This window comes from Pithys albifrons, chromosome 10, assembly GCF_047495875.1.
Source record: "Pithys albifrons albifrons isolate INPA30051 chromosome 10, PitAlb_v1, whole genome shotgun sequence".
NCBI lineage: Eukaryota > Metazoa > Chordata > Aves > Passeriformes > Thamnophilidae > Pithys > Pithys albifrons.
This window is the reverse complement of record NC_092467.1, coordinates 463,254-534,260: the sequence shown is the minus strand read 5'-3', so window position 1 is coordinate 534,260 and position 71,007 is coordinate 463,254.

Genomic DNA, 71,007 nt, shown 5'->3' with positions numbered 1-71,007 from the left:
TGCAAAGCTCGACGGTGCATACCCTGTGCGGGTCCGGGAAAGGGCCGTTTTTCAGCCCAGAATTCCAGACGGAAGTCGATTCCTCTCTGGGAAAAAAGAGTCAGGACAGAAAGCCATTGTGCCTTTTCTAGGGGTAATGGGGCCCCATCTTTGGCACCTGAGAGCCCAAGGCAGCCACCTTTTCCCTGGGCGCAAATGTCGACGGCGCGTGCCACTTGCAAGTCCGGGAAAGTGCTGTTTCTCAAGCCAGAATTCCAGGCCAGCGAAGATTTCTCCCTGGGAAAAGGTGCCAGGACAGAAAGCGATTGTGCCTTTTCTAGGGTTAATGGGGCCCCAAAATTGGCAGCTGAGAGCCCAGGGCTGCCACCCTTTCCCTGGGCGCAAAGCTCGACGGTGCATGCCACATGCAGGTAAGGGAAAGAGCCGTTTTCAGCCCAGAATTCCAGACCAATGAAGATTCCTCCCAGGGAAAAGGTGCCAGGACAGAAAGCGATTGTGCCTTTTCTAGGGTTAGTGGGGCCCCATCATTGCCACCTGAGAGCCCAAGGCTGCCACCTTTTGCCTGGGCGCAAATGTCGACGGTGCGTTCCACTTTAAGTTCTGGGGAAGTGCCGTTTTCAGCCCAGAATTCCAGATAGATCAAAATTCCTCCCAGGGAAAAGGTGCCAGGACAGAAAGCGATTGTTATTTATCTGGTGTTAACGGGGACCCATCATTGGCACCTGAGAGCCCAAGGCTGCCACCTTTACCCTGGGCGCAAAGCTCGATGGTGCCTGCCACGTGCAGGTCAGAGAAAGTGCTTTGTTCAGCCCAGGATTCCAGACGGATGACGACTCCTCCCAGGGAAAAGGCTCCCAGGACAGAAAGCCATTGTGCTTTTTGTAAAGGTAATGGGGCCTCATCATTGGCACCTGAGAGCCCAAGACTGCCACCTTTTCCCTGGACGCAAAGCTCGATGGTGCGTTCCACTTGCGGGTCCAGGAAAGTGCCGATTCTCAGACCAGAATTCCAAACCGATGAAGATTCCTCCCTGGGAAAAGGTGCCAGGACAGAAAGCCATTGTGCCTTTTGTAGGGGTAATGGGGCACCATCATTGGCAGCTGAGAGCCCAAGGCTGCCCCCTTTTCCCTGGGCGCAAAGCTCGACGGTGTGTACCTTGTGCGGGTTTGGGGCAGTGCCATTTTTGAACCCAGATGTCCAGACGGACGAAGATTCCTCCCTGGGAAAAGGTGCCAGGACAGAAAGCAAGTGTTATTTTTCTAGTGTTAACGGGGCCCCATCATTGGCACCTGAGAGCCCAAGGCTGCCACCTTTTGCCTGGGCGCAAATGTCGACGGCGCGTGCCACTTGCGGGTCCGGGGAAGTGCCATTTTATAGCCCAGAATTCCAGACGGACGAAGACACCTCCCAGGGAAAAGGTGCCAGGTCAGAAATCGAATTGTCCTTTTCTAAGGTCAATGGTGCCCCATCATTGGCACCTCAGACTTCAAGGCTGCCACCTTTTCCGTGGGCGCAAACATCAACGGCGCGTACCACTTTCTTGTCCGGGAAAGTGCCGTTTTTCAGCCCTGAATTCCAGACGGATGAAGACTCCTCACAGGGAAGAGGCTCCCAGGAAAGAAAGCGATTGTTCCATTTCTAGGGTTAATCGGGCTCCATCATTGGCACCTGAGAGCCCAAGGTTGCCTCCTATACCCTGGGCGCAAAGCTCGACCATGCGTGCTACGTGAGGGTCCGGGAAATTGCCGTTTCTCATTCCAGAATTCCAGACCGATGAAGATTCCTCCCAGGGAAAAGGTGTCAGGACAGAAAGCGATTGTTCCTTTTCCAGGGTTAATGGGGCCCCAAAATTGACACCTGAGAGCCCAAGGCTGCAACCTTTTCCCTGAGCGCCAAGCTCGACGGTGCGTGCCACTTGCGGGTCCAGGAATGTGCTGTTTCTCATCCCAGAATTCGAGGCCGATGAAGATTTCTCCCTGGGAAAAGGTGCCAGGACAGAAAGCAATTGTGCCTTTTCTAGGGTTAATGAGGTCCCAAAATTGACACCTGAGAGGCCAAGGCTGCCCCCTTTTCCCTGGGTGTAAAGCTCGACGGAGCGTTCCACGTGCAGGTTGGGAAAGTGCCATTTTACAGCCCAGAATTCCAGACCTATGAAGATTCCTCAGAGGGAAAAGGTACCAGGAGACAAAGCCATTGTGTATTTTGTAATGCTAATTGGGCCCCATCATTGGCACCTGAGAGCCCAAGGCTGCCACCTTTTCCCTGGGTGCAAAGCTCGACGGTGCATACCCTGTGCGGGTCCGGGAAAGGGCCGTTTTTCAGCCCAGAATTCCAGACGGAAGTCGATTCCTCTCTGGGAAAAAAGAGTCAGGACAGAAAGCCATTGTGCCTTTTCTAGGGGTAATGGGGCCCCATCTTTGGCACCTGAGAGCCCAAGGCAGCCACCTTTTCCCTGGGCGCAAATGTCGACGGCGCGTGCCACTTGCAAGTCCGGGAAAGTGCTGTTTCTCAAGCCAGAATTCCAGGCCAGCGAAGATTTCTCCCTGGGAAAAGGTGCCAGGACAGAAAGCGATTGTGCCCTTTCTAGGGTTAATGGGGCCCCAAAATTGGCAGCTGAGAGCCCAGGGCTGCCACCCTTTCCCTGGGCGCAAAGCTCGACGGTGCATGCCACATGCAGGTAAGGGAAAGAGCCGTTTTCAGCCCAGAATTCCAGACCAATGAAGATTCCTCCCAGGGAAAAGGTGCCAGGACAGAAAGCGATTGTGCCTTTTCTAGGGTTAGTGGGGCCCCATCATTGCCACCTGAGAGCCCAAGGCTGCCACCTTTTGCCTGGGCGCAAATGTCGACGGTGCGTTCCACTTTAAGTTCTGGGGAAGTGCCGTTTTCAGCCCAGAATTCCAGATAGATCAAAATTCCTCCCAGGGAAAAGGTGCCAGGACAGAAAGCGATTGTTATTTATCTGGTGTTAACGGGGACCCATCATTGGCACCTGAGAGCCCAAGGCTGCCACCTTTACCCTGGGCGCAAAGCTAGATGGTGCCTGCCACGTGCAGGTCAGAGAAAGTGCTTTGTTCAGCCCAGGATTCCAGACGGATGACGACTCCTCCCAGGGAAAAGGCTCCCAGGACAGAAAGCCATTGTGCTTTTTGTAAAGGTAATGGGGCCTCATCATTGGCACCTGAGAGCCCAAGACTGCCACCTTTTCCCTGGACGCAAAGCTCGATGGTGCGTTCCACTTGCGGGTCCAGGAAAGTGCCGATTCTCAGACCAGAATTCCAAACCGATGAAGATTCCTCCCTGGGAAAAGGTGCCAGGACAGAAAGCCATTGTGCCTTTTGTAGGGGTAATGGGGCACCATCATTGGCACCTGAGAGCCCAAGGCTGCCCCCTTTTCCCTGGGCGCAAAGCTCGACGGTGTGTACCTTGTGCGGGTTTGGGGCAGTGCCATTTTTGAACCCAGATTTCCAGACGGACGAAGATTCCTCCCTGGGAAAAGGTGCCAGGACAGAAAGCAAGTGTTATTTTTCTAGTGTTAACGGGGCCCCATCATTGGCACCTGAGAGCCCAAGGCTGCCACCTTTTGCCTGGGCGCAAATGTCGACGGCGCGTGCCACTTGCGGGTCCGGGGAAGTGCCATTTTATAGCCCAGAATTCCAGACGGACGAAGACACCTCCCAGGGAAAAGGTGCCAGGTCAGAAATCGAATTGTCCTTTTCTAAGGTCAATGGTGCCCCATCATTGGCACCTCAGACTTCAAGGCTGCCACCTTTTCCGTGGGCGCAAACATCAACGGCGCGTACCACTTTCTTGTCCGGGAAAGTGCCGTTTTTCAGCCCTGAATACCAGACGGATGAAGACTCCTCACAGGGAAGAGGCTCCCAGGAAAGAAAGCGATTGTTCCATTTCTAGGGTTAATCGGGCTCCATCATTGGCACCTGAGAGCCCAAGGTTGCCTCCTATACCCTGGGCGCAAAGCTCGACCATGCGTGCTACGTGAGGGTCCGGGAAATTGCCGTTTCTCATTCCAGAATTCCAGACCGATGAAGATTCCTCCCAGGGAAAAGGTGTCAGGACAGAAAGCGATTGTTCCTTTTCCAGGGTTAATGGGGCCCCAAAATTGACACCTGAGAGCCCAAGGCTGCAACCTTTTCCCTGAGCGCCAAGCTCGACGGTGCGTGCCACTTGCGGGTCCAGGAATGTGCTGTTTCTCATCCCAGAATTCGAGGCCGACGAAGATTTCTCCCTGGGAAAAGGTGCCAGGACAGAAAGCAATTGTGCCTTTTCTAGGGTTAATGAGGTCCCAAAATTGACACCTGAGAGGCCAAGGCTGCCCCCTTTTCCCTGGGTGTAAAGCTCGACGGAGCGTTCCACGTGCAGGTTGGGAAAGTGCCATTTTACAGCCCAGAATTCCAGACCTATGAAGATTCCTCAGAGGGAAAAGGTACCAGGAGACAAAGCCATTGTGTATTTTGTAATGCTAATTGGGCCCCATCATTGGCACCTGAGAGCCCAAGGCTGCCACCTTTTCCCTGGGTGCAAAGCTCGACGGTGCATACCCTGTGCGGGTCCGGGAAAGGGCCGTTTTTCAGCCCAGAATTCCAGACGGAAGTCGATTCCTCTCTGGGAAAAAAGAGTCAGGACAGAAAGCCATTGTGCCTTTTCTAGGGGTAATGGGGCCCCATCTTTGGCACCTGAGAGCCCAAGGCAGCCACCTTTTCCCTGGGCGCAAATGTCGACGGCGCGTGCCACTTGCAAGTCCGGGAAAGTGCTGTTTCTCAAGCCAGAATTCCAGGCCAGCGAAGATTTCTCCCTGGGAAAAGGTGCCAGGACAGAAAGCGATTGTGCCCTTTCTAGGGTTAATGGGGCCCCAAAATTGGCAGCTGAGAGCCCAGGGCTGCCACCCTTTCCCTGGGCGCAAAGCTCGACGGTGCATGCCACATGCAGGTAAGGGAAAGAGCCGTTTTCAGCCCAGAATTCCAGACCAATGAAGATTCCTCCCAGGGAAAAGGTGCCAGGACAGAAAGCGATTGTGCCTTTTCTAGGGTTAGTGGGGCCCCATCATTGCCACCTGAGAGCCCAAGGCTGCCACCTTTTGCCTGGGCGCAAATGTCGACGGTGCGTTCCACTTTAAGTTCTGGGGAAGTGCCGTTTTCAGCCCAGAATTCCAGATAGATCAAAATTCCTCCCAGGGAAAAGGTGCCAGGACAGAAAGCGATTGTTATTTATCTGGTGTTAACGGGGACCCATCATTGGCACCTGAGAGCCCAAGGCTGCCACCTTTACCCTGGGCGCAAAGCTAGATGGTGCCTGCCACGTGCAGGTCAGAGAAAGTGCTTTGTTCAGCCCAGGATTCCAGACGGATGACGACTCCTCCCAGGGAAAAGGCTCCCAGGACAGAAAGCCATTGTGCTTTTTGTAAAGGTAATGGGGCCTCATCATTGGCACCTGAGAGCCCAAGACTGCCACCTTTTCCCTGGACGCAAAGCTCGATGGTGCGTTCCACTTGCGGGTCCAGGAAAGTGCCGATTCTCAGACCAGAATTCCAAACCGATGAAGATTCCTCCCTGGGAAAAGGTGCCAGGACAGAAAGCCATTGTGCCTTTTGTAGGGGTAATGGGGCACCATCATTGGCACCTGAGAGCCCAAGGCTGCCCCCTTTTCCCTGGGCGCAAAGCTCGACGGTGTGTACCTTGTGCGGGTTTGGGGCAGTGCCATTTTTGAACCCAGATGTCCAGACGGACGAAGATTCCTCCCTGGGAAAAGGTGCCAGGACAGAAAGCAAGTGTTATTTTTCTAGTGTTAACGGGGCCCCATCATTGGCACCTGAGAGCCCAAGGCTGCCACCTTTTGCCTGGGCGCAAATGTCGACGGCGCGTGCCACTTGCGGGTCCGGGGAAGTGCCATTTTATAGCCCAGAATTCCAGACGGACGAAGACACCTCCCAGGGAAAAGGTGCCAGGTCAGAAATCGAATTGTCCTTTTCTAAGGTCAATGGTGCCCCATCATTGGCACCTCAGACTTCAAGGCTGCCACCTTTTCCGTGGGCGCAAACATCAACGGCGCGTACCACTTTCTTGTCCGGGAAAGTGCCGTTTTTCAGCCCTGAATTCCAGACGGATGAAGACTCCTCACAGGGAAGAGGCTCCCAGGAAAGAAAGCGATTGTTCCATTTCTAGGGTTAATCGGGCTCCATCATTGGCACCTGAGAGCCCAAGGTTGCCTCCTATACCCTGGGCGCAAAGCTCGACCATGCGTGCTACGTGAGGGTCCGGGAAATTGCCGTTTCTCATTCCAGAATTCCAGACCGATGAAGATTCCTCCCAGGGAAAAGGTGTCAGGACAGAAAGCGATTGTTCCTTTTCAAGGGTTAATGGGGCCCCAAAATTGACACCTGAGAGCCCAAGGCTGCAACCTTTTCCCTGAGCGCCAAGCTCGACGGTGCGTGCCACTTGCGGGTCCAGGAATGTGCTGTTTCTCATCCCAGAATTCGAGGCCGATGAAGATTTCTCCCAGGGAAAAGGTGCCAGGACAGAAAGCAATTGTGCCTTTTCTAGGGTTAATGAGGTCCCAAAATTGACACATGAGAGCCCAAGGCTGCCCCCTTTTCCCTGGGTGCAAAGCTCGACGGAGCGTTCCACGTGCGGGTCCGGGAAAGTGCCATTTTTCAGCCCAGAATTCCAGACCTATGAAGATTCCTCAGAAGGAAAAGGTACCAGGAGACAAAGCCATTGTGTATTTTGTAATGCTAATTGGGCCCCATCATTGGCACCTGTGAGCCCAAGGCTGCCACCTTTTCCCTGGGTGCAAAGCTCGATGGTGCATACCCTGTGCGGGTCCGGGAAAGGGCCGTTTTTCAACCCAGAATTCCAGACGGAAGTCGATTCCTCTCTGGGAAAAGGTGTCAGGACAGAAAGCCATTGTGCCTTTTCTAGGGGTAATGGGGCCACATCTTTGGCACCTGAGAGCCCAAGGCTGCCACCTTTTCCCTGGGCGCAAATGTCGACGGCGCGTGCCACTTGCAAGTCCGGGAATGTGCCGTTTCTCATGCCAGAATTCCAGGCCAGCGAAGATTTCTCCCTGGGAAAAGGTGCCAGGACAGAAAGTGATTGTGCCTTTTCTAGGCTTAATGGGGCCCCAAAATTGGCAGCTGAGAGCCCAGGGCTGCCACCTTTTCCCTGGGCGCAAAGCTCGACGGTGCGTGCCACATGCGGGTAAGGGAAAGAGCCGTTTTCAGCCCAGAATTCCAGACCAATGAAGATTCCTCCCAGAGAAAAGGTGCCAGGACAGAAAGTGATTGTTCTTTTTCTAGGGGTAAAGGGGCCCCATCATTGCCACCTGAGAGCCCAAGGCTGCCAAGTTTTGCCTGGGCACAAAGCTCGACGGTGCGTTCCACTTTCAGGTCTGGGGAAGTGCCGTTTTCATCCCAGAATTCCAGATGGATGAAAATTCCTCCCAGGGAAAAGGTGCCAGGACAGAAAGCGATTGTTCTTTATCTAGTGTTAACGGGGACCCATCATTGGCACCTGAGAGCCCAAGGCTGCCACCTTTTCCCTGGGCGCAAAGCTAGATGGTGCCTGCCACGTGCAGGTCAGAGAAAGTGCTTTGTTCAGCCCAGGATTCCAGACGGATGACGACTGCTCCCAGGGAAAAGGCTCCCAGGACAGAAAGCGATTGTTCCATTTCTAGTGTTAATGGGGACCCGTCATTGGCATCTGAGATCCAGACGTTGCCTCCTTTTCCCTGGGCGCAAAGCTCGACAGTGCGTGCCACGCGCTGGTCCCAGAAAGTGCCATTTTACAGCCCAGAATTCCAGACCAATGAAGACTCCTCCCAGGGAAAAGGTGCCACGACAAAAAGCCATTGTGCTTTTTGTAAAGGTAATGGGGCCCCATCATTGGCACCTGAGAGCCCAAGGCTGCCCCCTTTTCCCTGGGCGCAAAGCTCGACGGTGTGTACCTTGTGCGGGTTTGGGGCAGTGCCATTTTTGAACCCAGATTTCCAGACGGACGAAGATTCCTCCCTGGGAAAAGGTGCCAGGACAGAAAGCAAGTGTTATTTTTCTAGTGTTAACGGGGCCCCATCATTGGCACCTGAGAGCTCAAGGCTGCCCCCTTTTCCCTGGGCGCAAAGCTCGACTGTGTGTACCTTGTGCGGGTTTGGGGCAGTGCCATTTTTGAACCCAGATTTCCAGACGGACGAAGATTCCTCCCTGGGAAAAGGTGCCAGGACAGAAAGCAAGTGTTATTTTTCTAGTGTTAACGGGGCCCCATCATTGGCACCTGAGAGCCCAAGGCTGCCACATTTTGCCTGGGCGCAAATGTCGACGGCGCGTGCCACTTGCGGGTCCGGGGAAGTGCCATTTTATAGCCCAGAATTCCAGACGGACGAAGACACCTCCCAGGGAAAAGGTGCCAGGTCAGAAATCGAATTGTCCTTTTCTAGGGTCAATGGTGCCCCATCATTGGCACCTCAGACTTCAAGGCTGCCACCTTTTCCATGAGCGGAAACATCAACGGCACCTACCACTTTCTTGTCTGGGAAAGTGCCGTTTTTCAGCCCTGAATTCCAGACGGATGAAGACTACTCACAGGGAAGAGGCTCCCAGGAAAGAAAGCGATTGTTCCATTTCTAGGGTTAATCGGGCTCCATCATTGGCACCTGAGAGCCCAAGGTTGCCTCCTATACCCTGGGCGCAAAGCTCGACCATGCGTGCTACGTGAGGGTCCGGGAAATTGCCGTTTCTCATTCCAGAATTCCAGACAGATGAAGATTCCTCCCTGGGAAAAGGTGCCAGGACAGGAATGGATTTCTCCTTTTCTAGGAGTAATGGGGACCCATCATTGACACCTGAGAGCCGAAGGCTGCAACCTTTCCCTGAGCGCAAAGCTCGACGGTGCGTGCCACTTGCGGGTCCAGGAATGTGCAGTTTCTCATCCCACAATTCCAGGCCGATGAAGATTTCTCCCAGGGAAAAGGTGCCAGGACAGAAAGCAATTGTGCCTTTTCTACGGTTAAGGGGGCCCCAAAATTGACACCTGAGAGCCCAAGACTGCCACCTTTTGCCTGGGCGCAAAGCTCGACGGAGCGTTCCACGTGCGGGTCCGGGAAAGTGCCATTTTTCAGCCCAGAATTCCAGACCTATGAAGATTCCTCAGAGGGAAAAGGTACCAGGAGACAAAGCCATTGTGTATTTTGTAATTCTAATTGGGCTCTATCTTTAGCACCTGAGAGCCCAAGGCTGCCACCTTTTCCCTGGGTGCAAAGCTCGATGGTGCATACCCTGTGGGGGCCGGGAAAGGGCCATTTTTCAGCCCAGAATTCCAGACGGAAGTCGATTCCTCTCTGGGGAAAGGTGTCAGGACAGAAAGCCATTGTGCCTTTTCTAGGGGTAATGGGGCCCCATCTTTGGCACCTGAGAGCCCAAGGCTGCCACCTTTTCCCTGGGCGCAAATGTCGACGGCGCGTGCCACTTGCAAGTCCGGGAATGTGCCGTTTCTCATCCCAGAATTCCAGGCCAGCGAAGATTTCTTCCTGGGAAAAGGTGCCAGGACAGAAAGCGATTGTGCCTTTTCTAGGGCTAATGGGGCCCCATCTTTGGCAGCTGAGAGCCCAGGGCTGCCACCTTTTCCCTGGGCGCAAAGCTAGACGGTGCGTGCCACATGCGGATAAGGGAAAGAGCCGTTTTCAGCCCAGAATTCCAGACCAATGAAGATTCCTCCCTGGGAAAAGGTGCCAGGACAGAAAGTGATTGTTCTTTTTCTAGGGGTAAAGGGGCCCCACCATTGCCACCTGAGAGCCCAAGGCTGTCACCTCTTCCCTGGGCGCAAAGCTAGATGGTGCCTGCCACGTGCTGGTCCCAGAAAGTGCTTTGTTCAGCCCAGGATTCCAGACGGATGACGACTCCTCCCAGGGAAAGGGCTCCCAGGACAGAAAGCGATTGTTCCATTTCTAATGTTAATGGGGGCCCGTCATTGGCATCTGAGAGCCAGAAGTTGCCTTCTTTTCCCTGGGCGCAAAGCACGACAGTGCGTGCCACGTGCTGGTCCCAGAAAGTGCCATTTTACAGCCCAGAATTCCAGACCAATGAAGACTCCTCCCAGGGAAAAGGTGCCAGGACAGAAAGCCATTGTGCTTTTTGTAAAGGTAATGGGGCCCCATCATTGGCACCTGAGAGCCCAAGACTGCCACCTTTTCCCTGGACGCAAAGCTCGATGGTGCGTTCCACTTGCAGGTCCAGGAAAGTGCCGATTCTCAGACCAGAATTCCAAACCGATGAAGATTCCTCCCCGGGATAAGGTGCCAGGACAGAAAGCCATTGTGCCTTTTGTAGGGGTAATGGGGCACCATCATTAGCAGCTGAGAGCCCAAGGCTGCCCCCTTTTCCCTGGGAGCAAAGCTCGACGGTGTGTACCTTGTGCGGGTTTGGGGCAGTGCCATTTTTGAACCCAGATTTCCAGACGGACGAAGATTCCTCCCTGGGAAAAGGTGCCAGGACAGAAAGCAAGTGTTATTTTTCTAGAGTTAACGGAGCCCCATCATTGGCACCTGAGAGCCCAAGGCTGCCACCTTTTGCCTGGGCGCAAATGTCGATGGCGGGTGCCACTTGCGGGTCCGGGGAAGTGCCATTTTTCAGCCCAGAATTCCAGACGGACGAAGACACCTCCCAGGGAAAAGGTGCCAGGTCAGAAATCGAATTGTCCTTTTCTAGGGTCAATGGTGCCCCATCATTGGCACCTCAGACTTCAAGGCTGCCACCTTTTCCGTGGGCGCAAACATCAACGGCGCGTACCACTTTCTTGTCCGGGAAAGTGCCGTTTTTCAGCCCTGAATACCAGACGGATGAAGACTCCTCACAGGGAAGAGGCTCCCAGGAAAGAAAGCGATTGTTCCATTTCTAGGGTTAATCGGGCTCCATCATTGGCACCTGAGAGCCCAAGGTTGCCTCCTATACCCTGGGCGCAAAGCTCGACCATGCGTGCTACGTGAGGGTCCGGGAAATTGCCGTTTCTCATTCCAGAATTCCAGACCGATGAAGATTCCTCCCAGGGAAAAGGTGTCAGGACAGAAAGCGATTGTTCCTTTTCCAGGGTTAATGGGGCCCCAAAATTGACACCTGAGAGCCCAAGGCTGCAACCTTTTCCCTGAGCGCCAAGCTCGACGGTGCGTGCACTTGCGGGTCCAGGAATGTGCTGTTTCTCATCCCAGAATTCGAGGCCGATGAAGATTTCTCCCTGGGAAAAGGTGCCAGGACAGAAAGCAATTGTGCCTTTTCTAGGGTTAATGAGGTCCCAAAATTGACACCTGAGAGGCCAAGGCTGCCCCCTTTTCCCTGGGTGTAAAGCTCGACGGAGCGTTCCACGTGCAGGTTGGGAAAGTGCCATTTTACAGCCCAGAATTCCAGACCTATGAAGATTCCTCAGAGGGAAAAGGTACCAGGAGACAAAGCCATTGTGTATTTTGTAATGCTAATTGGGCCCCATCATTGGCACCTGAGAGCCCAAGGCTGCCACCTTTTCCCTGGGTGCAAAGCTCGACGGTGCATACCCTGTGCGGGTCCGGGAAAGGGCCGTTTTTCAGCCCAGAATTCCAGACGGAAGTCGATTCCTCTCTGGGAAAAAAGAGTCAGGACAGAAAGCCATTGTGCCTTTTCTAGGGGTAATGGGGCCCCATCTTTGGCACCTGAGAGCCCAAGGCAGCCACCTTTTCCCTGGGCGCAAATGTCGACGGCGCGTGCCACTTGCAAGTCCGGGAAAGTGCTGTTTCTCAAGCCAGAATTCCAGGCCAGCGAAGATTTCTCCCTGGGAAAAGGTGCCAGGACAGAAAGCGATTGTGCCTTTTCTAGGGTTAATGGGGCCCCAAAATTGGCAGCTGAGAGCCCAGGGCTGCCACCCTTTCCCTGGGCGCAAAGCTCGACGGTGCATGCCACATGCAGGTAAGGGAAAGAGCCGTTTTCAGCCCAGAATTCCAGACCAATGAAGATTCCTCCCAGGGAAAAGGTGCCAGGACAGAAAGCGATTGTGCCTTTTCTAGGGTTAGTGGGGCCCCATCATTGCCACCTGAGAGCCCAAGGCTGCCACCTTTTGCCTGGGCGCAAATGTCGACGGTGCGTTCCACTTTAAGTTCTGGGGAAGTGCCGTTTTCAGCCCAGAATTCCAGATAGATCAAAATTCCTCCCAGGGAAAAGGTGCCAGGACAGAAAGCGATTGTTATTTATCTGGTGTTAACGGGGACCCATCATTGGCACCTGAGAGCCCAAGGCTGCCACCTTTACCCTGGGCGCAAAGCTCGATGGTGCCTGCCACGTGCAGGTCAGAGAAAGTGCTTTGTTCAGCCCAGGATTCCAGACGGATGACGACTCCTCCCAGGGAAAAGGCTCCCAGGACAGAAAGCCATTGTGCTTTTTGTAAAGGTAATGGGGCCTCATCATTGGCACCTGAGAGCCCAAGACTGCCACCTTTTCCCTGGACGCAAAGCTCGATGGTGCGTTCCACTTGCGGGTCCAGGAAAGTGCCGATTCTCAGACCAGAATTCCAAACCGATGAAGATTCCTCCCTGGGAAAAGGTGCCAGGACAGAAAGCCATTGTGCCTTTTGTAGGGGTAATGGGGCACCATCATTGGCAGCTGAGAGCCCAAGGCTGCCCCCTTTTCCCTGGGCGCAAAGCTCGACGGTGTGTACCTTGTGCGGGTTTGGGGCAGTGCCATTTTTGAACCCAGATGTCCAGACGGACGAAGATTCCTCCCTGGGAAAAGGTGCCAGGACAGAAAGCAAGTGTTATTTTTCTAGTGTTAACGGGGCCCCATCATTGGCACCTGAGAGCCCAAGGCTGCCACCTTTTGCCTGGGCGCAAATGTCGACGGCGCGTGCCACTTGCGGGTCCGGGGAAGTGCCATTTTATAGCCCAGAATTCCAGACGGACGAAGACACCTCCCAGGGAAAAGGTGCCAGGTCAGAAATCGAATTGTCCTTTTCTAAGGTCAATGGTGCCCCATCATTGGCACCTCAGACTTCAAGGCTGCCACCTTTTCCGTGGGCGCAAACATCAACGGCGCGTACCACTTTCTTGTCCGGGAAAGTGCCGTTTTTCAGCCCTGAATTCCAGACGGATGAAGACTCCTCACAGGGAAGAGGCTCCCAGGAAAGAAAGCGATTGTTCCATTTCTAGGGTTAATCGGGCTCCATCATTGGCACCTGAGAGCCCAAGGTTGCCTCCTATACCCTGGGCGCAAAGCTCGACCATGCGTGCTACGTGAGGGTCCGGGAAATTGCCGTTTCTCATTCCAGAATTCCAGACCGATGAAGATTCCTCCCAGGGAAAAGGTGTCAGGACAGAAAGCGATTGTTCCTTTTCCAGGGTTAATGGGGCCCCAAAATTGACACCTGAGAGCCCAAGGCTGCAACCTTTTCCCTGAGCGCCAAGCTCGACGGTGCGTGCCACTTGCGGGTCCAGGAATGTGCTGTTTCTCATCCCAGAATTCGAGGCCGATGAAGATTTCTCCCTGGGAAAAGGTGCCAGGACAGAAAGCAATTGTGCCTTTTCTAGGGTTAATGAGGTCCCAAAATTGACACCTGAGAGGCCAAGGCTGCCCCCTTTTCCCTGGGTGTAAAGCTCGACGGAGCGTTCCACGTGCAGGTTGGGAAAGTGCCATTTTACAGCCCAGAATTCCAGACCTATGAAGATTCCTCAGAGGGAAAAGGTACCAGGAGACAAAGCCATTGTGTATTTTGTAATGCTAATTGGGCCCCATCATTGGCACCTGAGAGCCCAAGGCTGCCACCTTTTCCCTGGGTGCAAAGCTCGACGGTGCATACCCTGTGCGGGTCCGGGAAAGGGCCGTTTTTCAGCCCAGAATTCCAGACGGAAGTCGATTCCTCTCTGGGAAAAAAGAGTCAGGACAGAAAGCCATTGTGCCTTTTCTAGGGGTAATGGGGCCCCATCTTTGGCACCTGAGAGCCCAAGGCAGCCACCTTTTCCCTGGGCGCAAATGTCGACGGCGCGTGCCACTTGCAAGTCCGGGAAAGTGCTGTTTCTCAAGCCAGAATTCCAGGCCAGCGAAGATTTCTCCCTGGGAAAAGGTGCCAGGACAGAAAGCGATTGTGCCTTTTCTAGGGTTAATGGGGCCCCAAAATTGGCAGCTGAGAGCCCAGGGCTGCCACCCTTTCCCTGGGCGCAAAGCTCGACGGTGCATGCCACATGCAGGTAAGGGAAAGAGCCGTTTTCAGCCCAGAATTCCAGACCAATGAAGATTCCTCCCAGGGAAAAGGTGCCAGGACAGAAAGCGATTGTGCCTTTTCTAGGGTTAGTGGGGCCCCATCATTGCCACCTGAGAGCCCAAGGCTGCCACCTTTTGCCTGGGCGCAAATGTCGACGGTGCGTTCCACTTTAAGTTCTGGGGAAGTGCCGTTTTCAGCCCAGAATTCCAGATAGATCAAAATTCCTCCCAGGGAAAAGGTGCCAGGACAGAAAGCGATTGTTATTTATCTGGTGTTAACGGGGACCCATCATTGGCACCTGAGAGCCCAAGGCTGCCACCTTTACCCTGGGCGCAAAGCTAGATGGTGCCTGCCACGTGCAGGTCAGAGAAAGTGCTTTGTTCAGCCCAGGATTCCAGACGGATGACGACTCCTCCCAGGGAAAAGGCTCCCAGGACAGAAAGCCATTGTGCTTTTTGTAAAGGTAATGGGGCCTCATCATTGGCACCTGAGAGCCCAAGACTGCCACCTTTTCCCTGGACGCAAAGCTCGATGGTGCGTTCCACTTGCGGGTCCAGGAAAGTGCCGATTCTCAGACCAGAATTCCAAACCGATGAAGATTCCTCCCTGGGAAAAGGTGCCAGGACAGAAAGCCATTGTGCCTTTTGTAGGGGTAATGGGGCACCATCATTGGCAGCTGAGAGCCCAAGGCTGCCCCCTTTTCCCTGGGCGCAAAGCTCGACGGTGTGTACCTTGTGCGGGTTTGGGGCAGTGCCATTTTTGAACCCAGATGTCCAGACGGACGAAGATTCCTCCCTGGGAAAAGGTGCCAGGACAGAAAGCAAGTGTTATTTTTCTAGTGTTAACGGGGCCCCATCATTGGCACCTGAGAGCCCAAGGCTGCCACCTTTTGCCTGGGCGCAAATGTCGACGGCGCGTGCCACTTGCGGGTCCGGGGAAGTGCCATTTTATAGCCCAGAATTCCAGACGGACGAAGACACCTCCCAGGGAAAAGGTGCCAGGTCAGAAATCGAATTGTCCTTTTCTAGGGTCAATGGTGCCCCATCATTGGCACCTCAGACTTCAAGGCTGCCACCTTTTCCGTGGACGCAAACATCAACGGCACGTACCACTTTCTTGTCCGGGAAAGTGCCGTTTTTCAGCCCTGAATTCCAGACGGATGAAGACTCCTCACAGGGAAGAGGCTCCCAGGAAAGAAAGCGATTGTTCCATTTTTAGGGTTAATCGGGCTCCATCATTGGCACCTGAGAGCCCAAGGTTGCCTCCTATACCCTGGGCGCAAAGCTCGACCATGCGTGCTACGTGAGGGTCCGGGAAATTGCCGTTTCTCATTCCAGAATTCCAGACCGATGAAGATTCCTCCCTGGGAAAAGGTGTCAGGACAGAAAGCGATTGTTCCTTTTCTAGGGTTAATGGGGCTCCATCATTGACACCTGAGAGCCGAAGGCTGCAACCTTTTCCCTGAGCGCAAAGCTCGATGGTGCGTGCCACTTGCGGGTCCAGGAATGTGCTGTTTCTCATCCCAGAATTCGAGGCCGATGAAGATTTCTCCCTGGGAAAAGGTGCCAGGACAGAAAGCAATTGTGCCTTTTCTAGGGTTAATGAGGTCCCAAAATTGACACCTGAGAGGCCAAGGCTGCCCCCTTTTCCCTGGGTGTAAAGCTCGACGGAGCGTTCCACGTGCAGGTTGGGAAAGTGCCATTTTACAGCCCAGAATTCCAGACCTATGAAGATTCCTCAGAGGGAAAAGGTACCAGGAGACAAAGCCATTGTGTATTTTGTAATGCTAATTGGGCCCCATCATTGGCACCTGAGAGCCCAAGGCTGCCACCTTTTCCCTGGGTGCAAAGCTCGACGGTGCATACCCTGTGCGGGTCCGGGAAAGGGCCGTTTTTCAGCCCAGAATTCCAGACGGAAGTCGATTCCTCTCTGGGAAAAAAGAGTCAGGACAGAAAGCCATTGTGCCTTTTCTAGGGGTAATGGGGCCCCATCTTTGGCACCTGAGAGCCCAAGGCAGCCACCTTTTCCCTGGGCGCAAATGTCGACGGCGCGTGCCACTTGCAAGTCCGGGAAAGTGCTGTTTCTCAAGCCAGAATTCCAGGCCAGCGAAGATTTCTCCCTGGGAAAAGGTGCCAGGACAGAAAGCGATTGTGCCTTTTCTAGGGTTAATGGGGCCCCAAAATTGGCAGCTGAGAGCCCAGGGCTGCCACCCTTTCCCTGGGCGCAAAGCTCGACGGTGCATGCCACATGCAGGTAAGGGAAAGAGCCGTTTTCAGCCCAGAATTCCAGACCAATGAAGATTCCTCCCAGGGAAAAGGTGCCAGGACAGAAAGCGATTGTGCCTTTTCTAGGGTTAGTGGGGCCCCATCATTGCCACCTGAGAGCCCAAGGCTGCCACCTTTTGCCTGGGCGCAAATGTCGACGGTGCGTTCCACTTTAAGTTCTGGGGAAGTGCCGTTTTCAGCCCAGAATTCCAGATAGATCAAAATTCCTCCCAGGGAAAAGGTGCCAGGACAGAAAGCGATTGTTATTTATCTGGTGTTAACGGGGACCCATCATTGGCACCTGAGAGCCCAAGGCTGCCACCTTTACCCTGGGCGCAAAGCTAGATGGTGCCTGCCACGTGCAGGTCAGAGAAAGTGCTTTGTTCAGCCCAGGATTCCAGACGGATGACGACTCCTCCCAGGGAAAAGGCTCCCAGGACAGAAAGCCATTGTGCTTTTTGTAAAGGTAATGGGGCCTCATCATTGGCACCTGAGAGCCCAAGACTGCCACCTTTTCCCTGGACGCAAAGCTCGATGGTGCGTTCCACTTGCGGGTCCAGGAAAGTGCCGATTCTCAGACCAGAATTCCAAACCGATGAAGATTCCTCCCTGGGAAAAGGTGCCAGGACAGAAAGCCATTGTGCCTTTTGTAGGGGTAATGGGGCACCATCATTGGCACCTGAGAGCCCAAGGCTGCCCCCTTTTCCCTGGGCGCAAAGCTCGACGGTGTGTACCTTGTGCGGGTTTGGGGCAGTGCCATTTTTGAACCCAGATGTCCAGACGGACGAAGATTCCTCCCTGGGAAAAGGTGCCAGGACAGAAAGCAAGTGTTATTTTTCTAGTGTTAACGGGGCCCCATCATTGGCACCTGAGAGCCCAAGGCTGCCACCTTTTGCCTGGGCGCAAATGTCGACGGCGCGTGCCACTTGCGGGTCCGGGGAAGTGCCATTTTATAGCCCAGAATTCCAGACGGACGAAGACACCTCCCAGGGAAAAGGTGCCAGGTCAGAAATCGAATTGTCCTTTTCTAAGGTCAATGGTGCCCCATCATTGGCACCTCAGACTTCAAGGCTGCCACCTTTTCCGTGGGCGCAAACATCAACGGCGCGTACCACTTTCTTGTCCGGGAAAGTGCCGTTTTTCAGCCCTGAATTCCAGACGGATGAAGACTCCTCACAGGGAAGAGGCTCCCAGGAAAGAAAGCGATTGTTCCATTTCTAGGGTTAATCGGGCTCCATCATTGGCACCTGAGAGCCCAAGGTTGCCTCCTATACCCTGGGCGCAAAGCTCGACCATGCGTGCTACGTGAGGGTCCGGGAAATTGCCGTTTCTCATTCCAGAATTCCAGACCGATGAAGATTCCTCCCAGGGAAAAGGTGTCAGGACAGAAAGCGATTGTTCCTTTTCCAGGGTTAATGGGGCCCCAAAATTGACACCTGAGAGCCCAAGGCTGCAACCTTTTCCCTGAGCGCCAAGCTCGACGGTGCGTGCCACTTGCGGGTCCAGGAATGTGCTGTTTCTCATCCCAGAATTCGAGGCCGATGAAGATTTCTCCCTGGGAAAAGGTGCCAGGACAGAAAGCAATTGTGCCTTTTCTAGGGTTAATGAGGTCCCAAAATTGACACCTGAGAGGCCAAGGCTGCCCCCTTTTCCCTGGGTGTAAAGCTCGACGGAGCGTTCCACGTGCAGGTTGGGAAAGTGCCATTTTACAGCCCAGAATTCCAGACCTATGAAGATTCCTCAGAGGGAAAAGGTACCAGGAGACAAAGCCATTGTGTATTTTGTAATGCTAATTGGGCCCCATCATTGGCACCTGAGAGCCCAAGGCTGCCACCTTTTCCCTGGGTGCAAAGCTCGACGGTGCATACCCTGTGCGGGTCCGGGAAAGGGCCGTTTTTCAGCCCAGAATTCCAGACGGAAGTCGATTCCTCTCTGGGAAAAAAGAGTCAGGACAGAAAGCCATTGTGCCTTTTCTAGGGGTAATGGGGCCCCATCTTTGGCACCTGAGAGCCCAAGGCAGCCACCTTTTCCCTGGGCGCAAATGTCGACGGCGCGTGCCACTTGCAAGTCCGGGAAAGTGCTGTTTCTCAAGCCAGAATTCCAGGCCAGCGAAGATTTCTCCCTGGGAAAAGGTGCCAGGACAGAAAGCGATTGTGCCTTTTCTAGGGTTAATGGGGCCCCAAAATTGGCAGCTGAGAGCCCAGGGCTGCCACCCTTTCCCTGGGCGCAAAGCTCGACGGTGCATGCCACATGCAGGTAAGGGAAAGAGCCGTTTTCAGCCCAGAATTCCAGACCAATGAAGATTCCTCCCAGGGAAAAGGTGCCAGGACAGAAAGCGATTGTGCCTTTTCTAGGGTTAGTGGGGCCCCATCATTGCCACCTGAGAGCCCAAGGCTGCCACCTTTTGCCTGGGCGCAAATGTCGACGGTGCGTTCCACTTTAAGTTCTGGGGAAGTGCCGTTTTCAGCCCAGAATTCCAGATAGATCAAAATTCCTCCCAGGGAAAAGGTGCCAGGACAGAAAGCGATTGTTATTTATCTGGTGTTAACGGGGACCCATCATTGGCACCTGAGAGCCCAAGGCTGCCACCTTTACCCTGGGCGCAAAGCTAGATGGTGCCTGCCACGTGCAGGTCAGAGAAAGTGCTTTGTTCAGCCCAGGATTCCAGACGGATGACGACTCCTCCCAGGGAAAAGGCTCCCAGGACAGAAAGCCATTGTGCTTTTTGTAAAGGTAATGGGGCCTCATCATTGGCACCTGAGAGCCCAAGACTGCCACCTTTTCCCTGGACGCAAAGCTCGATGGTGCGTTCCACTTGCGGGTCCAGGAAAGTGCCGATTCTCAGACCAGAATTCCAAACCGATGAAGATTCCTCCCTGGGAAAAGGTGCCAGGACAGAAAGCCATTGTGCCTTTTGTAGGGGTAATGGGGCACCATCATTGGCACCTGAGAGCCCAAGGCTGCCCCCTTTTCCCTGGGCGCAAAGCTCGACGGTGTGTACCTTGTGCGGGTTTGGGGCAGTGCCATTTTTGAACCCAGATGTCCAGACGGACGAAGATTCCTCCCTGGGAAAAGGTGCCAGGACAGAAAGCAAGTGTTATTTTTCTAGTGTTAACGGGGCCCCATCATTGGCACCTGAGAGCCCAAGGCTGCCACCTTTTGCCTGGGCGCAAATGTCGACGGCGCGTGCCACTTGCGGGTCCGGGGAAGTGCCATTTTATAGCCCAGAATTCCAGACGGACGAAGACACCTCCCAGGGAAAAGGTGCCAGGTCAGAAATCGAATTGTCCTTTTCTAGGGTCAATGGTGCCCCATCATTGGCACCTCAGACTTCAAGGCTGCCACCTTTTCCGTGGACGCAAACATCAACGGCACGTACCACTTTCTTGTCCGGGAAAGTGCCGTTTTTCAGCCCTGAATTCCAGACGGATGAAGACTCCTCACAGGGAAGAGGCTCCCAGGAAAGAAAGCGATTGTTCCATTTTTAGGGTTAATCGGGCTCCATCATTGGCACCTGAGAGCCCAAGGTTGCCTCCTATACCCTGGGCGCAAAGCTCGACCATGCGTGCTACGTGAGGGTCCGGGAAATTGCCGTTTCTCATTCCAGAATTCCAGACCGATGAAGATTCCTCCCTGGGAAAAGGTGTCAGGACAGAAAGCGATTGTTCCTTTTCTAGGGTTAATGGGGCTCCATCATTGACACCTGAGAGCCGAAGGCTGCAACCTTTTCCCTGAGCGCAAAGCTCGACGGTGCGTGCCACTTGCGGGTCCAGGAATGTGCTGTTTCTCATCCCAGAATTCGAGGCCGATGAAGATTTCTCCCTGGGAAAAGGTGCCAGGACAGAAAGCAATTGTGCCTTTTCTACGGTTAATGGGGCCCCAAAATGGACACCCGAGACCCCAAGGCTGCCAGCTTTTCCCTGGGCACAAATGTCGACGGCGCGTGCCACTTGCAAGTCCGGGAATGTGCCGTTTCTCATCCCAGAATTCCAGGCCAGCGAAGATTTCTCCCTGGGAAAAGGTGCCAGGACAGAAAGCGATTGTGCCTTTTCTAGGGTTAATGGGGCCCCAAAATTGGCAGCTGAGAGGCCAGGGCTGCCACCTTTTCCCTGGGCGCAAAGCTCGACGGTGCGTGCCACTTGCGGGTAAGGGAAAGTACCATTTTTAAGCCCAGTATTCCAGACCTATGAAGATTCCTCAGAGGGAAAATGTACCAGGAGACAAAGCCATTGTGTATTTTGTAATGCTAATTGGGCCCCATCATTGGCACCTGTGAGCCCAAGGCTGCCACCTTTTCCCTGGGTGCAAAGCTCGACGGTGCATACCCTGTGCGGATCCGGGAAAGGGCCGTTTTTCAGCCCAGAATTCCAGACAGAAGTCGATTCCTCTCTGGGAAAAGGTGTCAGGACAGAAAGCCATTGTGCCTTTTCTAGGGTTAATGGGGCCCCATCGTTGGCACCTGAGAGCCCAAGGCTGCCACCTTTTCCCTGGGCGCAAATGTCGACGGCGCGTGCCACTTGCAAGTCCGGGAATGTGCCGTTTCTCATGCCAGAATTCCAGGCCAGCGAAGATTTCTCCCTGGGAAAAGGTGCCAGGACAGAAAGCGATTGTGCCTTTTCTAGGGGTAATGGGGCCCCAAAATTGGCAGCTGAGAGCCCAGGGCTGCCACCTTTTCCCTGGGCGCAAAGCTCGACGGTGTGTGCCACTTGCGGGTAAGGGAACGAGCCGTTTTCAGCCCAGAATTCCAGACCAATGAAGATTCCTCCCAGGGAAAAGGTGCCAGGACAGAAAGCCGTTGTTCTTTTTCTAGGGGTAATGGGTCCCCATCATTGGCACCTCAGAGCCCAAGGCTGCCACCTTTTCCCTGGGCACAAAGCTCGACGGTGCGTTCCACTTGCAGGTCTGGGGAAGTGCCGTTTTCCAGCCCAGAATTCCAGATGGACGAAAATTCCTCCCAGGGAAAAGGTGCCAGGACAGAAAGCGATTGTTATTTATCTAGTGTTAACGGGGACCCATTGTTGGCACCTGAGAGCCCAAGGCTGCCACCTTTACCCTGGGCGCAAAGCTAGATGGTGCCTGCCACGTGCAGGTCAGATAAAGTGTTTTGTTCAGCCCAGGATTCCAGACGGATGACGACTCCTCCCAGGGAAAAGGCTCCCAGGACAGAAAGCCATTGTGCTTTTTGTAAAGGTAATGGGGCCTCATCATTGGCACCTGAGAGCCCAAGACTGCCACCTTTTCCCTGGACGCAAAGCTCGATGGTGCGTTCCACTTGCGGGTCCAGGAAAGTGCCGATTCTCAGACCAGAATTCCAAACCGATGAAGATTCCTCCCTGGGAAAAGGTGCCAGGACAGAAAGCCATTGTGCCTTTTGTAGGGGTAATGGGGCACCATCATTGGCACCTCAGAGCCCAAGGCTGCCCCCTTTTCCCTGGGCGCAAAGCTCGACGGTGTGTACCTTGTGCGGGTTTGGGGCAGTGCCATTTTTGAACCCAGATTTCCAGACGGACGAAGATTCCTCCCTGGGAAAAGGTGCCAGGACAGAAAGCAAGTGTTATTTTTCTAGTGTTAACGGGGCCCCATCATTGGCACCTGAGAGCCCAAGGCTGCCACCTTTTGCCTGGGCGCAAATGTCGACGGCGCGTGCCACTTGCGGGTCCGGGGAAGTGCCATTTTTCAGCCCAGAATTCCAGACGGACGAAGACACCTCCCAGGGAAAAGGTGCCAGGTCAGAAATCGAATTGTCCTTTTCTAGGGTCAATGGTGCCCCATCATTGGCACCTCAGAGTTCAAGGCTGTCAACTTTTCCGTGGGCGCAAACATCAACGGCGCGTATCACTTTCTTGTCCGGGAAAGTGCCGTTTTTCAGCCCTGAATTCCAGACGGATGAAGACTCCTCACAGGGAAGAGGCTCCCAGGAAAGAAAGCGATTCTTCCATTTTTAGGGTTAATCAGGCTCCATCATTGGCACCTGAGAGCCCAAGGTTGCCTCCTATACCCTGGGCGCAAAGCTCGACCATGCGTGCTACGTGAGGGTCCGGGAAATTGCCGTTTCTCATTCCAGAATTCCAGACCGATGAAGATTCCTCCCTGGGAAAAGGTGTCAGGACAGAAAGCGATTGTTCCTTTTCTAGGGTTAATGGGGCTCCGTCATTGACACCTGAGAGTTGAAGGCTGCAGCCTTTTCCCTGAGCGCAAAGCTCGACGTTGCGTGCCACTTGCGGGTCCAGGAATGTGCTGTTTCTCATCCCAGAATTCGAGGCCGATGAAGATTTCTCCCAGAGAAAAGGTGCCTGGACAGAAAGCAATTGTGCCTTTTCTAGGGTTAATGGGGCCCCAAAATTGACACCTGAGAGCCCAAGGCTGCCACCTTTTCCCTGGGCGCAAAGCTCGACGGAGCGTTCCACGTGCGGGTCCGGGAAAGTGCCATTTTTCAGCCCAGAATTCCAGACCTATGAAGATTCCTCAGAAGAAAAAGGTACCAGGAGACAAAGCCATTGTGTATTTTGTAATGCTAATTGGGTCCCATCATTGGCACCTGAGAGCCCAAGGCTGCCACCTTTTCCCTGGGTGCAAAGCTCGACGGTGCATACCCTGTGCGGGTCCGGGAAAGGGCCGTTTTTCAGCCCAGAATTCCAGACGGAAGTCGATTCCTCTCTGGGAAAAGGTGCCAGGACAGAAAGCCATTGTGCTTTTTGTAAAGGTAATGGGGTCCCATCATTGGCACCTGAGAACCCAAGACTGCCACCTTTTCCCTGGACGCAAAGCTCGATGGTGCGTTCCACTTGCGGGTCCAGGAAAGTGCCGATTCTCAGACCGGAATTCCAAACCGATGAAGATTCCTCCCTGGGAAAAGGTGCCAGGACAGAAAGCCATTGTGCCTTTTGTAGGGGTAATGGGGCCCCATCATTGGCACCTGAGAGCCCAAGGCTTCCCCTTTTTTCCCTGGATGCAAAGCTCGACGGTGTGTACCTTGTGCGGGTTTGGGCCAGTGCCATTTTTGAACCCAGATTTCCAGACGGACGAAGACTCCTCCCTGGGAAAAGGTGCCAGGACAGAAAGCAAGTGTTATTTTTCTAGTGTTAACGGGGCCCCATCATTGGCACCTGAGAGCCCAAGGCTGCCACCTTTTGCCTGGGCGCAAATGTCGACGGCGCGTGCCACTTGCGGGTCCGGGGAAGTGCCATTTTTCAGCCCAGAATTCCAGACGGACGAAGACACCTCCCAGGGAAAAGGTGCCAGGTCAGAAATCGAATTGTCCTTTTCTAGGGTCAATGGTGCCCCATCATTGGCACCTCAGAGTTCAAGGCTGCCACCTTTTCCGTGGGCGCAAACATCAACGGCGCGTACCACTTTCTTGTCTGGGAAAGTGCCGTTTTTCAGCCCTGAATTCCAGACGGATGAAGACTCCTCACAGGGAAGAGGCTCCCAGGAAAGAAAGCGATTGTTCCATTTTTAGGGTTAATCGGGCTCCATCATTGGCACCTGAGAGCCCTAGGTTGCCTCCTAAACCCTGGGCGCAAAGCTCGACCATGCATGCTACGTGAGGGTCCGGGAAATTGCCGTTTCTCATTCCAGAGTTCCAGACCGATGAAGATTCCTCCCTGGGAAAAGGTGTCAGGACAGAAAGCGATTGTTCCTTTTCTAGGGTTAATGGGGCTCCATCATTGACACCTGAGAGCCGAAGGCTGCAACCTTTTCCCTGAGCGCAAAGCTCGACGGTGTGTGCCACTTGCGGGTCCAGGAATGTGCTGTTTCTCATCCCAGAATTCGAGGCCGATGAAGATTTCTCCCAGGGAAAAGGTGCCAGGACAGAAAGCCATTGTGCCTTTTCTAGGGTTAATGGGGCCCAGAAATGGACACCTGAGAGCCCAAGGCTGCCACCTTTTCCCTGGGCGCAAAGCTCGACGGAGCGTTCCACGTGCGGGTCCGGGAAAGTGCCATTTTTCAGCCCAGAATTCCAGACGGAAGTCGATTCCTCTCTGGTAAAAGGTGTCAGGACAGAAAGCAATTGTGCCTTTTCTAGGGGTAATGGGACCTCATCTTTGGCACCTGAGAGCCCAGGGCTGCCACCTTTTCCCTGGACGCAAAGCTCGACAGTGCGTGCCACATGCGTGTAAGGGAAAGAGCCGTTTTCAGCCCAGAATTCCAGACCGATGAAGATTCCTCCCAGGGAAAAGGTGCCAGGACAGAAAGCCATGGTTCTTTTTCTCAGGGTAATGGGGCCCCATCATTGGCACCTGAGAGCCCAAGGCTGCCACCTTTTGCCTGGGCGCAAAGCTCGATGGTGCGTTCCACTTGCAGGTCCGGGGAAGTGCCGTTTTTCAGCCCAGAATTCCAGACGGACGAAAATTCCTCCCAGGGAAAAGGTGCCAGGACAGAAAGCGATTGTGCTTTTTCTAAGGTTAATGGGGCCCCGAAAATGTCACCTGAGAGCCCAAGGCTGCCACCTTTTCCCTGGGCGCTAAGCTCGACGGTGCGTACCTTGTGTGAGTCTGGGGAAGTACCGATTTTTAGCCCAAAATTCCAGACGAACGAAGATTCCTCCCAGGGAAAAGCTGCCAGGAAACAGAGCCATTCTGCATTTTGTAAAGGTAATGGGGCCCCATCATTGGCACCTGAGAGTTCATGGCTGCCACCTTTTCTCTGGGCACAAAGCTCGATGGTGATTTCCGCGTCCATTCAGGGAAAGTGCCGTTATTAAGACCAGAATTCCAGAGAAACGAAGATTCCTCTCACGGAAAAGGTGCCAGGACAGAAAGCGATTGTGCTTTTTCTAGGGTTAATGGGGCCCCAAAAATGTCACCTGAGAGCCCAAGGCTGCCACCTTTGCCCTGGGCGAAAAGCTCGACGGTGCGTACCTTGTGTGAGTCTGGGGAAGTACTGATTTTCAGCCCAAAATTCCAGACGAACGAAGATTCCTCCCAGGGATAAGGTGCCAGGACAGAAAGCCATTGTTCTTTTTCTAGGGGTAATGGGGCTCCATCATTGGCACCTGAGATCCCAAGGCTGCCACCTTTTGCCTGGGCACAAAGCTCGACGGTGCTTGCCACGTGCGGGTCCGGGAAAGTGCCGTTTTTCAGCCCAGAATTCCAGAGAGATGAAGATACCTCCCAGGGAAAAAGTGCAAGGACTGAAAGCAATTGTTCCTATTCTAGGGTTAATGGCACCACACCACTGGCATGTGAGTTCCCAAGGCCGCCAACTTTTCTCTGGCCGCAAAGCTCGACCCTGTGTGCCACGTGTGGGTCAGGGAAACTGTGGTTTCACAGCTCACAATTCCAGACAGTTGAAGATACCTCCCTGGGAAAAGGTACCAGGACAGTAAGCAATTGGACCTTTTCTAGGGTGAATGGGGCCCCATCATTGGCACCTGAGAGCCCAAGGCTGCCACCTTTTGCCTGGGCAATAAGCTCGATCGTGCGTGCCACGTGCGGATCCAGGCAAGTGCTGTTTTTCAGCCCAGAATTCCAGACGGACGAAGATCCCTCCCACGGAGAAGGTGCCAGTGAAGAAAGCCATTGTTCCTTTTCTAGGGTTAATGGGGCCCCATCATTGGCACCTGAGAGCCCAAGGCTGCCACCTTTTCCCTGGGTGCAAATCTCGACAGTGCGTTCCTTCTTCGGCTCCGAGAAAGTTCCGTAACTCATCCCAGAATTCCAGACTGATGAAGATTCCTCAGAGGGAAAAGGTGCCAGGACACAAAGTCATTGTGTATTTTGTAAAGGTAATGGGGCCCCATCATTGGCAGCTGAGAGCCCAAGGCTGCCACCTTTTCCCTGGTCACAAAGCTCGATGGTGCATATTTGTGCGGGTCCAGGAAAGTGCCGATTTTCGGCCCAGAATTCCAGACGGATGGAGATTCCTCCCAGGGAAAGGCGGTCAGAATAGAAAGGGATTGTGCCTTTTCTAGGGTTAATAGGGCCCCATCATTTTCACCTGAGAGCTCAAGGATGCCACCTTTTTCACTGGGCGCAAATCTCAACCGTGCGTTCCAGGTGCGGGTCAGGGAAAGTGCCATTTTTCATCCCAGAATTCCAGACGACGGATTATTCCTCCCTTGAAAAAAGTGCCAGGACAAAGAAATTGTACCTTTTCTAGGGTTAATGGGGCCCCATCATTGGAACCCGAGGGCCCAAGGCTGCCACCTTTTTCCTGGGCACAAAGCTCGAAGGTGCATGCCACTTGCGGGTCCGGGAAAATGCCATTTTTCCGCCCAGAATACCATATGGATGAAGGTGCCTCCCTGAGAAAAGCTGCAGGGACAGAAAGCGATTGGACCTTTTCTAGGGTTAATGGGGTCACATCATTGGCACCTGAGAGCCCAAGGCTGCCACCTTTTCCCTGGGTGCAAAGCTCGACGGTGCGTGCCACGTGCGGATCCAAAAAAGTGCCGTTTTTCAGCCCAGAATTCCAGACGGACAAAGATTCCTTCCATGAAAAAGGTGTAAGGACAGAAATCCATTGTGCCTTTTCTAGGGTGAATGGGGCCCCATCATTGGCACCTGAGAGCCCAAGGCTGCCACCTTTTGCCTGGGCGCAAAGCTCGATCGTGTGTTCCACGTCTGGGTCCTGGAAAATGCCGTTTTTCAGCTCAGAATTCCAGTAGGACGAAGATTCCTCCCAGGGAAAACGTACCAGGACACAAAGGGATTGTTCCTTTTCTAGAGTTAATGGGACGCCATCATTAGCACCTGAGAGCCCAAGGCTGCTACTTTTTCCCTTAGTTCAAAGTTGGACAGTTCGTATCACTTGCGGGTTCAGGAAAGTGCCGTTTTTCAGCCCAGAATTCCAGACGGACGAAGGGTCCTCCCAGGGAAAAGCTGCCAGGACAGAAAGCCATTGTGTCTTTTCTAGGGGTAATGGGACCCCATCATTGGCACCTGAGAGCCGAAAGCAGCCTCCTTTACCCTGGGCGCGGCGCTCGACGGTGCGTGCTACGTGAGGATCCAGGAAAGTGCCATTTTTTAGTCCAGAATTCCAGACCAATGAAGATTCCTCCCTGGGAAAAGGTGCCAGGACACAAAGCCATTGTGCATTCTGTATAGGTAATGGGGCCCCATTATTGGCACCTGAGAGCCCAAGACTGCCACCTTTCCCTGGACGCAAAGCTCGAAGGTGCGTTCCACTTGCGTGTCCAGGAAAGTGCCAATTCTCAGCCCAGAATTCCAAACTGATGAACATTCCTCCCTGGGAAGAGGTGCCAGGTCAGAAAGAGATTGTGCCTTTTGTAGGGTTAATGGGGCCCTAAAATTGGCACCTAAGAGCTGAAGGCTGCCACCTTTTCCCTGGGCGCAAAGCTCAACGGTGCGTATCTTGTGGGGGTCTGAGGAAGTACCGATTTTCAGCCCAAAATTCCAGATGGACGAAGCTGCCAGGACTGAAAGCCATTGTGTCTTTTCTAGTCTTAATGGGGCCCCATCATTGGCACCTGAGAGCCCAAAGCAGCCTCCTTTCCCCTTGGCGTGACGCTCGACGGTGCATGCTACGTGAGGGTCTGGGAATGTGGCATTTTTCAGTCCAGAATTCCAGACCAATGAAGATTCCTCCCAGGGAAAAGTTGCCAGGACACAAAGCCATTGACCATTCTGTAAAGGTAATGGGGTCCCATCATTGGCACCTCAGAGCCCAAGACTGCCACTTTTTCCCTGGGCGCAAGCTTGACGGTGCGTGCCACATGCGGGTAAGGGAAAGAGCCGTTTTCAGCCCAGAATTCCAGACCGATGAAGATTCCTCCCAGGGAAAAGGTGCCAGGACAGAAAGCGATTGTTCTTTTTCTAGGGGTAATGGGGCTCCATCATTGGCACCTGAGAGCCCAAAGCTGCCACCTTTACCCAGGTTGCAATACTCGACGGTGCATAGTTGTGCGGGTCAGGGATAGTGCCGTTTTTTCAGCCCAGAATTCCAGACCGATGAAGATTCCTCAGAGGGAAAAGGTGCCAGGACACAAAGCCATTGTGTATTTTGTAAAGGTAATGGGGCCCCATCATTGGCACCTGAGAGCCCAAGACTGCCACCTATTCCCTGGTCACAAAGCTCGATGGTCCAGGAAAGTGCCGATTTTCATCCCAGAATTCCAGACGGATGAAGATTACTCCCTGGGAAAAGGTGTCAGGACAGAAAGCGAATTTTACATTTCTTGGGTTAATGGGGCCCCATCATTGGCACCTGAGAGTCCAAGGCCCCCATTTTTTCCCTGGGCGTAAAGCTGGATGGTGCATGCCACACGCTCTTTTTTAAGCTCAGAAATCCAGACAGACAAAGATTCCTCCCTGGGAAAAGGTGGCAGGACAGAAAGGGATTGTTCCATTTCTTGTGTTAATATGGCCCCTTCGTTGACTCCTGATAGCCCAAGGCTGCCACCTTTTCCCTGGGCTCAACGCTCGACGGAGTGTGCCAGCGGCGGGTAAGGGTAGATGCTGTTTTTCAGCCCAGATTTCCAGAATGACGAAGATTCCTCATATGGAAAACGTTCCGGGACAGAAAGCGATTGTTCCAGTTCTAGGGTAAATGCGGCCCTCTCATTGCCACATGACAGCCCAAGGCTGTCACCTTTTCCCTGGGCTCAAAGGTCAATGGAGTGTGCCAGGTGGGGGTCCGGGAAAGTGCCGTTTCTCAGCCCAGAATTCCAGATGGACGAGGATTACTGCTAGGGAAAAAAGTGCCAGGACAGAAAGTGATTGTTCCTTTTCTAGGGTTTATGGGGCCCCATCATTGGCACTTGAGAGCCAATGCTGCCACCTTTTCCCTCGGTGAGCACCCCAACGGTCACTGTCACATGCGGGTTTTTAAAGCCAGAATTTCAGAAAAATGAACATTCTTCCCTTGGAAATCGTGCCAGGACAGAAAGCGATTCTTTTTTTTCTAGGGTTAATGTGGACCCATCTTAGGCACCTGAGAACCCAATGCTGCCACCTTTTCCCTGGGCTCAAAGCTCGACAGTGCGGGCGAGGTGTGGGTCTGGGAAAGTTCCAGTTTTCAGCCCAGAATTGCAGAGGGCCCAAGATTCCTCCCAGGGAAAAGGTGCCAGGACAGAAAGGGATTGTGCCTTTTCTAGGAGTAATGGGGCCCCATCATTGCCACCTCAGAGCCTAAGGCTGCCACCTTTTCCCTGGGCCCAAAGCTTGACGGAGCGTGCCAAGTGCGGGTACGGGAATGTGCCGATTTTCTGCCCAGAATTCCAGATGGCCCAAGACTCCTCCCAGGGAAAAGGTGCTGGGACAGAAAACGATTCTGCCTTTTCTACGAGTAATTGGGCCCATCATTGGCACCTGAGAGCCCAAGGCTGCTACCTTTTCCCTGGACTCAAAGCTCAACGGAGCGCGCCAAGTGCGGGTGAGGGAAAGTGCCGTGCTTCAGCCCAGAATTCCTTACAGACGAAGACTCCTCCCAGGGAAAAGGTGCCAGGACACAAAGCAATTGTGCCTTTTCTAATGTTAATGCAGCCCCACATTTGGCACCAGGGAGTCCCAGGCTGCCACCTCTTCCATGGGCTCAAAGCTCGACGGAGCGTGTCAGTTGCGGGTCAGGGAAAGTGCCGTTTATCAGCGCAGAATTCCAGGAGGTTTAAGGTTCTACCCTGGGATAAAGTTCCAAGACAGAAAGCGATTTCTCCATTTCTGGGTTTAAGGCACCCAGAAATGGCTCCTGAGAGCCCAAGGCTGCCACCTTTTCCCTGGCCTCAAAGCTCGACGGAGTGTGCCAGGTGCGGTTCTGAGAAAGCGTAATTTTTCAGCCCAGATTTCCAGAAAAACCAAGATTCCTCCCTGGGAAAAGGTGCCAGGACAGAAAGCCATTGTGCCTTTTGTAGGGGTAATGGGGCACCATCATTGGCACCTGAGAGCCCAAGGCTGCCCCCTTTTCCCTGGGCGCAAAGCTCGACGGTGTGTACCTTGTGCGAGTTTGGGGCAGTGCCATTTTTAAACCCAGATTTCCAGACGGACGAAGATTCCTCTCTGGGAAAAGGTGCCAGGACAGAAAGCAAGCGTTATTTTTCTAGTGTTAACGGGGCCCCATCATTGGCACCTGAGAGCCCAAGGCTGCCACCTTTTGCCTGGGCGCAAATGTCGACGGCGCGTGCCACTTGCGGGTCCAGGGAAGTGCCATTTTTCAGCCCAGAATTCCAGACGGACGAAGACACCTCCCAGGGAAAAGGTGCCAGGTCAGAAATCGAATTGTCCTTTTCTAGGGTCAATGGTGCCCCATCATTGGCACCTCAGACTTCAAGGCTGCCACCTTTTCCGTGGGCGCAAACATCAACGGCGCGTACCACTTTCTTGTCCGGGAAAGTGCCATTTTTCAGCCCTCAATTCCAGACAGATGAAGACTCCTCACAGGGAAGAGGCTCCCAGGAAAGAAAGCGATTCTTCCATTTTTAGGGTTAATCGGGCCCCATCATTGGCACCTGAGAGCCCAAGGTTGCCTCCTATACCCTGGGCGCAAAGCTCGACCATGCGTGCTACGTGAGGGTCCGGGAAATTGCCGTTTCTCATTCCAGAATTCCAGACCGATGAAGATTCCTCCCTGGGAAAAGGTGCCAGGGCAGGAATCGATTTCTCCTTTTCTAGGGGTAATGGGGACCCATCATTGGCACCTGAGAGCCGAAGGCTGCAACCTTTTCTTTGAGCGCAAAGCTCGATGGTGCGTGCCACTTGCGGGTCCAGGAATGTGCCGTTTCTCATGCCAGAATTCGAGGCCGATGAAGATTTCTCCCAGGGAAAAGGTGCCTGGACAGAAAGCAATTGTGCCTTTTCTAGGGTTAATGGGGCCCCAAAACTGACACCTGAGAGCCCAAGGCTGCCACCTTTTCCCTGGGCGCAAAGCTCGACGGAGCGTTCCACGTGCGGGTCGGGGAAACTGCCATTTTTCAGCCCAGAATTCCAGACCTATGAAGATTCCTCAGAGGGAAAAGGTACCAGGAGACAAAGCCGTTGTGTATTTTGTAATGCTAATTGGGCCCCATCATTGGCACCTGAGAGCCCAAGGTTGCCACCTTTTCCCTGGGTGCAAAGCTCGACGGTGCATACCCTGTGCGGGCCCGGGAAAGGGCCGTTTTTCAGCCCAGAATTCCAGACGGAAGTCGATTCCTCTCTGGGAAAAGGTGTCAGGACAGAAAGCCATTGTGCCTTTTTTAGGGGTAATGGGGCCTCATCTTTGGCACCTGAGAGCCCAAGGCTGCCACCTTTTCCCTGGGCGCAAATGTCGACGGCGCGTGCCACTTGCAAGTCCGGAAATGTGCCGTTTCTCATCCCAGAATTCCAGGCCAGCGAAGATTTCTCCCTGGGAAAAGGTGCCAGGACAGAAAGCCATTGTGCCTTTTCTAGGGTTAATGGGGCCCCAAAATTGGCAGCTGAGAGCCCAGGGCTGCCACCTTTTCCCTGGGCGCAAAGCTCGATGGTGCGTGCCACATGCGGGTAAGGGAAAGAGCCGTTTTTCAGCCCAGAATTCCAGACGGACGAAAATTCCTCCCAGGGAAAAGGTGCCAGGACAGAAAGCGATTCTTATTTATCTAGTGTTAACGGGGACCCATTGTTGGCACCTGAGAGCCCAAGGCTGCCACCTTTACCCTGGGCGCAAAGCTAGATGGTGCCTGCCACGTGCAGATCGGAGAAAGTGCTTTGTTCAGCCCAGGATTCCAGACGGATGACGACTCCTCCCTGGGAAAAGGCTCCCAGGACAGAAAGCCATTGTGCTTCTTGTAAAGGTAATGGGCCCCCATCATTGGCCCCTGAGAGCCCAAGACTGCAACCTTTTCCCTGGACGCAAAGCTCGATGGTGCGTTCCACTTGCGGGTCCAGGAAAGTGCCGATTCTCAGAGCAGAATTCCAAACCGATGAAGATTCCTCCCTGAGAAAAGGTGCCAGGACAGAAAGCCATTGTGCCTTTTGTAGGGGTAATGGGGCCCCATCATTGGCACCTGAGAGCCCAAGGCTGCCCCCTTTTCCCTGGGCGCAAAGCTCGATGGTGTGTACATTGTGCGGGTTTGGGGCAGAGCCATTTTTGAACCCAGATTTCCAGACGGACGAAGATTCCTCCCAGGGAAAAGGTGCCAGGACAGAAAGCAAGTGTTATTTTTCTAGTGTTCATGGGGCCCCATCATTGGCACCTGAGAGCCCAAGGCTGCCACCTTTTGCCTGGGCGCAAATGTCGATGGCGCGTGCCATTTGCGGGTCCGGGGAAGTGCCGTTTCTCATCCCAGAATTCCAGGCCAGCGAAGATTTCTCCCTGGGAAAAAGTGTCAGGACAGAAAGCGATCGTGCCTTTTCTAGGGTTAATGGGGCCCCAAAATTGGCAGCTGAGAGCCCAGGGCTGCCACCTTTTCCCTGGGCGCAAAGCTCGACGGTGCGTGCCACATGCGGGTAAGGGAAGGAGCCGTTTTCAGCCTAGAATTCCAGACCAATGAAGATTCCTCCCTGGGAAAAGGTGCCAGGACAGAAAGCCATTGTTCTTTTTCTGGGGGTAATGGGGCCCCATCATTGGCACCTGAGAGACCAAGGCTGCCACCTTTTGCCTGGGAACAAAGCTCAACGGTGCGTTCCACTTGCAGGTCTGGGGAAGTGCCGTTTTTCAGCCCAGAATTCCAGACGGACAAAAAATTCCTCCCAGGGAAAAGGTGCCAGGACAGAAAGCAATTGTTATTTATCTAGTGTTAATGAGGACCCATTGTTGGCACCTGAGAGCCCAAGGCTGCCACCTTTACCCTGGGCGCAAAGCTAGATGGTGCCTGCCACGTGCAGGTCAGAGAAAGTGCTTTGTTCAGCCCAGGATTCCAGACGGATGACGACTCCTCCCAGGGAAAAGGCTCCCAGGACAGAAAGCGATTGTTCCATTTCTAATGTTAATGGGGGCCCGTCATTGGCATCTGAGAGCCAGAGGTTGCCTCCTTTTCCCTGGGCGCAAAGCATGACAGTGCGTGCCACGTGCTGGTCCCAGAAAGTGCCATTTTACAGCCCAGAATTCCAGACCAATGAAGACTCCTCCCAGGGAAAAAGTGCCAGGACAGAAAGCCATTGTGCTTTTTGTAAAGGTAATGGGGCCCCATCATTGGCACCTGAGAGCCCAAGGCTGGCCCCTTTTCCCTGGGCGCAAAGCTCGAAGGTGTGTTCCACTTGCAGGTCCAGGAAAGTGCCGATTCTCAGACCAGAATTCCAAACCGATGAAGATTCCTCCCTGGGAAAAGGTGCCAGGACAGAAAGCCATTGTGCCTTTTGTAGGGGTAATGGGGCACCATCATTGGCACCTGAGAGCCCAAGGCTGCCCCCTTTTCCCTGGGCGCAAAGCTCGAAGGTGTGTTCCTTGTGCAGGTTTCGGGCAGTGCCATTTTTGAACCCAGTTTTCCAGACGGACGAAGATTCCTCCCAGGGAAAAGGTGCCAGGTCAGAAATCGAATTGTCCTTTTCTAGGGTCAATGGTGCCCCATCATTGGCACCTCAGACTTCAAGGCTGCCACCTTTTCCGTGGGCGCAAACATCAACGGCACGTACCACTTTCTTGTCCGGGAAAGTGCCGTTTTTCAGCCCTGAATTCCATACAGATGAAGACTCCTCACAGGGAAGAGGCTCCCAGGAAAGAAAGCGATTGTTCCATTTCTAGGGTTAATCGGGCTCCATCATTGGCACCTGAGAGCCCAAGGTTGCCTCCTATACCCTGGGTGCAAAGCTCGACCATGCGTGCTACGTGAGGGTCCGGGAAATTGCCCTTTCTCATTCCAGAATTCCAGACCGATGAAGATTCCTCCCTGGGAAAAGGTGTCAGGACAGAAAGCGATTGTTCCTTTTCTAGGGTTAATGGGGCTCCATCATTGACATCTGAGAGCCCAAGGCTGCAACCTTTTCCCTGAGCGCAAAGCTCGATGGTGCGTGCCACTTGCGGGTCCAGGAATGTGCTGTTTCTCATCCCAGAATTCGAGGCCGATGAAGATTTCTCCCAGGGAAAAGGTGCCAGGACAGAAAGCAATTGTGCCTTTTCTAGGGTTAATGGGGCCCCAAAATTGGCAGCTGAGAGCCCAGGGCTGCCACCTTTTCCCTGGGCGCAAAGCTCGATGGTGCGTGCCACATGCGGGTAAGGGAAAGAGCCGTTTTTCAGCCCAGAATTCCAGACGGACGAAAATTCCTCCCAGGGAAAAGGTGCCAGGACAGAAAGCGATTCTTATTTATCTAGTGTTAACGGGGACCCATTGTTGGCACCTGAGAGCCCAAGGCTGCCACCTTTACCCTGGGCGCAAAGCTAGATGGTGCCTGCCACGTGCAGATCGGAGAAAGTGCTTTGTTCAGCCCAGGATTCCAGACGGATGACGACTCCTCCCAGGGAAAAGGCTCCCAGGACAGAAAGCCATTGTGCTTCTTGTAAAGGTAATGGGCCCCCATCATTGGCCCCTGAGAGCCCAAGACTGCAACCTTTTCCCTGGGCGCAAATGTCGATGGCGCGTGCCATTTGCGGGTCCGGGGAAGTGCCGTTTCTCATCCCAGAATTCCAGGCCAGCGAAGATTTCTCCCTGGGAAAAAGTGTCAGGACAGAAAGCGATTGTGCCTTTTCTAGGGTTAATGGGGCCCCAAAATTGGCAGCTGAGAGCCCAGGGCTGCCACCTTTTCCCTGGGCGCAAAGCTCGACGGTGCGTGCCACATGCGGGTAAGGGAAGGAGCCGTTTTCAGCCTAGAATTCCAGACCAATGAAGATTCCTCCCTGGGAAAAGGTGCCAGGACAGAAAGCCATTGTTCTTTTTCTGGGGGTAATGGGGCCCCATCATTGGCACCTGAGAGACCAAGGCTGCCACCTTTTGCCTGGGAACAAAGCTCAACGGTGCGTTCCACTTGCAGGTCTGGGGAAGTGCCGTTTTTCAGCCCAGAATTCCAGACGGACAAAAAATTCCTCCCAGGGAAAAGGTGCCAGGACAGAAAGCAATTGTTATTTATCTAGTGTTAACGAGGACCCATTGTTGGCACCTGAGAGCCCAAGGCTGCCACCTTTACCCTGGGCGCAAAGCTAGATGGTGCCTGCCACGTGCAGGTCAGAGAAAGTGCTTTGTTCAGCCCAGGATTCCAGACGGATGACGACTCCTCCCAGGGAAAAGGCTCCCAGGACAGAAAGCGATTGTTCCATTTCTAATGTTAATGGGGGCCCGTCATTGGCATCTGAGAGCCAGACGTTGCCTCCTTTTCCCTGGGCGCAAAGCATGACAGTGCGTGCCACGTGCTGGTCCCAGAAAGTGCCATTTTACAGCCCAGAATTCCAGACCAATGAAGACTCCTCCCAGGGAAAAAGTGCCAGGACAGAAAGCCATTGTGCTTTTTGTAAAGGTAATGGGGCCCCATCATTGGCACCTGAGAGCCCAAGGCTGGCCCCTTTTCCCTGGGCGCAAAGCTCGAAGGTGTGTTCCACTTGCAGGTCCAGGAAAGTGCCGATTCTCAGACCAGAATTCCAAACCGATGAAGATTCCTCCCTGGGAAAAGGTGCCAGGACAGAAAGCCATTGTGCCTTTTGTAGGGGTAATGGGGCACCATCATTGGCACCTGAGAGCCCAAGGCTGCCCCCTTTTCCCTGGGCGCAAAGCTCGAAGGTGTGTTCCTTGTGCGGGTTTGGGGCAGTGCCATTTTTGAACCCAGTTTTCCAGACGGACGAAGATTCCTCCCAGGGAAAAGGTGCCAGGTCAGAAATCGAATTGTCCTTTTCTAGGGTCAATGGTGCCCCATCATTGGCACCTCAGACTTCAAGGCTGCCACCTTTTCCGTGGGCGCAAATATCAACGGCACGTACCACTTTCTTGTCCGGGAAAGTGCCGTTTTTCAGCCCTGAATTCCATACAGATGAAGACTCCTCACAGGGAAGAGGCTCCCAGGAAAGAAAGCGATTGTTCCATTTCTAGGGTTAATCGGGCTCCATCATTGGCACCTGAGAGCCCAAGGTTGCCTCCTATACCCTGGGTGCAAAGCTCGACCATGCGTGCTACGTGAGGGTCCGGGAAATTGCCGTTTCTCATTCCAGAGTTCCAGACCGATGAAGATTCCTCCCTGGGAAAAGGTGTCAGGACAGAAAGCGATTGTTCCTTTTCTAGGGTTAATGGGGCTCCATCATTGACATCTGAGAGCCCAAGGCTGCAACCTTTTCCCTGAGCGCAAAGCTCGATGGTGCGTGCCACTTGCGGGTCCAGGAATGTGCTGTTTCTCATCCCAGAATTCGAGGCCGATGAAGATTTCTCCCAGGGAAAAGGTGCCAGGACAGAAAGCAATTGTGCCTTTTCTAGGGTTAATGGGGCCCCAAAATTGGCAGCTGAGAGCCCAGGGCTGCCACCTTTTCCCTGGGCGCAAAGCTCGATGGTGCGTGCCACATGCGGGTAAGGGAAAGAGCCGTTTTTCAGCCCAGAATTCCAGACGGACGAAATTTCCTCCCAGGGAAAAGGTGCCAGGACAGAAAGCGATTCTTATTTATCTAGTGTTAACGGGGACCCATTGTTGGCACCTGAGAGCCCAAGGCTGCCACCTTTACCCTGGGCGCAAAGCTAGATGGTGCCTGCCACGTGCAGATCGGAGAAAGTGCTTTGTTCAGCCCAGGATTCCAGACGGATGACGACTCCTCCCTGGGAAAAGGCTCCCAGGACAGAAAGCCATTGTGCTTCTTGTAAAGGTAATGGGCCCCCATCATTGGCCCCTGAGAGCCCAAGACTGCAACCTTTTCCCTGGACGCAAAGCTCGATGGTGCGTTCCACTTGCGGGTCCAGGAAAGTGCCGATTCTCAGAGCAGAATTCCAAACCGATGAAGATTCCTCCCAGGGAAAAGGTGCCAGGACAGAAAGCCATTGTGCCTTTTGTAGGGGTAATGGGGCCCCATCATTGGCACCTGAGAGCCCAAGGCTGCCCCCTTTTCCCTGGGCGCAAAGCTCGACGGTGTGTACATTGTGCGGGTTTGGGGCAGAGCCATTTTTGAACCCAGATTTCCAGACGGACGAAGATTCCTCCCAGGGAAAAGGTGCCAGGACAGAAAGCAAGTGTTATTTTTCTAGTGTTCATGGGGCCCCATCATTGGCACCTGAGAGCCCAAGGCTGCCACCTTTTGCCTGGGCGCAAATGTCGATGGCGCGTGCCATTTGCGGGTCCGGGGAAGTGCCGTTTCTCATCCCAGAATTCCAGGCCAGCGAAGATTTCTCCCTGGGAAAAAGTGTCAGGACAGAAAGCGATTGTGCCTTTTCTAGGGTTAATGGGGCCCCAAAATTGGCAGCTGAGAGCCCAGGGCTGCCACCTTTTCCCTGGGCGCAAAGCTCGACGGTGCGTGCCACATGCGGGTAAGGGAAGGAGCCGTTTTCAGCCTAGAATTCCAGACCAATGAAGATTCCTCCCTGGGAAAAGGTGCCAGGACAGAAAGCCATTGTTCTTTTTCTGGGGGTAATGGGGCCCCATCATTGGCACCTGAGAGACCAAGGCTGCCACCTTTTGCCTGGGAACAAAGCTCAACGGTGCGTTCCACTTGCAGGTCTGGGGAAGTGCCGTTTTTCAGCCCAGAATTCCAGACGGACAAAAAATTCCTCCCAGGGAAAAGGTGCCAGGACAGAAAGCAATTGTTATTTATCTAGTGTTAACGAGGACCCATTGTTGGCACCTGAGAGCCCAAGGCTGCCACCTTTACCCTGGGCGCAAAGCTAGATGGTGCCTGCCACGTGCAGGTCAGAGAAAGTGCTTTGTTCAGCCCAGGATTCCAGACGGATGACGACTCCTCCCAGGGAAAAGGCTCCCAGGACAGAAAGCGATTGTTCCATTTCTAATGTTAATGGGGGCCCGTCATTGGCATCTGAGAGCCAGAGGTTGCCTCCTTTTCCCTGGGCGCAAAGCATGACAGTGCGTGCCACGTGCTGGTCCCAGAAAGTGCCATTTTACAGCCCAGAATTCCAGACCAATGAAGACTCCTCCCAGGGAAAAAGTGCCAGGACAGAAAGCCATTGTGCTTTTTGTAAAGGTAATGGGGCCCCATCATTGGCACCTGAGAGCCCAAGGCTGGCCCCTTTTCCCTGGGCGCAAAGCTCGAAGGTGTGTTCCACTTGCAGGTCCAGGAAAGTGCCGATTCTCAGACCAGAATTCCAAACCGATGAAGATTCCTCCCTGGGAAAAGGTGCCAGGACAGAAAGCCATTGTGCCTTTTGTAGGGGTAATGGGGCACCATCATTGGCACCTGAGAGCCCAAGGCTGCCCCCTTTTCCCTGGGCGCAAAGCTCGAAGGTGTGTTCCTTGTGCGGGTTTGGGGCAGTGCCATTTTTGAACCCAGTTTTCCAGACGGACGAAGATTCCTCCCAGGGAAAAGGTGCCAGGTCAGAAATCGAATTGTCCTTTTCTAGGGTCAATGGTGCCCCATCATTGGCACCTCAGACTTCAAGGCTGCCACCTTTTCCGTGGGCGCAAACATCAACGGCACGTACCACTTTCTTGTCCGGGAAAGTGCCGTTTTTCAGCCCTGAATTCCATACAGATGAAGACTCCTCACAGGGAAGAGGCTCCCAGGAAAGAAAGCGATTGTTCCATTTCTAGGGTTAATCGGGCTCCATCATTGGCACCTGAGAGCCCAAGGTTGCCTCCTATACCCTGGGTGCAAAGCTCGACCATGCGTGCTACGTGAGGGTCCGGGAAATTGCCCTTTCTCATTCCAGAGTTCCAGACCGATGAAGATTCCTCCCTGGGAAAAGGTGTCAGGACAGAAAGCGATTGTTCCTTTTCTAGGGTTAATGGGGCTCCATCATTGACATCTGAGAGCCCAAGGCTGCAACCTTTTCCCTGAGCGCAAAGCTCGATGGTGCGTGCCACTTGCGGGTCCAGGAATGTGCTGTTTCTCATCCCAGAATTCGAGGCCGATGAAGATTTCTCCCAGGGAAAAGGTGCCAGGACAGAAAGCAATTGTGCCTTTTCTAGGGTTAATGGGGCCCCAAAATGGACACCTGAGAGCCCAAGGCTGCCACCTTTTCCCTGGGCGCAAAGCTCGACGGAGCGTTCCACGTGCGGGTCCGGGAAAGTGCCATTTTTCAGCCCAGAATTCCAGACCTATGAAGATTCCTCAGAAGGAAAAGGTACCAGGAGACAAAGCCATTGTGTATTTTGTAATGCTAATTGGGCCCCATCATTGGCACCTGAGAGCCCAAGGCTGCCACCTTTTCCCTGGGTGCAAAGCTCAACGGTGCATACCCTGTGCGGGTCCGGGAAAGGGCCGTTTTTCAGCCCAGAATTCCAGACAGAAGTCAATTCCTCTCTGGGAAAAGGTGTCAGGACAGAAAGGCATTGGGCCTTTTCTAGGGGTAATGGGGCCTCATCTTTGGCACCTGAGAGCCCAAGGCTGCCACCTTTTCCCTGGGCGCAAATGTCGACGGCGCGTGCCACTTGCAAGTCCGGGAATGTGCCGTTTCTCATCCCAGAATTCCAGGCCAGCGAAGATTTCTCCCTGGGAAAAGGTGCCAGGACAGACAGCGATTGTGCCTTTTCTAGGGTTAATGGGGCCCCAAAATTGGCAGCTGAGAGCCCAGGGCTGCCACCTTTTGCCTGGGCGCAAAGCTCGACGGTGCGTGCAACATGCGGGTAAGGGAAAGAGCCGTTTTCAGCCCAGAATTCCAGACCAATGAAGATTCCACCCTGGGAAAAGGTGCCAGGACAGAAAGCGATTGTGCCTTTTCTAGGGTTAATGGGGCCCTATCATTGGCACCTGAGAGCCCAAGGCTGCCACCTTTTCCCTGGGCGCAAAGCTAGATGGTTCCTGCCACGTGCAGGTCAGAGAAAGTGCTTTGTTCAGCCCAGAATTCCAGATAGATGACGACTCCTCCCAGGGAAATGTCTCCCACGACAGAAAGCGCTTGTTCCATTTCTAGTGTTAATGGGGGCCCGTCATTGGCATATGACAGCCAGAGGTTGCCTCTTTTTCTCTGGGAGGAAAGCTCGACAGTGCGTGCCACATGCTGGTCCCAGAAATTGCCGTTTCTCATTCCAGAATTCCAGACCGATGAAGATTCCTCCCAGAGAAAAGGTGCCAGGACAGGAATCGATTTCTCCATTTCTAGGCTAAATGGGACCCCATCATTGGCACCTGAGAGCCCAAGGTTGCCACCTTTTCTCTGGGAGCAAATGTCGACGGCGCGTGCCACTTGCGGGTCCGGGGAAGTGCCATTTATCAGCCCAGAATTCCAGACGGACGAAGATACCTCCCAGGGAAAAGGTGCCAGGTCAGAAATCGAATTATCCTTTTCTAGTGTTAACGGGGACCCATCGTTGGCACCTGAGAGTTCAAGGCTGCCACCTTTTCCGTGGGCGTAAACATCAACAGCACGTACCACTTTCTTGTCCGGGAAAGTGCCGTTTTTCAGCCCTGAATTCCAGACGGATGAAGACTCCTCACAGGGAAGAGGCTCCCAGGACAGAAAGCGATTGTTCCATTTCTAGGGTTAATCGGGCCCCATCATTGGCACCTGAGAGCCCAAGGTTGCCTCCTATACCCTGGGCGCAAAGCTCGACCATGCGTTCTACGTGAGGGTCCGGGAAATTGCGGTTCTAATTCCAGAATTCCAGACCGATGAAGACTCCTCCCTGGGAAAAGGTGCCAGGGCAGGAATCGATTTCTCCTTTTCTAGGAGTAATGGGGACCCATCATTGGCACCTGAGAGCCGAAGGCTGCAACCATTTCCCTGAGCGTCTGGAATTCTGGGCTGAAAACCGGCATTTTCCCAGACCCCGACCGCGCCGGCACTGTCGAGCTTTGAGGCCCGGGAAAAGGTGACAGCCTTGGGCTCTCAGGTGTCAATGATGGAGCACCATTAACCCTAGAAAAGGCACAATGGCTTTCTGTCCTGGCACCTTTTCCCTGGGAGGAATCTTCTTCCGTCTAGAATTCTGGGCTGAAAAACCCGCATGTGACATGGACCTTTGGGGTGTGCGCCCAGGGAAAAGGTGGCAGCCTTGGGCTGTCAGTTGTCAATGATGGGGCCCCATTAACCCTAGAAAAGGAACAATCCCTTTCTGTCCTGGCACTTTTTCCCTGGGAGGAATCTTGGTCCGTCTGGAATTCTGGGCTGAAAAAAGGCACTTTCCCTGACCCGCAGGTGGCACGCTCCGTCGATCTTTGAGCCCAGGGAAAAGGTGGCAGCCTTGGGCTCTCAGGTGCCAATGATGGGGCCCCAATATTTTTAGAAAAGGCACAATGGCTTTCTGCCCTGGCACCTTTTTCCTGGGAGGAATCTTCATGCATCTTGAATTCTGGGATGAAAAACGGCATTTGCCCGACCCGCACATGGCATGCACCGTCGAGGTTTGAGCCCAGGGAAAAGGTGGCAGCCTTGGGCTCTCAGCTGCCAAAGATGGGGCTGCATTAACCCTAGAAAAGGAGCAATCGCTCTCTGTCCCAGCACCTTTTTCCTGGGAGGAATCATCGTTAGTCTGGAATTCAGGGCTGAAAAATCCGATTGTGGCATGCACCGTCGGGCTTTGCGCCCAGGGAAAAGGTGGCAGCCTTCGGCTCTCAGGTGCTAATGATGGGGCCCCATTAACCCTAGAAAAGGAACAAACACTTTCTGTCCTGGCACTTTTTAGTTGGCAGGAATCTTCATCCGTCTGGAAATCTGGGCTGAAAAATTACGCTTTCCCAGAACCGCGCCTGGCACATTCTGTCAAGCTTTGAGGCCAGGGAAAAGGTGGCAGCCTTGGGCTCTCAGGTGCCAATGACGGGGCCCCATTAAACCTAGAAATGGAACAATCGTTTTCTGTCCAGGAACTTTATCCCAGGGTAGAATCTAAAAACTTCTGGAATTCTGGGCTGATAAACGGCACGTTCCCTGACCTGCACCTGGTACCCTCCGTCGTGCTTTGAGGCCAGGGAAAAGGTGGCAGCCTTGGGCTCTCAGGTGCCAATGATGGTGCCCCGTTACCCCAAGAAAAGGAACAATCCCTTTCTGTCCTAGCACCTTTTCCCTGGGAGGAATCTTGGTCCATCTGGAATTCTGGGCTGAAAAAAGGCACTTTACCTGACCCGCAGGTGGCACGCACCGTCGATCTTTGAGCCCAGGGAAAAGGTGGCAGTCTTGGGCTCTCAGGTGGCAATGATGGGGCCCCATTAACCCAAGAAATGGAACAATCCCTTTCTTTCCTGGCATTTTTTCCCAGGGAGGAATCATCCTCCGTCTGGAATTCTGGGCTTAAAAAACAGCATGTGGCATGCACCGTCCGGCTTTGCGGCAAGGGAAAAGGTGGCAGCCTTGGACTCTCAGGTGCCAATGGTGGGGCCCCATTAACCCAAGAAATGTAAAAAACGCTTTATGTCCTGGCACCTCTTCCCTGGGAGGAATCTTCATCTGTCTGGAATTCTGGGCTGAAAAAAGGCACTTACCCTGACCCGCACCTGGCACACTCTGCCAAGCTTTGAGCCCAGGAAACAGGTGGCAGCCTTGGGCCCTCAGGTGCCAATGATGGGGCCCCATTACCCCTAGAAAAAGGCGCAATCACTTTCTGTGCTAGTACCTATTCCCTGGGAGGAATCTTGGTCCATCTGTAATTCCGGGCTGAAAAGCGGCACTTTCCCTAACCAGCACTTGGCATGCTGCATCCAGCTTTGAGCCCAGGGAAAAGGTGGCAGCCTTGGGCTCTCAGCTGCCAAAATTGGGGCCGCATTAACACTAGAAAAATAACAATCGCGTTCTATCCTGGCACATTTTCCCTGGGAGGAATCTTCATCCGTCTGGAATTCCTGGCTAAAAAGCCCGCAAGTGGCACACACCGTCGGGCATTGCGCCCAGGGAAAAGGTGGCAGCCTTCGGCTCTCATGTGCCAATGATGGGGCCCCATTATTCTTAGAAACGGCACAATCGCTTTCTGTCCTGGCACGTTTTCCCTGGGAGGAATCTTCATCCATCTGGAATTCTGGGATGAAAAACGTCATTTGCCGGACCCGCACCTGGCATGCACTGTCGAGCTTTGAGCCCATGGTAAAGGTGGCAGCCTTGGGCTCTCAGCTGCCAACGGTGGGACCGCATTAACCTTAGAAAAGGAACAATAGCTTTCTGTCCTGGCGAGTTTCTCCCAGGGTGAAATCATCGTCCGTCTGGAATTCTGGGCTGAATAAACGGCATGTGGCACGCACTGTCAGGCTTTGAGCCCAGGGAAAAGGTGGCAGCCTTGGGCTCTCAGCTGCCAAAGATGGGGCTGCATTAATGCTAGAAAAGGAACAATCGCTTTCTGTCCTGGCACATTTTCCCTGCGAGGAATCTTCATCCGTCTGGAAATCTGGTCTGAAAAACCCGCAAATGACACGCACGGTCGGGCTTTGCGTCCAGGAAAAAGTGACAGCCTTGGGGTCTCAGGTGGCAATGAGGGGCCCCCATTAACCCTAGACCTGAAACACTCGCTTTCTGTCCTGGCACCTTTTTCCCGGGAGGAATCTTCATCCATCTGGAATTCGGGGATGAAAAACTGCATTTGCTGGACCCGCGCATGGCATGCACCGTCGAGGCTTGAGCCCAGGAAAAAGGTGGCAGCCTTGGGCTCTCAGGTGCCAATGATGGGGCCCCATTAACCCAGAAAAGGAACAATCGCTTTCTCTCCTGGCAACTTTTTCCCTGGGAGGAATCATCGTTAGTCTGGAATTTTGGGCTGAACAAACCGCACTTGGCACGCTCCGTCGAGCTTTGAGCCCAGGGAAAAGGTGGCAGCCTTGGGTTGTCAGGTGCCAATGATGGGGCCCCATTAACCCTAGAAAAGAAACAATTGCTTTCTGTCCTGGAACCTTTTCCCTGGAAGCAATCTTGGGCCATCTGGAAATCTGTGTTGAAAAATTACGCTTTCCAGAACCGCACCTGGCACACTCCGTCGAGCTTTGAGGCCAGGGGAAAGGCGGCAGCCTTGGGCTGCCATGTGCCAATGATGTGGCCCCTTAAACCTAGAAATGGAACAATCACTTTCTGTCTTGGCACTTTATCCCAGGGTAGAATCTTAAACCGCCTGGAATTCCGGGTTGATAAACGGCTCTTTCCCTGACCCGCACCTGGCACGCTCCGTCGTGCTTTGAGCCCAGGGAAAAGCTGGCAGCCTTGGGCTCTCAGATGCCAATGATGGGGCCCCATTACCCCTAGAAAAGGCACAATTGCTTTCTGTGCTAGCACATATTCCCTGGGAGGAATCTCGGTCCGTCTGGAATTCTGGGTTGAAAAACGGCACTATCCTGGACCCGCACTTGGCACGCTGCATCGAGCTTTGAGCCCAGGGAAAAGGTGGCAGCCTTGGGCTCTCAGGTGCCAAAAGTGCGACCGCATTAACACTAGAAAAGTAACAATCGCTTTCTGTCCTGGCACATTTTCTCTGGCAGGAATCTTCATCCGTCTGGAATGCTGGGCTGAAAAAACCTGCACTTGGCATGCACCGTCGAGGTTTGCTCCCAGGGAAAAGGTGGCAGTCTTGGGCTCTCAGGTGTCAATGATGGGGCCCCATTAACCCTAGAAAAGGAACAATCGCTTTCTGTCCTGACGAGTTTCTCCCAGAGAGAAATCATCGTCTGTCTGGAATTCAGGGCTGAATAAAGGGCATGTGGCACGCGCCGTCAGGCTTTGAGCCCAGGGAAAAGGTGACAGCCTTGGGCTGTCAGGTGCCAATGAGGGGGCCGCATTTACCCTAGAACTGGAACAATCGCTTTCTGTCCTGGCACTTTTTCCCTGGGAGGAATCTTCGTCAGTCTGGAAATCTGGGCTGAAAAAAGGCACGTACCCTGACCCGCACCTGGTACTCTCCGTTGTGCTTTGAGACCAGGGAAAAGGTGGCAGTCTTGGGCTCTGAGTTGCCAATGATGGAGCCCCATTACCCCAAGAAAAGGAACAATCCCTTTCTGTCCTGGCACCTATTCCCTGGGAGGAATCTTGGTCCGTCTGGAATTCTGGTCTGAAAAAAGGCACTTTCCCTTACCCGCATGTGGCACGCATCGTAGATCTTTGAGCCCAGGGAAAAGGTGGCAGCCTTGGGCTCTCAGGTGCCAGTGATGGGGCCCCTTTATTTCTAGAAAAGGCACAATGGCTTTCTGCCCTGGCACCTTTTTCCTGGGAGGAATCTTCATGCATCTTGAATTCTGGGATGAAATACGGCATTTGCCCGACCCGCACATGGCATGCACCGTCGAGGTTTGAGCCCAGGGAAAAGGTGGCAGCCTTGGGCTCTCAGCTGCCAAAGATGGGGCTGCATTAACCCTAGAAAAGGAACAATCGCTTTCTCTCCTGGCACCTTTTCCCTGGGAGGAATCTTCGTTAGTCTGGAATTCAGGGCTGAAAAAACCGCATGTGGCATGCACCGTCGGGCTTTGTGCCCAGGGAAAAGGTGGCAGCCTTCGGCTCTCAGGTGCCAATGATGGGGCCCCATTAACCCTAGAAAAGGAACAAACACTTTCTGTCCTGGCACTTTTTAGTTGGCAGGAATCTTCATCCGTCTGGAAATCTGGGCTGAAAAATTACGCTTTCCCGGAACCGCACCTGGCACACTCCTTCGAGCTTTGAGGCCAGGGAAAAGGTGGCAGCCTTGGGCTCTCAGGTGCCAGTGATGGGGCCCCGTTACCCCAAGAAAAGGAACAATCCCTTTCTGTCCTGGTACCTTTTCCCAGGGAGGAATCATCGTCCCTCTGGAATTCTGGGCTTTAAAAACTGCATGTGGTAGGCACCGTCAGGCTTTCCGCCCAGGGAAAAGGTGGCAGCCTTGGACTCTCAGGTTCCAGTGATGGGGCCCCATTAACCCAGGAAATGTAAAAATCACTTTCTGTCTTGGCACCTTTTCCCAGGGTGGAATCTTTGTCTGTCCGGAAATCTGGGCTGAAAAACTACACTTTCCCTGGCACGAATGTGGCACGCTCCATCGAGGTTTGAGCCCAGGGAAAAGGTGGCAGTCTTGGGCTCTCAGGTGTCAATGATGGGTCCGCATTAACCCTAGAAATTGAACAATCGCTTTCTCCCCTGGCGCTTTATCCCAGGGTAGAATCTTAAACCGCCTCGTATTCCGGGCTGATAAACGGCACTTTCCCTAAACCGCACGTGGCACACTCCGTCGTGCTTTGAGCCCAGAGAAAAGGTGGCAGCCTTGGGCTCTCAGGTGTCAAAAGTGGGCTCACATTAACACTAGAAAAAGAACAATCTCATTCTGTCCAGGCACGTTTTCCCTGGCAGGAATCTTCATCAGTCTGGAATTCTGGGTTGAATAACCCGCAAGTGGCACGCGCCGTCGGACTTTGAGCCCAGGGAAAAGGTGGCAGCCTTGGGCTCTCAGGTGCCAGTGATGGGGCCCAATTACCCCTAGGAAAGGCACAATCACTTTCTGTCTTGGCACCTTTTCCCTGGGAAGAATCTACGTCTGTCTGGAATTCTGGGCTGAAAAATGGCACTTTCCCGAACCCGCACTTGGTACGCTCCATCGAGCTTTGAGCCCAGGCAAAAGGTGGCAGCCTTGGACTCTCAGGTGCCAATGATGGGGCACCACTACTCTTAGAAAAGGAACAATCGCTGTCTGTCCCAGCACCTTATCCCTGGGAGGAATCTTGGGCCGTCTGGAATTCTGGGCTGAAAAATGGCATTTTCCCGGAGACGCACGTGCCACGTTCCGTCGAGGTTTGAGCCCAGGGGAAAGGTAGCCACCTTGGGCTCACAGGTGCCAATGATCTGGCCCCATTAACCTAGAAAAGGAACAAACGCTTTTTGTCCTGGCACATTTTCCCTGGGAGGAATCTTGGGCCGTCTGGAATTCTGGGCTGAAAACCGGCATTTTCCCAGACCCCCACCTCGCCTGCACTGTCGAGCTTTGAGGCCAGGGAAAAGGTGGCAGCTTTGGGCTCTCAGGTGTCAATGATGGGGCCCCATTAGCCCTAGAAAAGGAACAATAGCTTTCTGTCCTGACACCTTTTCCCTGGGAGGAATCTTCATCCATCTAGAATTCTGAGCTGAAAAACCCGCATGTGACATGGACCTTTGGGGTGTGCGCCCAGAGAAAAGGTGGCAGCCTTGGGCTCTCAGGTGTCAATGATGGGGCTGCATTAACCCTAGAAAAGGCGCAATCGATTTCTGTCCTGGGAGCCTTTTCCCTGGGAGGAATCATCGTTAGTCTGGAATTCTGGGCTGAAAAAACCACATGTGGCATGCACCGCCGGGTTTTGCGCCCAGGCAAAAGGTGGCAGCCTTGGGCTTTCAGGTGCCAATGATGGGTCCCCGTTAACACTAGATAAAGAACAATCGCTTTCTGTCCTGGCACCTTTTCCCTGGGAGGAATTTTCATCCATCTGGAATTCTGGGCTGAAAACGGCACTTCCCCAGACCTGAAACTGGAACGCACCGTCGAGCTTTGTGCCCAGGCAAAAGGTGGCAGCCTTGGGCTCTCAGGTGCCAATGATGGGGCCCCATTATCCCTAGAAAAGGCACAATGGCTTTCTGTCCTGGCACTTTTTCCCTGGGAGGAATCTTCATCGGTCTGGAATTCTGGAATGAGAAACGGCAATTTCTGGGACCCTCACGTAGCACGCACGGTCGAGCTTTGCGCCCACGGTATAGGAGGCAATCTTGGGCTCTCAGGTGCCAATGATGGGGCCCGATTACCCCTAGAAATGGAACAATCGCTTTCTGTCCTGGGAGCCTCTTCCCTGTGAGGAGTCTTCATCTGTCTGGAATTCAGGGCTGAAAAACGGCACTTTCCCGGACAAGAAAGTGGTACGCGCCGTTGATGTTTGCGCCCAGGGAAAAGGTGGCAGCCTTGAAGTCTGAGGTGCCAATGATGGGGCCCCGTTAACACTAGATAAATAACAATCGATTTCTGACCTGGCACTTTTCCCTGAGACGTATCTTCGTCCGTCTGGAATTCTGGGCTGAAAAATGGCACTTCCCCGGACCCGCAAGTGGCACGCGCCGTCGACATTTGTACCCAGACAAAAGGTGGCAGCCTTGGAATCTCAAGTGCCAATGATGGGGCCTCGTTAACACTAGAAAACTAACACTTGCTTTCTGTCCTGACACCTTTTCCCTGAGAGGAATTGACTTCCGTCTGGAATTCTGGGCTGAAAAACGGCCCTTTCCCGGACCCGCACAGGGTATGCACCGTCGAGCTTTGCACCCAGGGAAAAGGTGGCAGCCTTGGGCTCTCAGGTGCCAATGATGGGGCCCAATTAGCATTACAAAATACACAATGGCTTTGTCTCCTGGTACCTTTTCCCTCTGAGGAATCTTCATAGGTCTGGAATTCTGGGCTGAAAAATGGCACTTTCCCGGACCCGCACGTGGAACGCTCCGTCAAGCTTTGCGCCCAGGGAAAAGCTGGCAGCCTTGGGCTCTCAGGTGTCAATTTTGGGGCCCCATTAACCCTAGAAAAGGCCACAATTGCTTTCTGTCCTGGCACCTTTTCCCTGGGAGAAATCTTCATTGGCCCCGAATTCTGGGATGAGAAACAGCACATTCCTGGACCCGCAAGTGGCACGCACCGTCAAGCTTTGCGCTCAGGAAAAAGGTTGCAGCCTTCGGCTCTCAGGTGCCAATGATGGGGCCCCATTAACCCTAGAAAAGGCACAATGGCTTCCTGTCCTGACACCTTTTCCCTGGGAGGAATCTTCATCGGTCTGGAATTCTGGAATGAGAAACGGCAATTTCCTGGACCCTCACGTAGCACGCAGGGTCGAGCTTTGCGCCCAGGGTATAGGAGGCAACCTTGGGCTCTCAGGTGCCAATGATGGGGCCCGATTAACCCTAGAAATGGAACAATCACTTTCTGTCCTGGGAGCCTCTTCCCTGTGAGGAGTCTTCATCCGTCTGGAATTCTGGGCTGAAAAACGGCACTTTCCCGGACAAGAAAGTTGCACGCGCCGTTGATGTTTGCACCCAGGGAAAAGGTGGCAGCCTTGGGCTCTCAGGTGCCAAAGATGGGGCTCCATTATCCCTAGAAAAAGCACAATGGCTTTCTGTCCTGACACCTTTTCCCAGGGAGGAATTGACTTCCGTCTGGAATTCTGGGCTGAAAACGGCTCTTTCCCTTACCCGCATGTGGCACGCACCGTCGAGCTTTGCGCCCAGGGAAAAGGTGGCAGCCCTGGGCTCTCAGCTGCCAATTTTGGGGCCCCATTAACCCTAGAAAAGGCACAATCGCTTTCTGTCCTGGCACCTTTTCCCAGGGAGAAATTTTTGCTGGCCTGGAATTCTGGGATGAGAAACGGCACATTCCCGGACTTGCAAGTGGAACGCGCCGTCGACATTTGCGGCCAGGGAAAAGGTGGCAGCCTTGGGCTCTCAGGTGCCAAAGATGGGGCCCCATTAACCCTAGAAAAGGCACAATGGCTTCCTGTCCTGACACCTTTTCCCCAGAAAGGAATCGACTTCCGTCTGGAATTCTGGGCTGAAAAACGGCCCTTTCCCGGACACGCACAGGGTATGCATCGTCGAGCTTTGCACCCAGGGAAAAGGTGGCAGCCTTGGGCTCTCAGGTGCCAATCATGGGGCCCCATTAATACTAGAAAAATAACACTTGCTTTCTGTCCTGGCACCTTTTCCCTGGGAGGAATCTTCGTCCATCTCGAGTTCGGGGTTCAAAAATGGCACTGCCCCAAACCCGCACAAGGTACACACCGTTGAGCTTTGCGCCCAGGGAAAAGGGGGCAGCCTTGGGCTCTCAGGTGCCAATGATGGTGCCCCATTACGCCTACAAAAGGCACAATGGCTTTCTGTCCTGGCACCTTTTCCCAGGGAGGAATCTTCATCGGTTTGGAATTCTGGTCTGAGAATCGGCACTTTCCTGGACCCGCAAGTGGAAAGCACCATCGAGCTTTGCGTCCAGGGAAAAGGTGGCAGTCTTGGGCTCTCAGGTGCCAATGATGGGGCACCATTACCTTTACAAAAAGCAAAATGGCTTTCTGTCCTGGCACCTTTTCCCTGGGAGGAGTCTTCATAGGTCTGGAATTCTGGGCTGTAAAATGGCACTTTCTGGGACCAGCACGTGGCACGCACTGTCGTGCTTTACGCCCAGGGAAAAGGTGGCAGCCTTGGGTTGTCAGGTGCCAATGATGGGGCCCCGTTAACACTAGATAAATAACAATCGATTTCTGACCTGGCACTTTTCCCTGAGACGTATCTTCGTCCGTCTGGAATTCTGGGCTGAAAAATGGCACTTCCCCGGACCCGCAAGTGGCACGCGCCGTCGACATTTGCGCCCAGACCAAAGGTGGCAGCCTTGGGCTCTCAAGTGCCAATGATGGGGCCCCGTTAACACTAGAAAAATAACACTTGCTTTCTGTCCTGACACCTTTTCCCAGAGAGGAATTGACTTCCGTCTGGAATTCTGGGCTGAAAAACGGCCCTTTCCCGGACCCGCACAGGGTATGCATCGTCAAGCTTTGCACCCAGGGAAAAGATGGCAGCCTTGGGCTCTCAGGTGCCAATGATGGGGCCCAATTAGCATTACAAAATACACAATGACTTTGTCTCCTGGTACCTTTTCCCTCTGAGGAATCTTCATAGGTCTGGAATTCTGGGCTGAAAAATGGCACTTTCCCGGACCCGCACGTGGAACGCTCCGTCAAGCTTTGCGCCCAGGGAAAAGCTGGCAGCCTTGGGCTCTCAGGTGTCAATTTTGGGGCCCCATTAACCCTAGAAAAGGCACAATCGCTTTCTGTCCTGGCACCTTTTCCCTGGGAGAAATCTTCATCGGCCTCGAATTCTGGGATGAGAAACAGCACATTCCTGGACCCGCAAGTGGCATGCACCGTCGAGCTTTGCGCTCAGGGAAAATGTTGCAGCCTTCGGCTCTCAGGTGCCAATGATGGGTCCCCGTTACTCCTAGAAAAGGAGAAATCGATTCCTGTCCTGGCACCTTTTCCCAGGGAGGAATCTTCATCGGTCTGGAATTCTGGAATGAGAAAGGGCAATTTCCTGGACCCTCACGTAGCACGCAGGGTCGAGCTTTGCACCCAGGGTAAAGGTGGCAGCCTTGGGCTCTCAGGTGCCAATGATGGGGCCCGATTAACCCTAGAAATGGAACAATCGCTTTCTGTCCTGGGAGCCTTTTCCCTGTGAGGGGTCCTCATCCGTCTGGAATTCAGGGCTGAAAAATGGCACTTCCCCGGACCCGCACAGGGTACGCACCGTTGATGTTTGCACCCAGGGAAAAGGTGGCAGCCTTGGGCTCTCAGGTGACAATGATGGGGCCCCGTTAACACTAGATAAATAACAATCGCTTTCTGTCCTGGCACCTTTTCCCTGGGAGGAATTTTCGTCCGTCTGGAATTCTGGTCTGAAAAACGGCATTCCCCGGACCCGCAAGTGGAACGCACCGTCGAGCTTTGCGCCCAGGGAAAAGGTGGCAGCCTTGGGTTCTCAGGTGCCAATGATGGAGCCTCATTAACCCTAGAAAAAGAATAATCGCTTTCTGTCCTGGCACCTTTTCCCAGGGAGAAATCTTCATCGGCCTCGAATTCTGGGATGAGAAACAGCACATTCCTGGACCCGCAAGTGGCATGCACCGTCGAGCTTTGCGCTCAGGGAAAATGTTGCAGCCTTCGGCTCTCAGGTGCCAATGATGGGTCCCCGTTACTCCTAGAAAAGGAGAAATCGATTCCTGTCCTGGCACCTTTTCCCAGGGAGGAATCTTCATCGGTCTGGAATTCTGGAATGAGAAAGGGCAATTTCCTGGACCCTCACGTAGCACGCAGGGTCGAGCTTTGCACCCAGGGTAAAGGTGGCAGCCTTGGGCTCTCAGGTGCCAATGATGGGGCCCGATTAACCCTAGAAATGGAACAATCGCTTTCTGTCCTGGGAGCCTTTTCCCTGTGAGGGGTCCTCATCCGTCTGGAATTCAGGGCTGAAAAATGGCACTTCCCCGGACCCGCACAGGGTACGCACCGTTGATGTTTGCACCCAGGGAAAAGGTGGCAGCCTTGGGCTCTCAGGTGACAATGATGGGGCCCCGTTAACACTAGATAAATAACAATCGCTTTCTGTCCTGGCACCTTTTCCCTGGGAGGAATTTTCGTCCGTCTGGAATTCTGGTCTGAAAAACGGCATTCCCCGGACCCGCAAGTGGAACGCACCGTCGAGCTTTGCGCCCAGGGAAAAGGTGGCAGCCTTGGGTTCTCAGGTGCCAATGATGGAGCCTCATTAACCCTAGAAAAAGAATAATCGCTTTCTGTCCTGGCACCTTTTCCCAGGGGGAAATCTTCGCTGGCCTGGAATTCTGGGATGAGAAACGGCACATTCCCGGACTTACAAGTGGCACGCACCCTCAAGCTTTGCGCCAAGGGAAAAGGTGGTAGCCCTGGGCTCTCACGTGCCAAAGATGGGGCCTCAATATCCCTAGAAAAGGCACAATGGCTTTCTGTCATGGCACCTTTTCCCAGGGAGGATTTGACTTCCGTCTGGACTTCTGGGCTGAAAAACGGCCCTTTCCCGGACCCGCACAGGGTATGCATCGTCAAGCTTTGCACCCAGGGAAAAGGTGGCAGCCTTGGGCTCTCAGGTGGGGCCCAATTAGCATTACAAAATACACAATGGCTTTGTCTCCTGGCACCTTTTCCCTCTGAGGAATCTTCATAGGTCTGGAATTCTGGGCTGAAAAATGGCACTTTCCCGGACCTGCATGTGTAACGCTCCATCGAGCTTTGCGCCCAGGGAAAAGCTGGCATCTTTGGGCTCTCAGGTGTCAATTTTGGGGCCCCATTAACCCTAGAAAAGGCACAATCGCTTTCTGTCCTGGCACCTTTTCCCTTGGAGAAATCTTCATTGGCCCTGAATTCTGGGATGAGAAACAGCACATTCCTGGACCCGCAAGTGGCATGCACCGTCGAGCTTTGCGCTCAGGGAAAAGGTTGCAGCCTTTGGCTCTCAGGTGCCAATGATGGGTCCCCGTTACTCCTAGAAAAGGAGAAATCGATTCCTGTCCTGGCACCTTTTCCCAGGGAGGAATCTTCATCGGTCTGGAATTCTGGAATGAGAAACGGCAATTTCCCAGACCCTCACGTAGCACGCATGGTCAAGCTTTGCACCCAGGGTATAGGAGGCAACCTTGGGCTCTCAGGTGCCAATGATGGGGCCCGATTAACCCTAGAAAAGGAACAATCGCTTTCTGTCCTGACACCTTTTCTCTGTGAGGAGTCTTCATCCGTCTGGAATTCAGGGCTGAAAAACGGCACTTTCCCAGACAAGAAAGTGGTACACGCCGTTGATGTTTGCGCCCACGGAAAAGGTGGCAGCCTTGGGTATTCAGGTGCCAATGATGGGGCACCATTGACCCTAGAAAAGGACAATTCGATTTCTGACCTGGCACCTTTCCCCTGGGAGGTGTCTTCGTCCGTCTGGAATTCTGGGCTGAAAAATGGCACTTCCCTGAACCCGCAAGTGGCACGCGCCGCCGACATTTACTCCAAGGGAAAAGGTGGCAGCCTTGGGCTCTCAGGTGCCAATGATGGGGTCCCATTAAGCCTAGAAAAGGATAAAATCGATTCCTGTCCTGGCACATTTTCCCAGGGAGGAATCTTCATCGGTCTGGTTTCCGGAATGAGAAACGGCAATTTCTGGGACCAGCACGTGGCACGCACTGTCGAGCTTTGCGCCCATAGAAAAGGAGGCAACCTCTGGCTCTCAGGTGACAATGACGGGCCCCCATTAACACTAGAAATGGACCTATCGCTTTCTGTCCTGGGAGCCTTTTCCCAGGGAGGAGTCGTCATCCGTCTGGAATTCTGGGCTGAACAAAGCACTTTCTCTGACCTGCACGTGGCGGCACCATCTAGCTTTGCGCCCAGGGAAAAGGTGGCAGCCTTGGGCTCTCAGGTGCCAATGATGGGGCCCCGTTAACACTAGATAAATATCAATCGCTTTCTGTCCTGGCACGTTTTCCCAGGGAGGAATTTTCGTCCGTCTGGAATTCTGGGCTGAAAAACGACACTTCCCCGGATCCGCAAGTGGAACGCACCATCGAGCTTTGTGCCCAGGCAAAAGGTGGCAGCCTTGGGCTCTCAGGTGCCAAAGATGGGGCCCCATTATCCCTAGAAAAGGCACAATGGCTTTCTGTCCTGACATCTTTTCCCAGGGAGGAATCGACTTTTGTCTCGAATTCTGGGCTGAAAACGGCTCTTTCCCTTACCTGCATGTGGCACGCACCGTCGAGCTTTGCGCCCAGGGAAAAGGTTGCAGCCTTCGGCTCTCAGGTGCCAATGATGGGTCCCCATTACTCCTAGAAAAGGAGAAATCCATTCCTGTCCTGGCACCTTTTCCCAGGGAGGAATCTTCATCGGTCTGGAATTCTGGAATGAGAAACGGCAATTTCCCGGACCCTCACGTAGCACGCACTGTCGTGCTTTACGCCCAGGGAAAAGGTGGCAGCCTTGGGTTGTCAGGTGCCAATGATGGGGCCCCGTTAACACTAGATAAATAACAATCGATTTCTGACCTGGCACTTTTCCCTGAGACGTATCTTCGTCCGTCTGGAATTCTGGGCTGAAAAATGGCACTTCCCCGGACCCGCAAGTGGCACGCGCCGTCGACATTTGCGCCCAGACCAAAGGTGGCAGCCTTGGGCTCTCAAGTGCCAATGATGGGGCCCCGTTAACACTAGAAAAATAACACTTGCTTTCTGTCCTGACACCTTTTCCCAGAGAGGAATTGACTTCCGTCTGGAATTCTGGGCTGAAAAACGGCCCTTTCCCGAACCCGCACAGGGTACGCGCTGTCGAGCTTTGCACCCAGGGAAAAGGTGACAGCCTTGGGTATTCAGATGCCAATGATGGGGCGCCATTACCATTACAAAATACACAATGGCTTTGTCTCCTGACACCTTTTCCCTCTGAGGAATCTTCATCGGTCTGGAATTCTGGGCTGAAAAATGGAACTTTCCCGGACCTGCATGTGGAACGCTCCGTCGAGCATTGCGCCCAGGCAAAAGGTGGCAGCCTTGGGCTCTCAGGTGTCAATTTTGGGGCCCCATCAACCCTAGAAAAGGCACAATCGCTTTGTGTCCTGGCACCTTTTCCCAGGGAGGAATTTTTGTCCGTCTGGAATTCTGGGCTGAAAAACAGCACTTCCCCGGACCCGCAAGTGGAACGCACCATCGAGCTTTGCGCCCAGGCAAATGGTGGCAGCCTTGGGCTCTCAGGTGCCAATGATGGGCCCCATTACCCCTAGAAAAGGCACAATCGCTTTCTGTCCTGGGAGCCTCTTCCCTGTGAGGGGTCTTCATCAGTCTGGTATTCAGGGCTGAAAAACGGCACTTTCCCGGACAAGAAAGTGGTACGTGCCGTTGATGTTTGCGCCCAAGGAAACATATTTCAGGGCACATATTTCTTATGGTTTTCAAAAGTAAATCATATGCATCTAAAACTCCAGGGCTGGAGCTTGCTTTCACGGTGAAAAGCACTGTTGTTCCTTAGGGGAAGCTCAACGATCAAAATGCAACTTTGCTTTGCTAACAAGTGAAACAGTCGATTCCTGTCAGACAGAAGGCATCAGGACACATATTTCTTATGGCTTTAGACAGATTCTCATATGCATCTGAGAATCCAGGACTGGATCTTTCTTTCTCGGTGAAAAACAACTTTTTCCTTAGGGGAAGCTCATCTCGCAAACTTTTCAATGTGCAATTTTCAGTGCAACTTTTCGTTGCTAACAAGAGAAACAGCTGATTCTTACAAGACAGAAGGCATAAGGACACACATGGCTTATGGCTTTGATAAGTGAATCATATGCATCTGAGAATCCAGGCCTGAATCTTTCTTTCTCCGTGAAAAGCAGAGTGGTTCTTTAGAGGAGCTCATCTCGCAAAGTGCAACTAACTCTCCCATGATCTGCTAAAGTGTGCCAAGGTTGATTCGTGCCAGACAGAAGGCTGCAAGATACATATTTTTTATGGATTTGAAAAGAGAATTATATGCATCAGATAATCCATGCCTGGAACTTTCTTATTTGGGAAAAGCACAAGTGCCCCTCGAAGCAAGTTCATTTCGCAAAGTGCAAATAGAACTCCCATGGTCCTTTAACAAGAGAAACATGTTGTTCCTGCAAGACAGAACATATAAAGAAACACGTTTCTTCTGGTTTTGGAAAGTGAATCCCATGCATCTGAGAATCGAGGCCTGGAGCATTCTTACTCTGGGAAAAGCACAGGTGCTCCTTTTAGGAAGTTCATCTCGCAAAGTGCAGCTAATAGTCACATGCTCTGTTAACAACTGTAAGAGTTGATTCCTGCCAGACAGAAGGCATAAGGACACACATTTCTTATGGCTTTGATAAGTGAATCATATGCATTCGAGAATCCAGGTCTGGAGCTTTCTTTCTTGGTGAAAACACAGTTGTTATGTACAGGAAGCTCCTATCGCAAAGTGCACCTTTGCTCTTCTAACACGTGAAATTCTTGATTTCGAACAGACAGGAGACATCAGGGCACATATTTCTTATGGTTTTGGAAAGTAAATCATATACATCTAAAACTCCAGGGCTGGAGCTTGCTTTCGCTGTGCAAAGCACTGTTGTTCCTTAGGGGAAGCTCAACGAGCAAAGTGCAACTTTGCTTTGCTAACAAGTGAAACAGTCGATTCCTGTCAGACAGAAGGCATCAGGACACACTATTCTTATGGCTCTGGCTAGTGAATCACATGCATCAGAGAATCCAGGACTGGAGCTCTCTTTCTGGATGCAAAGCACAGTTGTTCTTTAGGAGAAGTTCAGCTCGCAAAGAGTAGCATTTTTCTGCTATCAAGTGAAACAGTCGATTCCTGCCAGAAAGAATGTATCAGGACACATATTTCTTATGGCTATAGAAAGATTCTCATATGAATCTGAGAATCCAGGACTGGATCTTTCTTTCTCGGTGAAAAACAACTTTGTTCCTTAGGGGAAGCTCATCTCGCAAAATGCTTTTCTTTGCTAACAAGAGAAACAGCTGATTCTTGCAAGACAGCAAGCATAAGGACACACATTTCTTATGGCTTTGATAAGGGAATCATATGCATTCGAGAATGCAGGTCTGGAGCTTTCTTTCTAGGTGAAAACACAGTTCTTACCTACGGGAAGCTCCTATCGCAAAGTGCACCTTTGCTCTTCTAAAACGTGAAACTCTTGATTTCTGACAGACAGGAGACATCAGGGCACATATTTCTTATGGTTTTGGAAAGTAAATCATATACATCTAAAACTCCAGGGCTGGAGCTTGCTTTCACGGTGCAAAACACTGTTGTTCCTTAGGGGAATCTCAACGAGCAAAGTGCAACTTTGCTTTGCTAACAAGTGAAACAGTCGATTCCTGTCAGACAGAAGGCATCAGGACACACTATTCTTATGGCTCTGGCTAGTGAATCACATGCATCAGAGAATCCAGGACTGGAGCTCTCTTTCTGGATGCAAAGCACAGTTGTTCCTTAGGGGAAGCTCAACGAGCAAAGTGCAGCTTTGCTTTGCTATCAAGTGAAACAGTCGATTCCTGTCAGACAGAAGGCATCAGGACACAGTATTCTTAGGGCTCTGGCTAGTGAATCACATGCGTCAGAGAATCCAGGACTGGAGCCCTCTTTCTGGATGCAAAGCACTGGTGTTCCTTAGGGGAAGTTCAGCTAGAAAAGAGTAGCATTTTTCGGCTAACAAGTGAAACAGTCGATTCCTGCCAGAAAGAATGTATCAGGACACATATTTCTTTTGGCTTTAGACAGATTCTCATATGCATCTGAGAATCCAGGACTGGATCTTTCTTTCTCGGTGAAAAACAACGTTGTTCCTTAGGGGAAGCTCAACGAGCAAAGTGCAACTTTTCGTTGCTAACAAGAGAAACAGCTGATTCTTGCAAGACAGCAAGCATAAGGACACACATTTCTTATGGCTTTTGTAAGTGAATAATATGCATCTGAGAATCCAGGCCTGGATCTTTCTGTCTCGGTGAAAAACAACTTTGTTCCTTAGGGGAAGCTCAACTCGCAAAGTGCAACTTTTCGTTGCTAACAGAGAAACATCTGATTCTTGCAAGACAGAAAGCATAAGGACACACATTTCTTATGGCTTTTATAAGTGAATCATATGCATTCGAGAATGCAGGTCTGGAGCTTTCTTTCTAGGTGAAAACACAGTTGTTACTTACGGGAAGCTCGTATCGCAAAGTGCACGTTTGCTCTTCTAACACGTGAAACTCTTGATTTCTGACAGACAGGAGACATCAGGGCACATATTTCTTATGGTTTTGGAAAGTAAATCATATACATCTAAAATTCCAGGGCTGGAGCTTGCTTTCGCTGTGCAAAGCACTGTTGTTCCTTGGGGGAAGCTCAACGAGCAAAGTGCAACTTTGCTTTGCTAACAAGAGAAACAGTCGATTCCTGTCAGACAGAAGGCATCAGGACACACATTTCTTATGGCTTCGGTAAGTGAATAATATGCATCTGAGAATCCAGGACTGGATCTTTCTTTCTCGGTGAAAAACAACTTTGTTCCTTAGGGGAAGCTCATCTCGTAAAGTGCAACTTTTCCTTGCTATCAAGAGAAACAGCTGATTCTTTCAAGACAGAAAGCAGAAGGAGACATATTTCTTATGGCTTTGATAAGTGAATCATATGCATTCGAGAATGCAGGTCTGGAGCTTTCTTTCTTGGTGAAAACACAGTTGTTACCTACGGGAAGCACCTATCGCAAAGTGCACCTTTGCTCTTCTAACACGTGAAACTCTTGATTTCTGACAGACACGAGACATCAGGGCACGTATTTCTTATGGTTTTGGAAAGTAAATCATATACATCTAAAACTCCAAGGCTGGAGCTTGCTTTCACGGTGCAAAGCACTGTTGTTCCGTAGGGGAAGATGAAGGAGAAAAGCGCAACTTTGCTTTGCTAACAAGTAAAACGGTCGATTCCTGTCAGACAGAAGGTATCAGGACACAGTATTCTTATGGCTCTGGCTAGTGAATCACATGCATCAGAGAATCCAGGACTGGAGCTCTCTTTCTGGATGCAAAGCACAGTTGTTCCTTAGGGGAATCTCAACGAGCAAAGTGCAACTTTGCTTTGCTAACAAGTGAAACGGTCGATTCCTGTCAGACAGAAGGCATCAGGACACAGTATTCTTAGGGCTCTGGCTAGTGAATCACATGCATCAGAGAATCCAGGACTGGAGCTCTCACAGGATGCAAAGCACAGTTGTTCCTTAGGGGAATCTCAACGAGCAAAGTGCAACTTTGCTTTGCTAACAAGAGAAACAGTCGATTCCTGTCAGACAGAAGGCATCAGGACACACATTTCTTATGGCTTCGGTAAGTGAATAATATGCATCTGAGAATCCAGGACTGGATCTTTCTTTCTCGGTGAAAAACAACTTTGTTCCTTAGGGGAAGCTCATCTCGCAAAGTGCAACTTTTCGTTGCTACCAAGAGAAACAGCTGATTCTTGCAAGACAGCAAGCATAAGGACACATATTTCTTATGGCTTTGATAAGGGAATCATATGCATTCGAGAATGCAGGTCTGGAGCTTTCTTTCTTGGTGAAAACACAGTTGTTACCTACGGGAAGCTCCTATCGCAAAGTGCACCTTTGCTCTTCTAAAACGTGAAACTCTTGATTTCTGACAGACAGGAGACATCAGGGCACGTATTTCTTATGGTTTTGGAAAGTAAATCATATACATCTAAAACTCCAAGGCTGGAGCTTGCTTTCACGGTGCAAAGCACTGTTGTTCCGTAGGGGAAGATGAAGGAGCAAAGCGCAACTTTGCTTTGATAACAAGTGAAACGGTCGATTCCTGTCAGACAGAAGGCATCAGGACACAGTATTCTTATGGCTCTGGCTAGTGAATCACATGCATCAGAGAATCCAGGACTGGAGCTCTATTTCTGGATGCAAAGCACAGTTGTTCCTTAGAGGAATCTCAACGAGCAAAGTGCAACTTTGCTTTGCTAACAAGTGAAACGGTCGATTCCTGTCAGAGAGAAGGCATCAGGACACAGTATTCTTAGGGCTCTGGCTAGTGAATCACATGCATCAGAGAATCCAGGACTGGAGCTCTCTTTCTGGATGCAAAGCACAGTTGTTCCTTAGGGGAATCTCAACAAGCAAAGTGCAACTTTTCGTTGCTAACAAGAGAAAGAGCTGATTCTTGCAAGACAGAAAGCATCAGGACACACATTTCTTATGGCTTTGGTAAGTGAATAATATGCATCTGAGAATCCAGGACTGGATCTTTCTGTCTCGGTGAAAAACAACGTTGTTCCTTAGGGTAAGCTCATCTCGCAAAGTGCAACTTTTCGTTGCTACCAAGAGAAACAGCTGATTCTTTCAAGACAGAAAGGAAAAGCACACACATTTCTTATGGCTTTGATAAGTGAATCATATGCATTCGAGAATGCAGGTCTGGAGCCCTCTTTCTAGGTGAAAACACAGTTGTTACGTACGGGAAGCACCTATCGCAAAGTGCACCTTTGCTCTTCTAACACGTGAAACTCTTGATTTCTGACAGACAGGAGACATCAGGGCACATATTTCTTGTGGTTTTAGAAAGTAAATCATATACATCTAAAACTCCAAGGCTGGAGCTTGCTTTCACGGTGCAAAGCACTGTTGTTCCTTAGGGGAAGATGAAGGAGCAAAGTGCAACTTTGCTTTGCTAACAAGTGAAACGGTGGATTCCTGTAAGAGAGAAGGCATCAGGACACAGTATTCTTATGGCTCTGGCGAGTGAATCACATGCATCAGAGAATCCAGGACTGGAGCTCTCTTTCTGGATGCAAAGCACAGTTGTTCCTTAGGGGAATCTCAACGAGCAAAGTGCAACTTTGCTTTGCGAACAAGAGAAACAGTCGATTCCTGTCAGACAGAAGGCATCGGGACACACATTTCTTATGGCTTCGGTAAGTGAATCATATGCATCTGAGAATCCAGGACTGGATCTTTCTTTCTCGGTGAAAAACAATTTTGTACCTTAGGGGAAACTCATCTCGCAAAGTGCAACTTTTCATTGCTAAAAGAGAAACAGCTGATTCTTTCAAGACAGAAAGCAAAAGGACACACATTTCTTATGGCTTTGATAAGTGAATCATATGCATTCGAGAATGCAGGTCTGGAGCTTTCTTTCTAGGTGAAAACACAGTTGTTACGTACGGGAAGCACCTATCGCAAAGTGCACCTTTGCTCTTCTAACACGTGAAACTCTTGGTTTCTGACAGGCAGGAGACATCAGGGCACATATTTCTTATGGTTTTGGAAAGTAAATCATATACATCTAAAACTCCAGTGCTGGAGCTTGCTTTCGCTGTGCAAAGCACTGTTGTTCCTTAGCGGAAGCTCAACGAGCAAAGTGCAACTTTGCTTTGCTAACACGTGAAACAGTCGATTCCTGTCAGACAGAAGGCATCAGGACACAGTATTCTTAGGGCTCTGGCTAGTGAATCACATGCATCAGAGAATCCAGGACTGGAGCTCTATTTCTGGATGCAAAGCACAGTTGTTCCTTAGGGGAATCTCAACGAGCAAAGTGCAACTTTTCGTTGCTAACAAGAGAAACAGCTGATTCTTGCAAGACAGAAGGCATCAGGACACACATTTCTTATGGCTTCGATAAGAGAATAATATGCATCTGAGAATCCAGGACTGGATCTTTCTTTCTCGGTGAAAAACAACTTTGTTCCTTAGGGGAAGCTCATCTCGCAAAGTGCAACTTTTCGTTGCTAACAAGAGAAACAGCTGATTCTTGCAAGAGAGAAGGCGTAAGGACACACATTTCTTATGGCTTCGATAAGAGAATAATATGCATCTGAGAATCCAGGACTGGATCATTCTTTCTAGGTGAAAAACAACGTTGTTCCTTAGGGGAAGCTCATCTCGCAAAGTGCAACATTTCGTTGCTAACAAGAGAAACAGCTGATTCTTTCAAGACAGAAAGCAGAAGGACACATATTTCTTATGGCTTTGATAAGGGAATCATATGCATTCGAGAATGCAGGTCTGGAGCTTTCTTTCTTGGTGAAAACACAGTTCTTACCTACGGGAAGCTCCTATCGCAAAGTGCACCTTTGCTCTTCTAACACGTGAAACTCTTGATTTCTGACAGACAGGAGACATCAGGGCACATATTTCTTATGGTTTTGGAAAGTAAATCTTATACATCTAAAACTCCAGGGCTGGAGCTTGCTTTCGCTGTGCAGAGCTCTGTTGTTCATTAGCGGAAGCTCAACTAGCAAAGTGCAACTTTGCTTTGCTAACACGTGAAACAGTCGATTCCTGTCAGACAGAAGGCATCAGGACACACTATTCTTAGGGCTCTGGCTAGTGAATCACATGCATCAGAGAATCCAGGACTGGAGCTCTCTTTCTGGATGCAAAGCACAGTTGTTCCTTAGGGGAATCTCAACGAGCAAAGTGCAACTTTGCTTTGCTAACAAGAGAAACAGTCGATTCCTGTCAGACAGAAGGCATCAGGACACACATTTCCTATGGCTTTGATAAGTGAATAATATGCATCTGAGAATCCAGGACTGGATCTTTTATTCTCGGTGAAAAACAACTTTGTTCCTTAGGGGAAGCTCATCTCGCAAAGTGCAACTTTTCGTTGCTAACAAGAGAAACAGCTGATTCTTGCAAGACAGAAAGCAAAAGGACACACATTTCTTATGGCTTTGGCAAGTGAATAATATGCATCTGATAATCCAGGACTGGATCTTTCTTTCTCGGTGAAAAACAACGTTGTTCCTTAGGGGAAGCTCATCTCGCAAAGTGCAACTTTTCGTTGCTACCAAGAGAAACAGCTGATTCTTTCAAGACAGAAAGCAAAAGGACACACATTTCTTATGGCTTTGATAAGTGAATCATATGCATTCGAGAATGCAGGTCTGGAGCTTTCTTTCTAGGTGAAAACACAGTTGTTACGTACGGGAAGCACCTATAGCAAAGTGCACCTTTGCTCTTCTAACACGTGAAACTCTTGGTTTCTGACAGACAGGAGACATCGGGGCACATATTTCTTATGGTTTTGGAAAGTAAATCATATACATCTAAAACTCCAGGGCTGGAGCTTGCTTTCGCTGTGCAAAGCACTGTTGTTCATTAGGCGAAGCTCAACGAGCAAAATGCAACTTTGCTTTGCTAACAAGTGAAAAGGTCAATTCCTGTCAGACAGAAGGCATCAGGACACAGTATTCTTAGGGCTCTGGCTAGTGAATCACATGCATCAGAGAATCCAGGACTGGAGCTCTCTTTCTGGATGCAAAGCACAGTTGTTCCTTAGGGGAATCTCAACGAGCAAAGTGCAACTTTTCGTTGCTACCAAGAGAAACAGCTGATTCTTGCAAGACAGAAGGCATAAGGACACACATTTCTTATGGCTTCGATAAGAGAGTAATATGCATCTGAGAATCCAGGACTGGATCTTTCTATCTCGGTGAAAAACAACGTTGTTCCTTAGGGGAATCTCAACGAGCAAAGTGCAACTTTTCGTTGCTACCAAGAGAAACAGCTGATTCTTGCAAGACAGAAGGCATAAGGACACACATTTCTTATGGCTTCGATAAGAGAGTAATATGCATCTGAGAATCCAGGACTGGATCTTTCTATCTCGGTGAAAAACAACGTTGTTCCTTAGGGGAAGCTCATCTCGCAGAGTGCAACTTTTCGTTGCTAACGAGAGAAACAGCTGATTCTTGCAAGACAGAATGCAAAAGGACACATATTTCTTATGGCTTTCAGAAGTGAATCAAATGCATTCGAGAATGCAGGTCTGGAGCTTTCTTTCTAGGTGAAAACACAGTTCTTACCTACGGGAAGCTCCTATCGCAAAGTGCACCTTTGCTCTTCTAACAGGTGAAACTCTTGATTTCTGACAGACAGGAGACATCAGGGCACATATTTCTTATGGTTTTGGAAAGTAAATCATATACATCTAAAACTCCAGGGCTGGAGCTTGCTTTCGCTGTGCAAAGCACTGTTGTTCATTAGGCGAAGATCAACGAGCAAAGTGCAATTTTGCTTTGCTAACACGTGAAACAGTCGATTCCTGTCAGACAGAAGGCATCAGGACACAGTATTCTTAGGGCTCTGGCTAGTGAATCACATGCATCAGAGAATCCAGGACTGGAGCTCTCTTTCTGGATGCAAAGCACAGTTGTTCTTTAGGACAAGTTCATCTCGCAAAGAGTAGCATTTTTCTGCTATCAAGTGAAACAGTCGATTCCCGTCAGAAAGAATGTATCAGGACACATATTTCTTATGGCTATAGAAAGATTCTCATATGCATCTGAGAATCCAGGACTGGATCCTTCTTTCTCGGTGAAAAACAACGTTGTTCCTTAGGGGAAGCTCATCTCGCAAAGTGCAACTTTTCGTTGCTAACAAGAGAAAGAGCTGATTCTTGCAAGACAGAAGGCATAAGGACACACATTTCTCATGGCTTTGATAAGTGAATAATATGCATCTGAGAATCCAGGACTGGATCTTTCTTTCTCGGTGAAAAACAACTTTGTTCCTTAGGGGAAGCTCATCTCGCAAAATGCTTTTCTTTGCTAACAAGAGAAACAGCTGATTCTTGCAAGACAGAAGGCATAAGGACACACATTTCTTATGGCTTTGGTAAGTGAATAATATGCATCTGAGAATCCAGGCCTGGATCTTTCTGTCTCGGTGAACAACAACTTTGTTCCTTAGGGAAAGCTCATCTCGCAAAATGCTTTTCTTTGCTAACAAGAGAAACAGCTGATTCTTTCAAGACAGAAAGCATAAGGACACATATTTCTTATGGCTTTTATAAGTGAATCAAATGCATTCGAGAATGCAGGTCTGGAGCTTTCTTTCTTGGTGAAAACACAGTTGTTATGTACAGGAAGCTCCTATCGCAAAGTGCACCTTTGCTCTTCTAACACGTGAAATTCTTGATTTCGAACAGACAGGAGACATCAGGGCACATATTTCTTATGGTTTTGGAAAGTAAATCATATACATCTAAAACTCCAGGGCTGGAGCTTGCTTTCGCTGTGCAAAGCACTGTTGTTCCTTAGGGGAAGCTCAACGAGCAAAGTGCAACTTTGCTTTGCTAACAAGTGAAACAGTCGATTCCTGTCAGACAGAAGGCATCAGGACACACTATTCTTATGGCTCTGGCTAGTGAATCACATGCATCAGAGAATCCAGGACTGGAGCTCTCTTTCTGGATGCAAAGCACAGTTGTTCTTTAGGAGAAGTTCAGCTCGCAAAGAGTAGCATTTTTCTGCTATCAAGTGAAACAGTCGATTCCTGCCAGAAAGAATGTATCAGGACACATATTTCTTATGGCTATAGAAAGATTCTCATATGAATCTGAGAATCCAGGACTGGATCTTTCTTTCTCGGTGAAAAACAACTTTGTTCCTTAGGGGAAGCTCATCTCGCAAAATGCTTTTCTTTGCTAACAAGAGAAACAGCTGATTCTTGCAAGACAGCAAGCATAAGGACACACATTTCTTATGGCTTTGATAAGGGAATCATATGCATTCGAGAATGCAGGTCTGGAGCTTTCTTTCTAGGTGAAAACACAGTTCTTACCTACGGGAAGCTCCTATCGCAAAGTGCACCTTTGCTCTTCTAAAACGTGAAACTCTTGATTTCTGACAGACAGGAGACATCAGGGCACATATTTCTTATGGTTTTGGAAAGTAAATCATATACATCTAAAACTCCAGGGCTGGAGCTTGCTTTCACGGTGCAAAACACTGTTGTTCCTTAGGGGAATCTCAACGAGCAAAGTGCAACTTTGCTTTGCTAACAAGTGAAACAGTCGATTCCTGTCAGACAGAAGGCATCAGGACACACTATTCTTATGGCTCTGGCTAGTGAATCACATGCATCAGAGAATCCAGGACTGGAGCTCTCTTTCTGGATGCAAAGCACAGTTGTTCCTTAGGGGAAGCTCAACGAGCAAAGTGCAGCTTTGCTTTGCTATCAAGTGAAACAGTCGATTCCTGTCAGACAGAAGGCATCAGGACACAGTATTCTTAGGGCTCTGGCTAGTGAATCACATGCGTCAGAGAATCCAGGACTGGAGCCCTCTTTCTGGATGCAAAGCACTGGTGTTCCTTAGGGGAAGTTCAGCTAGAAAAGAGTAGCATTTTTCGGCTAACAAGTGAAACAGTCGATTCCTGCCAGAAAGAATGTATCAGGACACATATTTCTTTTGGCTTTAGACAGATTCTCATATGCATCTGAGAATCCAGGACTGGATCTTTCTTTCTCGGTGAAAAACAACGTTGTTCCTTAGGGGAAGCTCAACGAGCAAAGTGCAACTTTTCGTTGCTAACAAGAGAAACAGCTGATTCTTGCAAGACAGCAAGCATAAGGACACACATTTCTTATGGCTTTTGTAAGTGAATAATATGCATCTGAGAATCCAGGCCTGGATCTTTCTGTCTCGGTGAAAAACAACTTTGTTCCTTAGGGGAAGCTCAACTCGCAAAGTGCAACTTTTCGTTGCTAACAGAGAAACATCTGATTCTTGCAAGACAGAAAGCATAAGGACACACATTTCTTATGGCTTTTATAAGTGAATCATATGCATTCGAGAATGCAGGTCTGGAGCTTTCTTTCTAGGTGAAAACACAGTTGTTACTTACGGGAAGCTCGTATCGCAAAGTGCACGTTTGCTCTTCTAACACGTGAAACTCTTGATTTCTGACAGACAGGAGACATCAGGGCACATATTTCTTATGGTTTTGGAAAGTAAATCATATACATCTAAAATTCCAGGGCTGGAGCTTGCTTTCGCTGTGCAAAGCACTGTTGTTCCTTGGGGGAAGCTCAACGAGCAAAGTGCAACTTTGCTTTGCTAACAAGAGAAACAGTCGATTCCTGTCAGACAGAAGGCATCAGGACACACATTTCTTATGGCTTCGGTAAGTGAATAATATGCATCTGAGAATCCAGGACTGGATCTTTCTTTCTCGGTGAAAAACAACTTTGTTCCTTAGGGGAAGCTCATCTCGTAAAGTGCAACTTTTCCTTGCTATCAAGAGAAACAGCTGATTCTTTCAAGACAGAAAGCAGAAGGAGACATATTTCTTATGGCTTTGATAAGTGAATCATATGCATTCGAGAATGCAGGTCTGGAGCTTTCTTTCTTGGTGAAAACACAGTTGTTACCTACGGGAAGCACCTATCGCAAAGTGCACCTTTGCTCTTCTAACACGTGAAACTCTTGATTTCTGACAGACACGAGACATCAGGGCACGTATTTCTTATGGTTTTGGAAAGTAAATCATATACATCTAAAACTCCAAGGCTGGAGCTTGCTTTCACGGTGCAAAGCACTGTTGTTCCGTAGGGGAAGATGAAGGAGAAAAGCGCAACTTTGCTTTGCTAACAAGTAAAACGGTCGATTCCTGTCAGACAGAAGGTATCAGGACACAGTATTCTTATGGCTCTGGCTAGTGAATCACATGCATCAGAGAATCCAGGACTGGAGCTCTCTTTCTGGATGCAAAGCACAGTTGTTCCTTAGGGGAATCTCAACGAGCAAAGTGCAACTTTGCTTTGCTAACAAGTGAAACGGTCGATTCCTGTCAGACAGAAGGCATCAGGACACAGTATTCTTAGGGCTCTGGCTAGTGAATCACATGCATCAGAGAATCCAGGACTGGAGCTCTCACAGGATGCAAAGCACAGTTGTTCCTTAGGGGAATCTCAACGAGCAAAGTGCAACTTTGCTTTGCTAACAAGAGAAACAGTCGATTCCTGTCAGACAGAAGGCATCAGGACACACATTTCTTATGGCTTCGGTAAGTGAATAATATGCATCTGAGAATCCAGGACTGGATCTTTCTTTCTCGGTGAAAAACAACTTTGTTCCTTAGGGGAAGCTCATCTCGCAAAGTGCAACTTTTCGTTGCTACCAAGAGAAACAGCTGATTCTTGCAAGACAGCAAGCATAAGGACACATATTTCTTATGGCTTTGATAAGGGAATCATATGCATTCGAGAATGCAGGTCTGGAGCTTTCTTTCTTGGTGAAAACACAGTTGTTACCTACGGGAAGCTCCTATCGCAAAGTGCACCTTTGCTCTTCTAAAACGTGAAACTCTTGATTTCTGACAGACAGGAGACATCAGGGCACGTATTTCTTATGGTTTTGGAAAGTAAATCATATACATCTAAAACTCCAAGGCTGGAGCTTGCTTTCACGGTGCAAAGCACTGTTGTTCCGTAGGGGAAGATGAAGGAGCAAAGCGCAACTTTGCTTTGATAACAAGTGAAACGGTCGATTCCTGTCAGACAGAAGGCATCAGGACACAGTATTCTTATGGCTCTGGCTAGTGAATCACATGCATCAGAGAATCCAGGACTGGAGCTCTATTTCTGGATGCAAAGCACAGTTGTTCCTTAGAGGAATCTCAACGAGCAAAGTGCAACTTTGCTTTGCTAACAAGTGAAACGGTCGATTCCTGTCAGAGAGAAGGCATCAGGACACAGTATTCTTAGGGCTCTGGCTAGTGAATCACATGCATCAGAGAATCCAGGACTGGAGCTCTCTTTCTGGATGCAAAGCACAGTTGTTCCTTAGGGGAATCTCAACAAGCAAAGTGCAACTTTTCGTTGCTAACAAGAGAAAGAGCTGATTCTTGCAAGACAGAAAGCATCAGGACACACATTTCTTATGGCTTTGGTAAGTGAATAATATGCATCTGAGAATCCAGGACTGGATCTTTCTGTCTCGGTGAAAAACAACGTTGTTCCTTAGGGTAAGCTCATCTCGCAAAGTGCAACTTTTCGTTGCTACCAAGAGAAACAGCTGATTCTTTCAAGACAGAAAGGAAAAGCACACACATTTCTTATGGCTTTGATAAGTGAATCATATGCATTCGAGAATGCAGGTCTGGAGCCCTCTTTCTAGGTGAAAACACAGTTGTTACGTACGGGAAGCACCTATCGCAAAGTGCACCTTTGCTCTTCTAAAACGTGAAACTCTTGATTTCTGACAGACAGGAGACATCAGGGCACATATTTCTTGTGGTTTTAGAAAGTAAATCATATACATCTAAAACTCCAAGGCTGGAGCTTGCTTTCACGGTGCAAAGCACTGTTGTTCCTTAGGGGAAGATGAAGGAGCAAAGTGCAACTTTGCTTTGCTAACAAGTGAAACGGTGGATTCCTGTAAGAGAGAAGGCATCAGGACACAGTATTCTTATGGCTCTGGCGAGTGAATCACATGCATCAGAGAATCCAGGACTGGAGCTCTCTTTCTGGATGCAAAGCACAGTTGTTCCTTAGGGGAATCTCAACGAGCAAAGTGCAACTTTGCTTTGCGAACAAGAGAAACAGTCGATTCCTGTCAGACAGAAGGCATCGGGACACACATTTCTTATGGCTTCGGTAAGTGAATCATATGCATCTGAGAATCCAGGACTGGATCTTTCTTTCTCGGTGAAAAACAATTTTGTACCTTAGGGGAAACTCATCTCGCAAAGTGCAACTTTTCATTGCTAAAAGAGAAACAGCTGATTCTTTCAAGACAGAAAGCAAAAGGACACACATTTCTTATGGCTTTGATAAGTGAATCATATGCATTCGAGAATGCAGGTCTGGAGCTTTCTTTCTAGGTGAAAACACAGTTGTTACGTACGGGAAGCACCTATCGCAAAGTGCACCTTTGCTCTTCTAACACGTGAAACTCTTGGTTTCTGACAGGCAGGAGACATCAGGGCACATATTTCTTATGGTTTTGGAAAGTAAATCATATACATCTAAAACTCCAGTGCTGGAGCTTGCTTTCGCTGTGCAAAGCACTGTTGTTCCTTAGCGGAAGCTCAACGAGCAAAGTGCAACTTTGCTTTGCTAACACGTGAAACAGTCGATTCCTGTCAGACAGAAGGCATCAGGACACAGTATTCTTAGGGCTCTGGCTAGTGAATCACATGCATCAGAGAATCCAGGACTGGAGCTCTATTTCTGGATGCAAAGCACAGTTGTTCCTTAGGGGAATCTCAACGAGCAAAGTGCAACTTTTCGTTGCTAACAAGAGAAACAGCTGATTCTTGCAAGACAGAAGGCATCAGGACACACATTTCTTATGGCTTCGATAAGAGAATAATATGCATCTGAGAATCCAGGACTGGATCTTTCTTTCTCGGTGAAAAACAACTTTGTTCCTTAGGGGAAGCTCATCTCGCAAAGTGCAACTTTTCGTTGCTAACAAGAGAAACAGCTGATTCTTGCAAGAGAGAAGGCGTAAGGACACACATTTCTTATGGCTTCGATAAGAGAATAATATGCATCTGAGAATCCAGGACTGGATCATTCTTTCTAGGTGAAAAACAACGTTGTTCCTTAGGGGAAGCTCATCTCGCAAAGTGCAACATTTCGTTGCTAACAAGAGAAACAGCTGATTCTTTCAAGACAGAAAGCAGAAGGACACATATTTCTTATGGCTTTGATAAGGGAATCATATGCATTCGAGAATGCAGGTCTGGAGCTTTCTTTCTTGGTGAAAACACAGTTCTTACCTACGGGAAGCTCCTATCGCAAAGTGCACCTTTGCTCTTCTAACACGTGAAACTCTTGATTTCTGACAGACAGGAGACATCAGGGCACATATTTCTTATGGTTTTGGAAAGTAAATCTTATACATCTAAAA